Raw genomic sequence first — 72,089 nt, 5'->3', positions numbered from 1 at the left:
ACAAGCCGCAGCCCAGCGGGACCCGAAAGCCCCTCCCCCCAGCTCCTGGCGGGAGGAGAGGAGTTGGAGCATGGAGGGAGAGGGAGCCCAGGACTGCTAATCACCCAGCTCTAGCCATCCGCACCCAGAGTGCAGACACACAGTGTGAAGAGCGTGGGAAACTAGCAAAACGGGACAGTAAAAACGTGTGAGCGGGTCCCTGCAGCTGGCGCCCCTAGGACAAAGAAAAGCGAGTGCTTCTTGAAAGTCCTAAAGGGACAGGGACCCCACAGATGGACGGAAGCGTCCCGGGACACTTAGCCTAGCAGCTGGGAATCCCTGGGAACTCCGGGCACCCTAACCCCCTGGGCAGCAGCTCTGAGACCCCTCACAGCAATAAACAGCCCCCTGCCCAATCCCGCTCCAGTGCCCCGTCATAGCAGAGTAGCAGCCTGAGGCTGGCCATGCCCACAGCAAGGGAACTTACTCCATAGCGGTCGGGCAAGAAACAGAGACCCAGTCTACGCACAACTGCCCAACACAAGCCGCTAGGGTTCGCTGCTATCCCAGTAAAGAAAGGCCAGGAGCAAGTGGAAAGGGTCTAGGTTCTTCCAGCTGAAAGACAAGTCAACAGCATATCACTGCATCTATCAACATGAAAAGGCAAAAAAATTTGATCCAGACAAGATTAACTCAGACATCTTACACATCATCCCCTGAGAAGGACTCTGGGGAGATAGATTTAACCAATCTTCCTGAAAAAGAATTCAAACAAAAGTCATAACCATGCTGATGGACTTGCAGAGAAATATGCAAGAACTAAGGAGGGAGAATACAGAAATAAGACAATCTCTGGAAGGACTTCAAAGCAGAATGGATGACATGCAAGAGACCATTAATGGACTAGAAATCAGAGAACAGGAATGCAGAGAAGCTGACACAGAGAGATAAAAGGATCTCCAGGAATGAAAGAATATTAAGAGAACTGTGTGACCAATCAAAATGGAACAATATTCGCATTATAGGAGTACCAGAAGAAGAAGAGAGAGAAAAAGGGATAGAAAGTGTCTTTGAAGAAATAATTGCTGAAAACTTCCCCAAACTGGGGGAGGAAATGGCCTCTCAGACCACAGAAGCACACAGAACTCCCACGACAAGGGACCCAAGGAGGGCAACACCAAGACACATAATAAATAAAATGGCAAAGATCAAAGACAAGGACAAAGTATTAAAGGCAGCCAGAGTGAAAAAAAAGGTCACCTACAAAGGAAAACCCATCAAGCTATCATCAGACTTCTCAACAGAAACCTTACAGGCCAGAAGAGAATGGCATGATGTATTTAATGCAATGAAACAGAAGGGCCTTGAACCAAAAATACTGTATCCAGCACGATTATCATTTAAATATAAAGGAGGAATTAAACAATTCCCAGACAAGCAAAAGTTGAGGGAATTTGCCTCCCACAAACCACCTCTACAGGGTATCTTATAGGGACTGCTCTAGATGGGAGCACTCCTAAAAAGAGCACAGAACAAAACACCCAACATATGAAGAAGGGAGGAGGAGGAATAAGAAGGGAGAGAAATAAAGAATCCTCAGACAGTGTTTATAATAGCTCAATAAGCGAGTTAAGTTAGACAGTAAGATAGTAAAGAAGTTAACCTTGAAGCTTTGGTAACCACAAACTTAAAGCCTGCTATGGCAATAAGTACATATCTTTCAGTAATCACCCTAAATGTAAATGGACTGAATGCACCAATCAAAAGACACAGAGTAATAGAATGGATAAAAAAGCAAGACCCATCTATATGCTGCTTACAAGAGACTCACCTCAAACCCAAAGACATGCACAGATTAAAAGTCAAGGGATGGAAAAAGATATTTCATGCGAAAAACAGGGAAAAAAAGCAGGTGTTGCAATACTAGTATCAGACAAACTGGACTTCAAAACAAAGAAAGTAATGAGATAAAAAAGGACATCACATAATTATAAAGGGCTCAGTCCAACAAGAGGATGTAACCATTATAAATATATATGCACCCAATACAGGAGCACCAACATATGTGAAACAAACACTAGCAGAATTAAAGGAGGAAATAGAATGCAATATATTCATTTTGGGAGACTTCAACACACCACTCACTCCAAAGGACAGATCCACCAGACAGAAAAGAAGTAAGGACACAGAGGCACTGAACAACACACTAGAACAGATGGACCTAATAGGCATCTATAGAACTCTACATCCAAAAGCAACAGCATACACATTCTTCTCAAGTGCACATGGAACATTCTCCAGAATAGACTACATACTAGGCCACAAAAAGAGCCTCAGTAAATTCCAAAAGATTAAAATCCTACCAACCAGTTTTTCAGACCACAAAGGTATATAAAACTAGAAATAAATTGCACAAAGAAGGCAAAAAGGCTCACAAACACATGGAGGCTTAACAACATGCTCCTAAATAATCAATAGATCAATGACCAAATTAAAATGGAGATCCAGCAATATATGGAAACAAATGACAACAACAACACAAAACCCAAACTACTGTGGGACCCAGCAAAAGCAGTCTTAAGAGGAAACTGTATAGCAATCCAGGCATATTTAAAGAAGGAAGAACAATCCCAAATGAATAGTCTAATGTCACAATTATCGAAATTGGAAAAAGAAGAACAAATGAGGCCTAAGGTCAGCAGAAGGAGGGACATAATAAAGATCAGAGAAGAAATAAATAAAATTGAGAAGAATAAAACAATAGCAAAAATCAATGAAACCAAGACCTGGTTCTTCAAGAGAGTACACAATATAGATAAGCCTCTAGCCAGACTTATTAAGAGAAAAAGAGAATCAACACACATCAACAGAATCAGAAACGAGAAAGGAAAAATCACGACGGACCACACAGAAATACAAAGAATTATTACAGACTATTATGGAAACCTATATGCTAACAAGCTGGAAGACCTAGGAGAAATGGACAACTTCCTAGAAAAATACAACCTTCCAAGGCTGACCCAGAAAGAAACAAAATCTAAACAGACCAATTACCAGCAAAGAATTGAAGTGGTAATATAAAAACTACCCAAGAACAAAACCACCAGGCCAGATGGATTTACCTCGGAATTTTATCAGACATACAGAGAAGACATAATACCCATTCTCTGTAAAGTTTTCCAAAAAATAGGAGGGAATACTCCCAAACTCATTCTGTGAAGCCAACATCACCCTAATACCAAAACCAGGCAAAGACCCCACCAAAAAGAAAACTACAGACCAATATCCCTGATGAACGTAGATGCAAAAATACTCAACAAAATATTAGCAAACTGAATTAGAAAATACATCAAAATGATCATACACCATGACCAAGTGGGATTCATCCCAGGGATGCAAGGATGGTACAACATTCGAAAATCCATCAACATCATCCACCACATAAACAAAAAGAAGGACAAAAACCAGATGATCATCTCCATAGATGTTGAAAAAGCATTCAACAAAATTCAACATCCATTCATGATAAAAACTCTCAACAAAATGGGTATAGAGGGCAAGTACCTCAACATAATAAAGGCCATATATGATAAACCCACAGCCAATATCATACTGAACAGCGAGACACTGAAAGCTTTTCCTCTGTGATCAGTAACAAGACAGGGATGCCCACTCTCCCCACTATTACTCAACATAGTACTGGAGGTCCTAGCCACAGCAATTAGGCAAAATAAGGACATGCAAGGAATCCAGATTGGTAAAGAAGTTAAACTGTCACTATTTGTAGGTAACATGATATTTTACATAAAAAACCCTAAAGACTCCACTCCAAAACTACTAGAACTAATATCGGAATTCAACAAAGTTGCAGGATACAAAATTAACACACAGAAATCTGTGACTTTCCTATACACTAACCATGAACTAATAGAAAGAGAAATCATGAAAACACTTCCATTCACAATAGCATCAAAAAGAATAAAATACTTAGGAATAAACCTAACCAAGGAAGTGAAAGACCTATAGTCTGAAAAGTATAAGACACTCTTAAGAGAAACTAAAGAGGTCACTAACAAATGGAAACTCATCCCATGCTCCTGGCTAGGAAGAATTAATATTGTCAAAATGGCCATCCTGCCCAAAACAATATACAGGTTCGATGCAATCCCTATCAAATTACCAACAGCATTCTTCAACAAACTGGAACAAATAGTTCAAAAATTCACATGGAAACACCAAAGACCCCAAATAGCTAAAGCAATCCTGAGAAGGAAGAATAAAGTGGGGGGGATCTCACTCCCCAACTTCAAGCTCTACTACAAAGCCACAGTAATCAAGACAATTTGGTACTGGCACAAGAACAGAGCCACAGACCAATGGAACAGAATAGAGACTCCATACATTAACCCAAACATATATGGTCAATTAATATTCGATAAAGGAGCCATGGACATACAGTGGAGAAATAACAGTCTCTTCAACAGATGGTGCTGGCAAAACTGGACAGCTACATGTAAGAGAATGAAGCTGGATCACTGTCTAACCCCATACACAAAAGTAAATTCGAAATGGATCAAAGACTTGAATGGAAGTCATGAAACCATAAAACTCTTAGAAAAAAACATATGCAAAAATCTCTTGGACATAAACATGAGTGACCTCTTCTTGAACATATCTCCCCGGGCAAGAGAAGCAAAAGCAAAAATGAACAAATGGGACTATATCAAGCTAAAAATCTAATGTACAGCAAAGGACACCGTCAATAGAACAAAAAGGTATCCTACAGTTTGGGAGAATATATTCATAAATGACAGATCCGATAAAGGGCTGACATCCAAAATATATAAAGAGCTCACACACCTCAACAAACAAAAAGCAAATAATCCAATTAAAAAATGGGCAGAGGAGCTGAATAGACAGTTCTCTAAAGAAGAAATTCAGATGGCCAACAGACACATGAAAAGATGCTCCACATCGCTTGTCATCAGAGAAATGCAAATTAAAACCACAATGAGATACCACCTCACATCAGTAAGGATGGCCACTATCCAAAAGACAGACAAGAACAAATGTTGACGAGGTTGTGGAGAAAGGGGAACCTTCCTACACTGCTGGTGGGAATGTAAATTAGTTCAACCATTGTGGAAAGCAGTATGGAGGTTCCTCAAAATGCTCAAAACAGAACTACCATTTGATCCAGGAATTCCACTTCTAGGACTTTACCCTAAGAATGCAGCACTCAAGTTTGAAAAAGACAGATGCACCCCTATGTTTATTGCAGCACTATTTACAATAGCCAAGATATGGAAGCAACCTGAATGTCCATCAGTAGATGAATGGATAAAGAAGATGTGGTACATATACACAATGGAATATAATTCAGCCATAAGAACAAAATGGATCCTACCATTTGCAACAACATGGATGGAACTAGAGGGTATTATCCTCAGTGAAATAAGCCAGGTGGAGAAAGGCAAGTACCAAATGACTTCACTCATCTGTGGAGTGTAAGAACAAAGGAAAAAAACTGAAGGAACAAAACAGCAGCAGAATCAAAGATTCGAAGAATGGACTAACAGTTACCAAAGGGAAAGGGACTGGGGAGGATGGGTGGGAAGGGAGGGATAAGGGCGGGGAAAAAGAAAGGGGGCATTATAATTAGCATGTATAATGTGGGGGGCGGCACGGGGAGGGCTGTGTAACACAGAGAAGACAAGTAGTGAGTCTACAGCATCTTACTACGCTGATGGACAGTGACTGTAATGGGGTATGTTGGGGGGACTTGGTGAAGAGGGGAGCCTAGTAAACATAATGTCCTTCATCTAATTGTAGATTAATGATACCAAAGTAAAAAAAATAAAAAAGAATTTTTGCATCTATATTCATGAAAAATACTAGGCTGTACTTTTTTTTTGTACTTTTTTTGGTTATATAATGGGATAATTTGTGAAGAAACATTGTATTTTCAAATACAAGTGATAACAAAATGTGCAAAATTTGCTATGCAAACCACATATCAACCCAGCAGGAAAACATTAACATGATCAGTAAGGTAGTATATTTTTGTACTCTTTGTATCGTTTTGGTATCAGGCTTTATGGAATGAGTAAAGAAGAATTCTGTCTTCTATTTTCTGAAAGAGATGGTGTGGAATTAGTGTTAATTTTTCTTGAAAAGTTTATGGAAATCACCAGTGAAATCATTTAGGCCTAGAAATTTCTTTTTCAGGAATTGTTTTTTAAATTGCAAATTTAATTTCCTTAATAGTTAAGAAGCTATTCAAGTGAACTATTTCATATTGGAAGAGTTGTGGTAGTTTGTATTTTTTGAGGAACTGGTATATTTCATCTCAATTGTCAAATTTAATTTGTATATAGTTGTTCATTGTATTCTTTACTATCCTTTTGATGTCTGCAGGGTCTGTAATGATAGCCCTTGTTTCATTCTTAATATTAATCATTTGTGTCTTTTCTGATTTTTTTCTTTGTCAGACTTACTAGAGGTTTGCTTCTTTTATTGTTCTTTTTGGAGAACCAGCCTTTTGTTTCATTGGTTCTTTCTTTTTTTCTGTTTTCAGTTTCATTGATTTCTGCTCCTGCTTTTATTATTTCCTTTTTTCTGCTGTCTTTGGGTTTATTTTGTTCTTTTCTATTGGAGTATAGTTGATATCATAGTTTCATGAGATGAGAATTTAGATGATTGATTTGAAGCTTTTTCCCTTTTCAAATGTAAACATTTAGTGCTATAAATTTTCCTCACAACACTGTTTTTAGGCTTGAGCAGAGTTATTATGCACCAGTTATCAATACCAGGGGGGATTCCCAACACTTTTACCCAATGCATCTTTGTATCACAGTCACCAAGGAAAATACATTACAGTCAAGCATTAGATGGAACACCACTTTACTCACATAGAGAAGAAACCAAACAAGATCAACAAGATTATTGTCAGTAGTGTGCATCAGTCCCTCATGGCTAGTGGGTCCCCTGGCAGCCAAATCAGAAATAAACATAGGTAAAGAGATTCAACTCCACTAGTTAGCCAGGAAAGAGAAATTAAACTAAGATACTACTCACACTCCCTCAAGCTGTGGTGGATAGATCCCAGTCACTCTCCTTTGGAGTCTGAAATACTGAAAACTTCCGGCATGCCTAAGGACCATTGATGTACAAACTTCAGCAGATCAAAATAATACACATTCAGTCCGAAATAGGGAAAGATATCCCCATACAAGGTAATAAGCACAACACAGCGTGTGTGGGCTCTTTAATCTCTTGGTAAGGAAGTGTTCCAGGCCCAAGGCCCATGCTTATGAGGCCATGTCAGAGTTGAAAGTCTACAGGCATGAGACTGCCTTTCCAACATAGCTGTGTCCCACAAATTTTGATATGTTGTATTTTCATTTTCATTCAGTTGAATGTATTGTTTTAATTTACCTTGACACCTCCTCTTCCTTAGACTATTCCTGGTGCTTGGATTATTTAGAATTTTGTTGTTTAGTTCCTCCTACCTTTTTGTTATTGATTACTAGTTTGATTGCATTATTGTCAGAGAACATACTATGTGTCATTGCAATTCTTTTATATTTGTTAAGATTTATTATATGGTCTATATGGTATACATTCTGCACACACTTGAAAAGAATGTGTATTCTGCTATAGTTGGGTGGTGTGTTCTATAAATATCATTTAGATCCTGTTCTTGCATTCTTTTATAACCTTGCTGATTTTCTATCTAGGTCCATCCATTGAAAGAAGGGTTTTAAAGTCTCCAACCATGATTGTGAATTTGTTTATTTCTCTTATCAGCTCTATCAAAAATTTCTGCACATATTTTATAATTCTGTTGCATGGTGCATACACATTTAGGATTGCTATGTCTTCTTGGTGGGTTGACCCTTTATCATTATGTAATGTTCTAGTCTGTCCCTGGGTAATTTTCTTTATTCTGAAGTGTACTCTATTCAATATTAATAAATCCACTTCTTCCTTTCAATTATTGTTTGCTTGATATATATTTTTCATTCTTCTACTATCAACCTATATATATCATTATATTTGAAGTGAATTTCTTGTAGACCTTTATACCTGGGTCATGATTTTTTTTTTTTGGTACCATTAATCTACAATTACATGAGGAACATTATGTTTACTAGACTCCCCCCATCACCAAGTCCCCCCCACAAACCCCATTACAGTCACTGTCCATCAGCATAGTAAGAAGCTGTAGAATCACTACTTGTCTTCTCTGTGTAGCACAGCCCTCCCCATGCCCCCCCCCACATTGTACATGCTAATCATAATGCCCCCTTTCTTTTTCCCCGCTCTTATCCCTCCCTTCCCACCCATCCTCCCCAGTCCCTTTCCCTTTGGTAACTGTTAGTCCATTCTTGGGTTCTGTGAGTCTACTGCTGTTTTGTTCCTTCAGTTTTTTCTTTGTTCTTATGCTCCACATATGAGTGAAATCATTTGGTACTTGTCTTTCTCCACCTGCCTTATTTCACTGAGGATAATACCCTCTAGCTCCATCCATGTTGTTGCAAATGGTTGGATTTATTGTCTTCTTATGGCTGAATAATATATTCCATTGTGTATATGTACCACATCTTCTTTATCCATTTATCTACTGATAGACACTTAGGTTGCTTCCATTTCTTGGCTATTGTAAACAGTGCTGCGGTAAACATAGGGGTGTATCTGTCTTTTTCAACCTGGGCTGCTGCATTCTTAGGGTAAATTCCTAGAAGTGGAATTCCTGGGTCAAATGGTATTTCTATTTTGAGCTTTTTTTTTTTTCGAAAAGGTTAAAATAACTGTATTTAAAACAGAGGTTTAAAAGATAGTAAGATAAAGTAGCCACAGTCTGGAATTTTATCTTTTCATGTAGCTGTATTTGCAAGTGAGATTTCTTTTTTTTTTTTTGGTATCATTAATCTACAATTACATGAAGGACATTCTGTTTACTAGGCTCCCCCCTTCACCAAGTCCCCCCTACATCACCCTTCACAGTCACTGTCCATCATCATAGTAAGATGCTGTAAAATCACTACTTGTCACCAAGTTCACAGTCACTGTCCTTCAACATAGTAAGATGCTGTAGAATCACTATTTGTCTTCTCTGTGTTGCACAGCCCTCCCCGTGCCCCCCCAACACTATACATGCTAATCGTAATCCCCCCTTTCTTTTCACCCCACCCTTATCCCTCCCTTCCCACCCGTCCTCCCCAGACCCTTTCCCTTTGGTAACCATTAGACCATTCTTGGGATCTGTGCTTCTGCTGCTGTTTTGTTCCTTCAGTTTTCTTTTCTTCTTATACTCCACATATGAGTGAGATCATTTGGTACTTCTCTTTCTCCGCCTGGCTTATTTCACTGAGCATAATACCCTCTAGCTCCATCCATGTTGTTGCGAATGGTAGGATTTGTTTTTTTTCTTAGGGCTGCATAATATTCCATTCTGTATATGTACCACATCTTCTTTATCCATTCATCTACTGATGGACATTTAGGTTGCTTCCATATCTTGACTATTGTAACTAGTGCAGCGATAAACATAGGGGTGCATCTGTCTGTTTCAAACTTGAGTGCTGCATTCTTAGGGTAAATTCCTAGGAGTGCAATTCCTGGGTCAAGTGGTATTTCTATTTTGAGCATTTTGAGGAACCTCCATACTGCTTTCCATAATGGTTGAACTAATTTACATTCCCACCAGCAGTGTAGGAGGGTTCCCCCTTCTTCACAACCTCGCCAACATTTGTTGTTGTTTGTCTTTTGGATGGTAGCCACCCTTACTGGTGTGAGATGATACCTCACTGTGGTATAAATTTGCATTTCTCTGATGACAAGCGATGTGGAGCATCTTTTCATGTGTCTGTTGGCCATCTGAATTTCTTCTTTAGAGAACTGTCTTTTCAGCTCTTCTGCCCATTTTTTAATTGGATTATTTGCTTTTTGTTTGTTGAGGTATGTGAGCTCTTTATATATTTTGGATGTCAAACCTTTATCGGATCTGTCATTTTCGAATATATTCTCCCATACTATAGGATAGCTTTTTGTTCTATTGATGGTGTCCTTTGCTGTACAGAAGCTTTTCAGCTTGATATAGTCCCATTTGTTCATTTTTGCATTTGTTTCCCTTGCCCAGGGAGATATGTTCAAGAAGAGGTCACTCATGTTTATGTCTAAGAGATTTTTGCCTATGTTTTTTTCTAAGTTTTATGGTTTCATGACTTACATTCAAGTCTTTGATCCATTTCGAATTTGCTTTTGTGTATGGGTTTAGACAGTGATCCAGCTTCATTCTTTTACATGTAGCTGTCCAGTTTTGCCAGCACCATCTGTTGAATAGACTGTGATTTCCCTATTGTATGTCCATGGCCCCTTTATCGAATATTAGTTGACCAGATATGTTTGGATTAATGTTTGCAGTCTCAATTCTGCTCCATTGGTCTGTGGCTCTGCTCTTGTGCCAGTACCAAATTGTCTTGATTACTGTGGCTTTGTAGTAGAGCTTGAAGTTGGGGAGTGAGATCTCCCCCACTTTATTCTTCCTTCTCAGGATTGCTTTAGCTATTCGGGATCTTTGGTGTTTCCATATGAATTTTTGAACTATTTGTTCCAGTTTGTTGAAGAATGCTGTTGGTAATTTGATAGGGATTGCATCGAATCTGTATATTGTTTTGGGCAGGATGGCCATTTTGACAATATTAATTCTTCCTAGCCAGGAGCATGGGATGAGTTTCCATTTGTTAGTGACTTCTTTAATTTCTCTTAAGAGTGTCTTATAGTTTTCAGGGTATAGGTCTTTCACTTCCTTGGTTAGGTTTACTCCTAGGTATTTTATTCTTTTTGATGCTGTTGGGAATGGAAGTGTCTTCCTGACTTCTCTTTCTATTAGTTTATTGTTAGTGTATAGGAAAGCCACAGATTTCTGTGTGTTAATTTTGTATTCTGCAACTTTGCTGAATTCCAATATTAGCTCTAGTAGTTTCGGAGTGGAGTCTTTAGGGTTTTTTATGTACAATATCATGTCATCTGCAAGTAGTGACAGTTTAACTTCTTCTTTACCAATCTGGATTCCTTGTATTTGTTTGTTTTGTCTAATTGCCATGGCTAGGACCTCCAGTACTATGTTGAATAACAGTGGGGATGGTGGGCATCCCTGTCTTGTTCCCGGTCGCAGAGGAAAAGCTTTCAGCTTTTCGCTGTTCAGTGTGATGTTGGCTGTGGGTTTATCATATATGGCCTTTATTACGTTGAGGTACTTTCCCTCTATACCCATTTTTTTGAGAGTTTTTATGGTGAATGGATGTTGAATTTTATCGAATGCTTTTTCAGCATCTATGGAGATGATCGTGTGGTTTTTGTCTTTCTTTTTGTTGATGTGGTGGATGATGTTAATGGATTTTCGAATGTTGTACCATCCTTGCATCCCTGGGATGAATCCCACTTGGTCATGGTGTATGATCCTTTTGATGTATTTTTGAATTCGGTTTGCTGATATTTTGTTGAGTATTTTTGCATCTACGTTCATCAGGGATATTGGTCTGTAGTTTTCTTTTTTGGTGGGGTCTTTGCCTGGTTTTGGTATTAGGGTGATGTTAGGTTCATAGAATGAGTTTGGGAGTATCCCTTCCTCTTCTATTTTTTGGAAAACATTAAGGAGAATGGGTATTATGTCTTCCCTGTATGTCTGATAATATTCCGAGGTAAATCCATCTGGCCCGGGGGTTTTGTTCTTTGGTAGTTTTTTGATTACCGCTTCAATTTCGTTGCTGTTAATTGTTCTGTTTAGATTTTCTGTTTCTTTCTGGGTCAGTCTTGGAAGGTTGTATTTTTCTAGGAAGTTGTCCATTTCTCCTAGGTTTCCCAGCTTGTTAGCATATAGGTTTTCATAGTACTCTCTAATAATTATTTGTATTTCTGTGTGGTCCGTGGTGATTTTTCCTTTCTCGTTTCTGATTCTGTTGATTTGTGTTGACTCTCTTTTCCTCTTAATAAGTCTGGCTAGAGGCTTATCTATTTTGTTTATTTTCTTGAAGAACCAGCTCTTGGTTTCATTGATTTTTGCTATTGTTTTATTCTTCTCAATTTTATTTATTTCTTCTCTGATCTTTATTATGTCCCTCCTTCTGCTGACCTTAGGCCTCGTTTGTTCTTCTTTTTCCAATTTCGATAATTGTGACATTAGACCATTCATTTGGGATTGTTCTTCCTTCTTTAAATATGCCTGGATTGCTATATAGTTTCCTCTTAAGACTGCTTTTGCTGTATCCCACAGTAGTTGGGGCTTTGTGTTGTTTTTGTCATTTGTTTCCATATATTGCTGGATCTCCATTTTGATTTGGTCATTGATCATTGATTATTTAGGAGCATGTTGTTAAGCCTCCATGTGTTTGTGAGCCTTTTTGCTTTCTTTGTACAGTTTATTTCTAGTTTTATGCCTTTGTGGTCTGAAAAGTTGTTTGGTAGGATTTAAATCTTTTCGAATTTACTGAGGCTCTTTTTGTGGCCTAGTATGTAGTCTATTCTGGAGAATGTTCCATGTGCACTTGAGAAGAATGTGTAACCTGTTGCTTTTGGATGTAGAGTTCTGTAGATGTCTATTAGGTCCATCTGTTCTAGTGTGTTGTTCAGTGCCTTTGTGTCCTTACTTATGTTCTATCTGGTGGATCTGTCCTTTGGAGTGAGTGGTGTGTTGAAGTCTCCCAGAATGAATGCATTGCATTCTATCTCCTCCTTTAGTTCTGTTATTATTTGTTTCACATATGTTGGTGCTCCTGTATTGGGTGCATATATATTTAGAATGGTTATATCCTCTTGTTGGACTGAGCCCTTTATCATTATGTAATGTCCTTCTTTATCTTTTGTTACTTTATTTTGAAGTCTGTTTTATCTGATACTAGTATTGCAACACCTGCTTTTTTCTCTCTGTTGTTTGCATGAAATATCTTTTTCCATCCATTGACTTTAAGTCTGTGCATGTCTTTGGGTTTGAGATGAGTCTCTTATAAGCAGCATATGGATGGATCTTGCTTTTTCATCCATTCTATTACTCTGTGTCTTTTGATTGGTGCATTCAGTCCATTTACATTTAGGGCGATTATTGAAAGGTATGTACTTATTACAGTTGCAGGCTTTAAGTTTGTGGTTACCAAAGGTTCAGGGTTAGCTTCTTTACTATCTTACTGTCTAACTTAACTCGCTTATTGAGCTATTAAAAACGCGGTCTGATGATTCTTTATTTCTCTCCCTTCTTATTCCTCCTCCTCCATTCTTCATATGTTGGGTGTTTTGTTCTGTGCTCTTTTTAGGAGTGCTCCCATCTAGAGCAGTCCCTGTAAGATGCCCTGTAGAGGTGGTTTGTGGGAGGCAAATTCCCTCAGCTTTTGCTTGTCTGGGAATTGTTTAATCCGTCCTTCATATTTAAATGATAACCGTGCTGGTTACAGTAGTCTTGGATCGAGGCCCTTCTGTTTCATTGCATTAAGTATATCATGCCATTCTCTTCTGGCCTGTAGGGTTTCTGTTGAGAAGTCTGATGATAGCCTGATGGGTTTTCCTTTGTAGGTGACCTTTTTTTTCTCTCTGGCTGCCTTAATACTTTGTCCTTGTCTTTGATCTTTGCCATTTTAATTATTATGTGTCTTGGTGTTGTTGCCCTCCTTGGATCCCTTGTCATGGGAGTTCTGTGTACCTCTGTGGTCTGAGAGGCCATTTCCTCCACTGGTTTGGGGGAAGTTTTCAGCAATTATTTCTTCAAGGACACTTTCTATCCCTTTTTCTCTCTCTTTCTCTTCTGGTACCCCATTAATGCAGATATTGTTCCATTTCGATTGGTCACTCAGGTCTCTTAGAATTCTTTCATTCCTGGAGATTCTTTTATCTCTCTCTGCATCAGCTTCTCTGTGTTCCTGTTCTCTGTTTTCTAGTCCATTAATGGTCTCTTGCATCTCGTCCATTCTGTTTTGAAGTCCTTCCAGAGCTTGTTTTATTTCTGTATTGTCCTTCCTTGGTTCTTGCATATTTCTCTGCAAGTCCATCAGCATGGTTATAACTTTTGTTTTGAATTCTTTTTCAGGAAGACTGGTTAAATCTGTCTCCCCAGGTCCCTTCTCAGGGGAAGATGTAGGAGATGCCGAAGCTGTCTGGGTTAGTCTTGTCTGGATCAAATTTTTTTGCCTTTTCATGTTGATAGGTGCAGTGGAGTGCTATTGACGCGTCTGTCAGCTTTCCACTTGGCTCCTGGCCTTTCTTTCGTGGGACAACTGCGACCCCTTATGGCTTGTGTTGGGCAATTGTGTGTAGACTGGGTCTTTGTATCTTGCCCAGCTGGTATTTAGGAAGCTCCCTTGCTGAGGGTGTGGCCAGCCTCAGGCTGCTATTCTGCTATGGCAGGGCCCTGGAGGGGTAATGAACGGGGGGCTGTTTGGCTTTTTACCTCCGTGAGGGGTCTCAGAACTGTTGCCCAGGGGGTTAGTGCTCCCGGAGTTCCCTGGAATTTCCATCAGCTGGACTGTGACCTGGGATGTTTCCTTCCAGGTGTGGCGTCCCTGCCCCTTTAAGAATTTCAAAAAGCACTGGCTTTTCTTTGTCACAGGGGCATCAGCTTCGGGACCCACTCAGAGGTCTTGCTGTCCTGTTTCCCTAGTTTCCATCCCTCCACGCATGCACTGTGTCTGTGCTCTGGCCCGGATGGCTGGGGCTGGGTGTTTAGCAGTCCTGGGCTCCCTCTCCCTCCCTGCTCCGACTCCTCTCCTCCCACCGGGAGCTGGGGTGAGGGACGCTCGGGTCCCGCCAGGCTGGGGCTTATATCTTACCCCTTTCACCAGGCGCTGGGCTCTCGCAGGTGTGGATGTAGTCTGGCTGTTGTCCTGTGTCTTCTGGTCTCTCTTTTAGGATTGGTTGTATTTGTTGTATTTTCAAAAATATATATGTTTTTGGGAGGAGATTCCCACTGTCCTACTCATGCCGCCATCTTGGCTCCGCCCATTTTGAACTTTTTGAGGAACCTCCATATTGCTTTCCACAAATGGTTGAACTAATTTATATTCCCACCAGCAGTGTAGGAAGGTTTCCCTTTCTCCACAACCTCGCCAACAGTTGTTGTTGTTTGTTTTTTGGATGGTGGCCATCCTTACTGGTGTGAGGTGATATCTCATTGTGGTTTTAATTTGCATTTCTCTGATGACTAGCGATGTGGAGCATCTTTTCCTGTGTCTGTTGGCCATCTGAATTTCCTCTTTGGAGAAGTGTCTGTTCAGCTTCTCTGCCCATTTTTTAATTGGATTATTTGCTTTTTGTTTGTGGAGGTGCATGTGCTCTATATATTTTGGATGTCAACCCTTTATCGGTTCTGTCATTTATGAATATATTCTCCCATACTGTAGGATGCCTTTTTGTTCTTTTGGTGGTGTACTTTGCTGTACAGAAACTTTTCAGCTTGCTATAGCCCCACTTGTTCATTTTTGCTTTTGTTTCCCTTGCCCGGGGAGATATTTTCATGAAGAAGTCACTCATGTTTATGTCGAAGAGGTTTTTGCCTATGTTTTCTTCTAAGAGTTTTATGGTTTCATGACTTACATTCAGGTCTTTGATCCATTTCTAATTTACTTTTGTATATGGCATTAGACAATGATCCAGTTTCATTCTCTTATGTGTAGCTGTCCAGTTTTGCCAACACCAACTGTTGAAGAGGCTGTCATTTCCCCATTGTATGTCCATGGCTCCTTTATCATATATTAATTGACCATATATGTTTGGGTTAATATCTGGACTCTCTATTCAGTTCCACTGGTCTATGGGTCTGGTCTTGTGCTAGTACCAAATTGTCTTGATTACTGTGGCTTTGTAGTAGAGCTTGAAGTTGGGAAACGAGATGCCCCCTGCTTTATTCTTCCTTCTCAGGATTACTTTGGTTATTTGAGGTCTTCTGTGGTTCCATACGAATTTTAAAACTATTTGTTCCAGTTCGTTGAAGAATGTTGTTGGTATTTTGATAGGCATTGCACTGAATCTGTAGAGTGCTTTAGGCAGGATGGCCATTTTGACAATAGTAATTCTTCCTAGCCAAGAGCATGGAATGAGTTTCCATTTGTTAGTGTCCTCTCTAATTTCCCTTAAGAGTGTCTTGTAGTTTTCAGGGTATAGGTCTTTCACTTCCTTGGTTAGGTTTATTCCTGGGTATTTTATTCTTTTTGATGCAATTGTGAATGGAATTGTTTCCCTTATATCTCTGTCTGGTAGTTCATTGTTAGTGTATAGGAAAGCAACAGATTTCTGTGTATTAATTTTGTATCCTGCAACTTTGCTGGTTCAGATATTAGTTGTAGTAGTTTTTGAATGGAGTCTTTAGGGTTTTTTATGTACAATATCATGTCATCTGCAAATAGTGACAGTATGACTTCTTCTTTACCAATCTGGACTTCTTGTATTTCTTTGTTTTGCCTGATTGCCATGGCTAGGACCTCCAGTAGTATGCTGAATAACAGTGGGGAGAGTAGGCATCCCTGTCTTGTTCCCAATCTTAGAGGGAAAGCTTTCAGCTTCTCACTGTTAAGTATGATGTTGGCTGTGAGTGTGTTGTATATGGCCTTTATTATGTTGAGGTACTTGCCGTTTTGTTGAGAGTTTTTATCATGAATGGGTGTTGAATTTTGTCAAATGCTTTTTCAGCGTCTATGGAAATGATCATGTGGTTTCTGTCTTTCTTTTTGTAGGTGTGGTGGATGATGTTGATGGATTTTCGAATGTTGTACCATCCTTGCATCCCTGAGATGAATCTCACTTGATCATGGTGTATGATCCTCTTGATGTAATTTTGAATTTGGTTTGCTATTATTTTGTTGAGTATTTTTGCATCTATGTTCATCAGGGATATTGGTCTGTAATTTTCTTTTTTGGTGGGGTCTTTGGTTTTAGGGTGATGCTGGCTTCATGGAATGAGTTTGGAAGTATTCCCTCCTCTTCTGTTTTTTCAAAGACTTTAAGGAGAATTAGTATTATGTTTTCTCTATATGTGTGATAAAGTTCAGCGGTGAATCCATCTGGTCCAGGGGTTTTGTTCTTGGGTAGTTTTTTGATTACTGCTTCAATTTCTTTGCTCATAATTGGTTTAACTTTTGTGTTTCTTCCTTGGTCAGTCTTGGAAGGTTGTATTTTTCTAGGAAGTTGTCCATTTCTTCTAGGTTTTCCAGCATGTTAGTATGTAGATTCTCATAGTATTCTCTCATAATTCTTTGTATTTCTGTGGGGTCCGTCATGACTCTTCCTTTCCCATTTCTGATTCTGTTGATGTGTGTAGATTCTCTTTTTTTCTTAATAAGTCTGGCTAGGGGCTTATCTATTTTATTTTCTCAAAGAACTTGCTCTTGGTTTCATTGATTTTTTCTATTTTATTCTTCTCAATTATGTTTATTTCTTCTCTGATCTTTATTATGTCCCTCCTTCTGCTGACTTTAGTCCTCATTTGTTATTCTTTTTCCAATTTCAATAATTGTGACTTTATACTATTCATTTGGGATTGTTCTTCAATCTTTAAGTAGGCCTGGATTGCTATATACTTTCCTCTTAAAACTGCCTTCGCTGCATCTCGCAGAAGTTGGGACTTTATGCTGTCACTGTCATTTGTCTCTATATATTGCATGATCTCTGTTTTAATTTGGTCGTTGATCCATTGATTATTTATGACCATGTTATTAAGCCTTCATGTTTTTGTGAGCCTTTTTGTTTTCTTTGTATAATTTATTTCTAGTTTTATGCCTTTGTGGTCTGAGAAGTTGATTGGTAGAATTTCAATCTTTTTTAATTTACTGAGGCTCTTTTTGTGGCCTAGTATGTAGTCTATTCTGGAAACTGTTCCATGTGCAATTGAGAAGAATGTGTATCCTGCTGCTTTTGGGTGTAGAATTATGTACATGTCTGTTAGGTCCATCTCTTCTTGTGTGTTGTTCAGTGCCTCTGTGTTCCTTACGTATTTTCTATCTGGTGGATCTGTCCTTTGGAGTGTGTGGTGTGTTGAAGTCTCCTAGAACGAATGCATTGCATTCTATTTCCTCCTTTAATTTTCTTAGTATTTGTTTCACATATGTTGGTACTCCTGTATTGGGTGCATATATATTTGTAATGGTTGTATCCTCTTGTTGGACTGACCCTTTTATCATTATGTAATGTCCTTCTTTATCTCTTGTTACTTTCTTTGTTTTGAAATCTATTTTGTCTGATACAAGTCCTGGAACATCTGCTTTTTCCCCCCTATTGTTTGCATGAAGTATCTTTTTCCATCCCTTCACTTTTGGTCTGTGTATGTCTTTGGATTTGATGTGAGTCTCTTGTAAGCAGCAAATGGTTGGTTTTTGCTTTTTTATCCATTCTGTTACTGTGTATCTTTTGATTGGTGCATTCAGTCCACTTACATTTAGAGTGATTATTGAAAGATATGTACTTATTGCCATTGCAGGCTTTTGATTTGTGGTTATAAAAGGCTCAAGGGTAGCTTTTTTACTATGTAACCATCTAACTTAACTCACTTATGAAGCTATTATAAATGCAGTCTGATGATTCTTTTTTTCTCTCCCTTCTTATTCTTCCTCCTCCATTCTTTATATATTAGGTGTTTTATTCTGTGCTCTTTTGTGTTTCCTTTGACTGCTTTTGTGAGTAGTTGATTTTATGTTTTGCCTTTATTTAGTATTTGAGTGGTCTGATTTCTTTGTTGTGATTTTATTTTCTCTGGTGACATCTATTTTGCCTTAGGAGTGCTTCCATCTAGAGCAGTCCTTCTAAAATACCCTGTAGAGGTGGTTTGTGGAAAGCAAATTCCCTCAACTTTTCCTTGTCTGGGAATTGTTTAATCCTTCCTTCATATTTAAATGATAATCGTGCTCGATACAGTATTCTTGGTTCTGATCCCTTCTGTTTCATTGTATTAAATATATCATGCCATTCTCTTCTGGCCGTAAGGTTTCTGTTGAGAAGTCTGATGATAGCCTGATGGGTTTTCCTTTGTAGGTGACCTTTTTTTCTCTCTCTTGCTTCCTTTAATACTCTGTCCTTGTCCTTGATATTTGCCATTTTAATTACTGTGTGTCTTGGTGTTGTCTTCCTTGGGTCCCTTGTATTGGGAGTTCTGTGGGCTTCCATGTTCTGAGAGACTGTTTCCGCCCTCAGTTTGGGAAGTTTTCAGCAATTATTTCTTCAAGGACACTTTCTATCCCTTTTTCTCTCTTCTTCTTCTGGTACCCCTATAATGCGAATATTGTTCCGTTTGGATTGGTCACACAGTTCTCTTAGTATTCTGTCATTCCTGGAGATCTTTATCTCTCTCTGCCTCAGCTTCTCTGTTTTCCTGTTCTCTGATTTCTGTTCCATTAACAGCCTCTTGCACCTCATCCAGTCTGGTCTTAAGTCCTTCCAGAGATTGTTTTATTTCTGTATTCTCCCTCCTTACTTGATTCTTTAGTTCTTGTGTAGTTCTCTGCAGGTCCGTCAGCATGGTTATGACCTTTATTTTGAATTCTTTTTCAGGAACATTCGTTAAATCTATCTACGCAGGCTCCCTCTCAGGGGTTGTCTGGTTGATTCTGGAATGGATCAGATTCTTCTGCCTTTTCATGGCTATAGAGGTAGTCGTGGGCAGTTGGCACGTGTGTTATCTGGGAGAACAAAGTCCCTTCCTGCTTGCTGGTCGCCTTGTCCTCCTCGGAGCAGCTTCCAGTTTTATTTCCTGAGCCGCCACGGGTCGGGCAGTTGTCTGGGCAGCCCAGAGCCCTGAGGGGAGGGACAGGTGCTCCGGATGTGCTCTACTGTGAGAACGGCGACCCTTGGCGCCCTGTCCCAGTTTCCTCTTTTGTGCGTGCCAGCGGGGCCTCTGAGTCTGGCCTGGGTGGCTGCGGAGGAGGCTCTGGGCGGTTGCTGTGGGCACAGCCGCTCTCAGGCTGCTCCCCTGCTATGGCGGGGCCACAGCGGAGGAGGAATGGATGGGAGACTGTTTATCGCTGCGAGGGGCTTCCGAGCTGTGCTGCCTCCCAGGGAGCTGGAGCGCCTGAATTTCCCCAGGATTCCTAGCTGCTGCACTGAGTGTGCCCGGATACTTCCATCCAGCTGTGAGGCCCCTATCCCTTTAAGACTTTCAAAAAACACTCGCTTTTCTTTTGTCCCAGGGGTGCCAGCCGCGGTTACCCACTCGCAGATTTTACTGTTCCGTTTCCCTAATATCCAGCACACCATGCCATGTGTGTCTGCGCTCCCGGTGCAAATTACTAGAGCTGGTTGTTTAGCAGGCCCGGGCTTCCACTCCCTCCCCGCTCCAACTCCTTTCCTCCCGCTGGGGAGCTGGGGTTGTGGGGGGGCGCTGGGGTCATGCCAGGCCGCGGCTTGTATCTTACCCCCTTCATGAGGTGCTGAGTTCTCGCAGATGTAGATGTAGCCTGGCTGCTGTACTGTATCTTCTGGTCTCTCTTTTAGGAATAATTGTATTTGTTGCATTTTCACAAATATATATGGTTTTTGGAGGAGATTTCCACTGCCCTGCTCACGCTGTCATGTTGGCTCCTGTGGTCATGATTTTTTAAATCTAATCTGCCAATCTTTCTTGTAGAATTGGTGTATTTATAACTTTTACACTTTATTTTATATTTATATGTTAAGGTTTAAGTCTGTCATACTTTGTGTTTTCTTTTTGTTTTTCTCTTTTTCCTACCTTTCTTTGGGGGTATGTGAACATTTTAAAGAATTCGTTTTGATGTATCTATATTGTTTTCCAGGGGATCTCTATATAGTTTTTTAACTAGATGTTCTATGTCTCATATAACATATGAACAACTTATCAAAGTCTACTGCGTCCTTTTACCACTTCCAGAGACGTGTGGAAACCTCACCTACTTTGTGTCCTTTTATTCTCCCCTATTTATAATTTTGTTAAATAAATATTACATACATTGAGCACCACATTAGTGGTATTCTAATGTTTGCTTCAACTGTAAAACATAATTTGGAGAAGAAAAGTATATTACATTTCCCTATATTTTTGCTCTTTCCATGTTCTTTCTTCTTTATTGATGTTCCAAGGTTCCTTCTTTTATCATTTTCTTTCTGTTTTGAGAATTTCCTGTAGCCATTCTTTTATGTAGGTGTATTGGTAACAAATTCTCTTAGTTTTCCTTTATCTGAGTATATCTTGATATCTCCTTCATTTCTTTTTTTTTTTTTTTTTTTTTTTTTAATAATTATTTTTTATTGAAGGGTAGTTGACACACAGTATTACATTACATGAGTTTCAAGTGTACAACACAGTGGTAGAACATTTATATACATAATTCTAGGTTCCAGCTATCACCCTATCAAGCTGTTACAATATCTTGGCTATATTCCTTATGCTATACATTACATCCCGGTTACTAATTTATTTTACCATTGGAAGTCTGTCCTTTTTTTTTTTTTTTTTTTTCTTTTTTTTTTGTGAGGGCATCTCTCATATTTATTGATCAAATGGTTGTTAACGACAATAAAATTCTGTATAGGGGAGTCAATGCTCAATGCACAATCATTATTCCACCCCAAGCCTAATTTTTGTCAGTCTCCAATCTTCTGAGGCATAACAAACAAGTTTTTACATGTAGAACAAATTCTTACATAATGAATAAGTTACATAGTGAACAGTACAAGGGCAGTCATCACAGAAACTTTCGGTTTTGCTCATGCATTATGAACTATAAACAGTCAGTTCAAATATGAATACTCATTTGGTTTTTATACTTGATTTATATGTGGATACCACATTTCTCTCTTTATTATTATTATTTTTAATAAGATGCTGAAGTGGTAGGTAGATACAAGATAAAGGTAGAAAACATAGTTTAGTGTTGTAAGAGAGCACATGTAGATGATCAGGTGTGTGCCTGTAGACTATGTGTTAATCCAAGCTAGACCAGGGCAATAAAACATCCACGTATGCAGAAGATTTCTCTCAGAACGGGGGGGGTGAGGTTCTAAGCCTCACCTCTGTTGATCCCCAATTTCTCACCTGATGGCCCCCCTGCGACTGTGCCTGTCTTAGGTTGTTCCTCCCTTGAGGAATCTTACCCGTCTCTGGCTAACCAGTCATCTTCTGGGGCCATACAGGGAAATGTGAAGTTGGTAAGTGAGAGAGAAGCCTTATTGTTTGAAAAAGTTAGCTTTTTACTTCTTTGCATATTTATGCCCTGTGGCTTCTATGCCCAGCATTTGTCTTGAGGTATCTTTACCACTTGGAAGAATTTGATACTCGGTAAATTTGATATGAGGCACGAATTCTATTTAACGGTTGTAATTAGGAAGGAAGAAGAAAAGCTATAGAAGTAGCAGGCGGAAGAAAACATGGGAAGATTGATTATTTCTTTGATATATCTTCTTGTAGAGTAACTTCAGCATGTATAGGTTTTAATCTACTACTTAAATTGCACACACACATTAACATAATAGGAGTATAGTTACATAACCAAAGCATATCTGTAATTACCAGCCATCTGCAGTGAAACCAAGAAAACCAGTTAGGCACCTTAGGCATTTGTGAAAACTTATCTATGATATGGTGGATATTGTCCAAATGAACTTGAACAGTCTGAGGGAAATCAGACAAATTAAAACAACCCATTCCTGGGGACTGTTCACATGCCATATGTTCTTTTAACAATAAATAGTTTGTAGTTGTAAGACTTTGGAGCGCTACAATTTGCACTTCTCCAAATTCTTGGTTGAGTTCCAACAGTATAGATCCAGTCCAATTTTGTTGTTTTACTGTATGCACAGGCCAGCTTAGATATCTCCTTTCTCATTCCCATGGCAGGTCCAGGAACTGGTGGGATGAGTGCATCTACAGCTGTAGCAGTGCGTGGATCTTTGTTGGGGTTTTTTGATGATCATCTTCTGGCATGAGTCTTCCAGAGGGTGCAGATGTTGGAAGTTCTTTTTCATATCGTATCTTAGTTCATTTTCGGGGTAGCCCAATTAGGCTTTGATCCTCTGTATAAACACAAACAGACCCTTTGCCTACACTTTTATATGCCCTTTATACCCTTGTGTAGAACTCGTTGGAGGTTACCACACAGGAGCTGCCCTTTTTTTTTTTTTTTTTTTTTTTTGCTATCACTAATCTACACTTACATGACTAATATTATGTTTACTAGGCTCTCCCCTATACCAGGTCTCCCCTATAAACCCCTTTACAGTCACTGTCCATCAGCATAGCAAAAAGTTGTAGAATCACTACTTGCCTTCTCTGTGTTGTACAGCCCTCCCTTTTCTCCTACCCCCCCATGCATGTTAATCTTAATACCCCCCTACTTCTCCCCCCCTTATCCCTCCCTACCCACCCATCCTCCCCAGTCCCTTTCCCTTTGGTACCTGTTAGTCCATTCTTGAGTTCTGTGATTCTGCTGCTGTTTTGTTCCTTCAGTTTTTCCTTTGTTCTTATATTCCACAGATAAGTGAAATCATTTGGTATTTCTCTTTCTCCGCTTGGCTTGTTTCACTGAGCATAATACCCTCCAGCTCCATCCATGTTGCTGCAAATGATTGGATTTGCCCTTTTCTTATGGCTGAGTAGTATTCCATTGTGTATATGTACCACATCTTCTTTATCCATTCATCTATTGATGGACATTTAGGTTGCTTCCAATTCTTGGCTATTGTAAATAGTGCTGCAATAAACATAGGGGTGCATCTGTCTTTCTCAAACTTGATTGCTGCATTCTTAGGGTAAATTCCTAGGAGTGGAATTCCTGGGTCAAATGGTAAGTCTGTTTTGAGCATTTTGATGTACCTCCATACTGCTTTCCACAATGGTTGAACTAACTTACATTCCCACCAGCAGTGTAGGAGGGTTCCCCTTTCTCCACAGCCTCGCCAACATTTGTTGTTGTTTGTCTTTTGGATGGCAGCCATCCTTACTGGTGTGAGGTGATACCTCATTGTAGTTTTAATTTGCATTTCTCTGATAATTAGCGATGTGGAGCATCTTTTCATGTGTCTGTTGGCCATCTGTATTTCTTTTTTGGAGAACTGTCTGTTCAGTTCCTCTGCCCATTTTTTAATTGGGTTATTTGTTTTTTGTTTGTTGAGGCGTGTGAGCTCCTTATATATTCTGGACGTCAAGCCTTTATCGGATGTGTCATTTTCAAATATATTCTCCCATACTGTAGGGATCCTTCTTGTTCTATTGATGGTGTCTTTTGCTGTACAGAAGCTTTTCAGCTTAATATAGTCCCACTTACTCATTTTTGCTGTTGTTTTCCTTGCCCGGGGAGATATGTTCAAGAAGAGGTCACTCATGTTTATGTCTAAGAGGTTTTCGCCTATGTTTTCTTCCAGGAGTTTAATGGTTTCATGGCTTACATTCAGGTCTTTGATCCATTTTGAGTTTACTTTTGTATATGGGGTTAGACAATGGTCCAGTTTCATTCTCCTACATGTAGCTGTCCAGTTTTGCCAGCACCACCTGTTGAAGAGACTGTCATTTCGCCATTGTATGTCCATGGCTCCTTTATCAAATATTAATTGACCATATATGTCTGGGTTAATGTCTGGATTCTCTAGTCTGTTCCATTGGTCTGTGGCTCTGCTCTTGTGCCAGTACCAAATTGTCTTGATTACTATGGCTTTATAGTAGAGCTTGAAGTTGGGGAGTGAGATCCCCCCTACTTTATTCTTCTTTCTCAGGATTGCTTTGGCTATTCGGGGTCTTTGGTGTTTCCATATGAATTTTTGAATTATTTGTTCCAGTTCATTGAAGAATGTTGCTGGTAGTTTCATAGGGATTGCATCAAATCTGTATATTGCTTTGGGCAGGATGGCCATTTTAACGATATTAATTCTTCCTAGCCACGAGCATGGGATGAGTTTCCATCTGTTAGTGTCCCCTTTAATTTCTCTTAAGAGTGACTTGTAGTTTTCAGAGTATAAGTCTTTCACTTCCTTGGTTAGGTTTATTCCTAGGTATTTTATTTTTTTTGATGCAATTGTGAATGGAGTTGTTTTCCTGATTTCTCTCTCTGTTGGTTCATTGTTAGTATATAGGAAAGCCACAGATTTCTGTGTGTTGATTTTGTATCCTGCAACTTTGCTGTATTCCGATATCAGTTCTAGTAGTTTTGGGGTGGAGTCTTTAGGGTTTTTTATGTACAGTATCATGTCATCTGCAAATAGTGACAGTTTAACTTCTTCTTTACCAATCTGGATTCCTTGTATTTCTTTATTCTGTCTGATTGCCGTGGCTAGGACCTCCAGCACTATGTTAAACAACAGTGGAGAGAGTGGGCATCCCTGTCTAGTTCCCGATCTCAGAGGAAATGCTTTCAGCTTCTCGCTGTTCAATATAATGTTGGCTGTGGGTTTATCATAGATGGCCTTTATTATGTTGAGGTACTTGCCCTCTATTCCCATTTTGCTGAGAGTTTTTAACATGAATGGATGTTGAACTTTGTCAAATGCTTTTTCAGCATCTATGGAGATGATCATGTGGTTTTTGTCTTTCTTTTTGTTGATGTGGTGGATGATGTTGATGGACTTTCGAATGTTGTACCATCCTTGCATCCCTGGAATGAATCCCACTTGGTCATGGTGTATGATCCTTTTGATGTATTTTTGAATTCGGTTTGCTAATATTTTGTTGAGTATTTTTGCATCTACGTTCATTAGGGATATTGGTCTGTAGTTTTCTTTTTTGGTGGGGTCTTTGCCTGGTTTTGGTATTAGGGTGATGTTAGCTTCATAGAATGAGTTTGGGAGTATCCCCTCCTCCTCTATTTTTTGGAAGACTTTAAGGAGAATGGGTATTATGTCTTCCCTGTATGTCTGATAAAATTCCGAGGTAAATCCATCTGGCCCGGGGGTTTTGTTCTTTGGTAGTTTTTTGATTACCTCTTCAATTTCGTTGCTGGTAATTGGTCTGTTTAGATTTTCTGTTTCTTCCTGGGTCAATCTTGGAAGGTTATATTTTTCTAGGTAGTTGTCCATTTCTCCTAGGTTTCCCAGCTTGTTAGCATATAGGTTTTCATAGTATTCTCCAATAATTCTTTGCATTTCTGTGGGGTCCGTCGTGATTTTTCCTTTCTCGTTTCTGATACTGTTGATTTGTGTTGACTCTCTTTTCTTCTTAATAAGTCTGGCTAGAGGTTTATCTATTTTGTTTATTTTCTCGAAGAACCAGCTCTTGGTTTCATTGATTTTTGCTATTGTTTTATTCTTCTCAATTTTATTTATTTCTTCTCTGATCTTTATTATGTCCCTCCTTCTGCTGACCTTAGGCCTCATCTGTTCTTCTTTTTCCAATTTCGATAATTGTGACATTAGACCATTCATTTGGGATTGCTCTTCCTTTTTTAAATATGCTTGGATTGCTATATACTTTCCTCTTAAGACTGCTTTTGCTGTGTCCCACAGAAGTTGGGGCTTAGTGTTGTTGTTGTCATTTGTTTCCATATATTGCTGGATCTCCATTTTGATTTGGTCATTGATCCATTGATTATTTAGGAGCGTGTTGTTAAGCCTCCATGTGTTCGTGAGCCTCTTTGCTTTCTTTGTACAGTTTATTTCTAGTTTTATGCCTTTGTGGTCTGAAAAGTTGGTTGGTAGGATTTCAATCTTTTGGAATTTTCTGAGGCTCTTTTTGTGGCCTAGTATGTGGTCTATTCTGGAGAATGTTCCATGTGCACTTGAGAAGAATGTATATCCCGCTGCTTTTGGATGTAGAGTTCTATAGATGTCTATTAGGTCCATCTGCTCTACTGTGTTGTTCAGTGCTTCCGTGTCCTTACTTATTTTCTGCCCAGTGGATCTATCCTTTGGGGTGAGTGGTGTGTTGAAGTCTCCTAGAATGAATGCATTGCAGTCTATATCCCCCTTTAGTTCTGTTAGTATTTGTTTCACATATGCTGGTGCTCCTGTGTTGGGTGCATATATATTTAGAATGGTTATATCCTCTTGTTTGACTGAGCCCTTTATCATTATGTAGTGTCCTTCTTTATCTCTTGTTACTTTCTTTGTTTTGAAGTCTATTTTGTCTGATATTAGTACTGCAACCCCTGCTTTCTTCTCACTGTTGTTTGCTTGAAATATGTTTTTCCATCCCTTGACTTTTAGTCTGTACATGTCTTTGGGTTTGAGGTGAGTTTCTTGTAAGCAGCATATAGATGGGTCTTGCTTTTTTATCCATTCTGTTACTCTGTGTCTTTTGATTGGTGCATTCAACCCATTAACATTTAGGGTGACTATTGAAAGATATGTACTGATTGCCATTGCAGGCTTTAAATTCGTGGTTACCAAAGGTTCAAGGTTAGCCTCTTTAGTATCTTACTGCCTAACTTAGCTCGCTTATTGAGCTGTTATATACACTGTCTGGAGATTCTTTTCTTCTCTCCCTTCCTGTTCCTCCTCCTCGATTCTTCATATGTTGGGTGTTTTGTGCTGTGCCCTTTCTAGGAGTGCTCCCATCTAGAGCAGTCCCTGTAAGATGTTCTGTAGAGGTGGTTTGTGGAAAGCAAATTCCCTCAGCTTTTGTTTGTCTGGGAATTGTTTAATCCCACCGTCATATTTGAATGATAGTCGTGCTGGATACAGTATCCTTGGTTCAAGGCCCTTCTGTTTCATTGTATTAAATATATCATGCCATTCTCTTCTGGCCTGTAGGGTTTCTGTTGAGAAATCTGACGTTAGCCTGATGGGTTTCCCTTTATAGGTGACCTTTTTCTCTCTAGCTGCCTTTAACACTCTTTCCTTGTCCTTGATCTTTGCCATTTTAATTATTATGTGTCTTGGTGTTGCCCTTCTTGGATCCTTTCTGTTGGGGGTTCTGTGTATTTCCGTGGTCTGTTTGCTTACTTCCTCCCCCAGTGTGGGGAAGTTTTCAGCAATTATTTCTTCTAAGATACTTTCCATCTCTTTGCCTCTCTCTTCTTCTTCTGGGACCCCTATAATACGGATATTGCTCCTTTTAGATTGGTCACACAGTTCTCTTAATATTGTTTCATTCCTGGAGATCCTTTTGTCTCTCTCTATGTCAGCTGCCATGCGTTCCTGTTCTCTGATTTCAATTCCATCAATGGCCTCTTGCATTCTATCCATTCTGCTTATAAACCCTTCCAGAGTTTGTTTCATTTCTGCGATCTCCTTTCTGGCATCTGTGATCTCTTTCCGGACTTCATCCCATTTTTCTTGCATATTTCTCTGCATCTCTGTCAGCATGTTTATGATTCTTATTTTGAATTCTTTGTCAGGAAGACTGGTTAGGTCTGTCTCCTTCTCTGGTGTTGTCTCTGTGATCTTTGTCTGCCTGTAGCTTTGCCTTTTCATGGTGATAGGAATAGTCTGCAGAACTGGGACGAGTGACGGCTGGAAGGACTTCCTTTCTTGTTGGTTTGTGGCCCTCCTCTCCTGGGAGAACAGCGGCCTCTAGTGGCTTGTGCTGCGCAGCTGCGCGCAGACAGGGTTTCTGCTTCCTGCCCGGCTGCTATGGAGTTAATCTCCGCTGTTGCTGTGGGCGTGGCCTGGCTCGGGCAGCTACTCCAAAATGGTGGAGTCGCGTTGGAGCAGGAGCTGCTGGGAGGCTATTTATCTCCGTAAGGGGCCTCCCTGCTCCCTGCAGCCCAGGGGTTAGGGTGCCCAGAGGTCCCGGATTCCCTACCTCTGGATTAAGTGGCCCGCCCTGCCCCTTTAAGACTTCCAAAAAGCACCCGCCAAAACAAAACAACGACCATAAAAAAAAACAAGAAAAAAAATTTTTTTAATTAAAAAAAAAAAGATTTTTAATTAAAAAAAAAAAAGGTGGTCGTTCGTTTTTCTTTATTCTCCGGTGCCAGCCTCAGGCCTCTGCTCACCGGTCTTTCTGCCCTGTTTCCCTAATATTGGGGTCCCTGTCCCTTTAAGACTTCCAAACAGCGCTCGCCAAAACAAAGCAGCAAAAAAGCAAAAAAAAAAAAAAATGGTCGCGCGCTTTTCTTATGTCCTCTGTCGCCCAGCCTCCAGTGCCTGCTCACTGTTCTTGCTGCCCTGTTTTCCCAGTATCGAGGGCCCTGCACTCTGGCCCGGATGGCTGGGGCTGGGTGTTCGGCAGCCCTGGGCTCCGTCTCCCTCCCGCTCTGCCTGCTCTTCTCCCGCCGGGAGCTGGGGGGAGGGGCGCTCGGCTCCCGCGGGGCCGGGGCTTGTATCTTACCCCCTTCGCGAGGTGCTGGGTTCTCTCAGGTGTGGATGTGGTCTGGATATTGTCCTGTGTCCTCTGGTCTTTATTCTAGGAAGGGTTGTCTTTGTTATATTTTCATAGATATATGTTGTTTTGGGAGGAGATTTCCGCTGCTCTACTCACGCCGCCATCTTCCGCCCTCCTCCTCTCCTTCATTTCTGAAAGACATTTTCTATGGATATCGGATCCTGGGCTCACAGTTTTTGTTGGCATTTAGAAAATGTTGTGCCACTTCCTTCTGGTTCCTGATGAGAATCTTACTGTCTCCCAAATTGTTTATCTTTTATAGGTAATGTGTCATTTCTCTGGCTGCTTTCAAGATATTTTCTTTGTCTTTAGCTTTCAGAAGTTTGACTATGATGTGCCTTGGTGTGGATTTTTGTTGTTTTATTCTGTTTGGGTTCATTCAGCTTCTTAAATCTCTAAGTTGATGTCATTTGCTAAATTTGTATATTTTCAGCTATTATTTCTTCAAATACTTCTTTATCTCCACACTCTTTCTCCTCTCCTCTGGGACACCCATAACTCAATGTCAAATCTTTTGTTATAGTCTCACATGTCCCTGAGGCTCTGTTCATTTTTTTCCAGTTAATCTTCTTTCCATTGTTCAGATTTGTTTATTTCTATTCTGTGCTCAAGTACACTGATTCTTTGTCCTCCCCATTCTATTCTTGAGCCTATCCATTGAATTTTTTGTTTCAGTTACTATATTTTTTAGTTGTTAAATTTCTGTTTGTTTCTCCTTTATATCCTCTGTTTCTTTGCTGAGATTTTCTATTGTTTCATCTGTGTTAAGCATTTTCATAATTGCTGAGTGAAGCATTTTTATGATGGCTGCTCTGAAATCTTTGTCAGATAATTCCAACATCTGTGTTCTCTCAGTGTTGACATCTGTTCATTGTCTTTTCTCATTCAGGTTGAGATTTTCCTTGTTGTTGGTGTGGCATCTGATTTTTTATTATGTCTAGGTATTTGGGGTATTATAAGGCTCTGGAATTTATTTAACTCTCATGTTTTACAGGCCTCCTTTGACAGAGTCTGGTGAAGTGAGATGTCACCTTATTACCAGGTAGGGATGGAAGTCCAGCTTCTCCACTTGGCCTCTTTGGTGGGTTCCAGGGTGGTGGTGGGGGCTTATTATTGATCAGTGGGAATAGGAGTTCAGCCTCTGCACTACACCTGTGAAGATACAACCCTGGTTGAGAGGGGAGTAGGTAGCTCCTTGTTGCTTTCCCAGTGATGTCCACTGACACTGTTGGCAGAAGTGCCCTTGTCACTGCTTAGCCTTGGTGAGAGCTGCAGTAGGCCTCCTCTGACATTGCCTCAGTGGGGTGGGGAAGGACGCTTTGTTATCTCTGGGTGAGGATGGAAGCCCAGAATCCCCACATGGTCTCCACTGTCACTGAGGGGCTGGAGCAGGGGGCTGGAGACTGGGGCTGCAGGTGCTTCTTATAGCCTGAAAAAGGTGGAAGTAAATCTAGACTCTCCACTAGGCCACAGCTGTTAGTCCTGGGGGTGAGGCTGCAGTGTTTTCTGTGGTGTTTGACTTGAGTATAGCCATTACTGTCTAAGTTTTCTGTCTTGCTGGACTGCCCCTTTCCTGGTCATTTGACTAGAGCGAGCAGGCTTTTCTTGGGGCAGCTTTTGTCTGCACTGTTGGCCTTTGTGGGTTGCCAGCTCTCACTCACCGAGCCACTTAGTATATGTGAGGCTGAAAGAAAACCCAGAGAAATCACTGCCTCAGCACTTTTTGGATGTCACGATCCCTAGCAATCTGCCTTCTTCACTCCAAGTTTCAGAGTCTTCCCAAGTTTTACATATAATGTCCAGAGTTTTCAGTTGTATTTAGCAGGAAGAATAGGTAATAGGTAAAATTATATCTACTTCATCTTCCAGAAGAGGAAGTCCCCATAATTATGATTTTTAAGACTTCATGTGGTTCCATGCATTTGTGCTAGTTTTACTTATATATGTTGAACAACCCTAAAGGTTTATGCAGGTTAGTACTTCTTTATTATGTATTTTATTATTAAAAGAGGCCCCCCTTTTTTGCTAATATTTTGAGCACTTTGGGCCTTAATTTCCACCTTAATATTATTTCTAGACCAGCTTCCATTTTCTTGCATTTGTCTGGTATATTGTATATTTTTTAAATTGTTATTGAATTGTAACATAATATAGAAAAGTACACACATGCACATTTAGCTCAATGATTTTTTAGCAGACAGAGCAAACCTGTACAACCACCACCTAGATCAAGAAATAAAACATTCTACTAACACTCAAGAAGCACCCACTGTGTTCTTTTCTAGTCACTAACTTCTTCTCAAGGAGTACCACCAATATCCTGACTTCTAATGGCATAGGTTAGTTTTATTTTTGAAATTTATATAAATGTAATCGTACAATTTTGATTCATTGCTCTTTTGGGATTGGCTTCTTTGGCCAACATAATATTCACAAGATGAGGTTCATGCATGTTATGTGTAGCAGTTTGTTCTTTCTTGTTGCTATATAGTATTACCTTATATGAATATAGGACAGCTTATTTATCCATTCTAATGTTAATGGGCATTTACGTAATTTTAGATTTTGAATAAAGCCACTAAGAACACCACCGTCCCCATCTTTTGGTAAATATATGTTCACATTTCTCTTGAGTATACACCTAGGGGTGGAATAGCTGGAGCATAGAATATTGCATATGTTCAGCTTTAATAGACACTACCAAAGTTTCTGCCAAATGTTCCTAAAAAACAAGAGTCTCAGGTGTTCATATCCTCACCAGCTCTTGGTTGTTTTCCATCTTTTTCATTTTAGCCATTTCTAGTCCATATGGAGGAATATCTGATCGTAGTTTAATTTACATTTCTTTGCTAACTAATGACGTTGAGCTATGCTTATTTACCATTTGAATATCTTCTTTGTGAAGTGCCTGTTCCTTTCACTCTTTTTCTATTGCTCCTACTGCTTTCTAAGAATTCTTGATATATTTAGGATATGAATTGTTTTTCAGATAAAGGTATCACAGTTATCTTCTTCCACTGGGATTTGCCTTTACACTCTTAATTTTGTCTTCTGATGAACAGAAGTCCTTAATTTTAAGGTAGTCCAATTTAATGATCTTTTACTCTACCAGCTATCAACACTTACTATGAAGCACATTAATTAAGGTAGAGTAGTACTGGTTCACAAGTAGACAAATAGGCCAATGGAAATACAGACTTTGGAAATGAACCCCCACATATATGGTCACAAAATAACACTGAAGAACAGCAAAAAAAGGATAGTCTTTTGAATAACTGGTGCTGGATCATCTTGACATCCACATGAAAGAAATGAATCTTGACCCTAACACATACCGCACACAAAAATCCTTTCTAGGAAGACTATAGATCTAAATGTGAAAAAGAGAAAAATAAAACTTTTAGAAGACAGCGTTAAACATCTTTCTCACCCTGACATAGGCAAAAATTTCCTAAGACATAACAAGTGCCAACCATAACAGGAAGAAGGATAAACAACATGGCATATTTCTGTCCAATGCTTTCACATTTCATATCTTTATCTTTTTTTCTTAGATATGTAACAATTATATTTTGTTTTTTTCACCCAATCCCATAGTCTTTGTCTTTTATAGGAGAATTCAGGTCATTCAGTTTAATTGAATTATAATATATTGGATTTTGTGCCTCCTATTATTTTATATTTACCATTTATTTTATTTAGTTGATATTATCATTCCTTCCCTTTTCCTATTTTTCTGGTTTGGTCACACTTCTCTTAATTCCCTTTATGCTCTTGTTATTTTGGATTTCTGAGAGATTGGAAATTTAATTTTTTTATTAATTTCTTATAGTAGTTGCCTTCATGTTCCTTACAAATATGATTGTTTATATTTTCACTATTACTAGATCCATATAGTGTTGTAATACTATATGGATCTAGTAATAGAGATGTGTAATTTACCTTCTCATTTCACTCAGTAGGTTTTCTCAGGTTATTTTAAATTTTCCATTTAGTAATAGTAATAATTTTATTTATTCCAAATGCCCGGTTATGTTATTTTTCTTTATTCAGGTACAACTATATATAAATTGCAAGAATCACTTCTCAAAACTGCTTTACTCCAGTTTTGAGGTTTCTGTTACTATTCAATTTATAATTGTTTATTCCCTTGAGTATATTCCTGAGATAGGAATATTGGCATATAATGCTATACATGCTTTCATAGCTAAAGTTGTCTCTTTTGCTCTGACAGAAGAATGGTATCAAGCTAGGGTGGGTTTAAAATTCTTGAATCTCAGTTCCTTTCTCTCAATAATTTGTAGACATTTTCTTCTAATATGGCTCCTAGTGTTGTAAGTTAAGTCTAGTGCCATTGTGATCCCTCTCCACTGTAAATAGCATGGAAGTGTTTTAGGTTTCCTTTTTATCCTTTAAATTCAATGCCAAACCAGATTTTGGGTTGACTGGGTTCCTCTGGGAGTCAAGGACTCAGGGGATTTCTGTGGGGAAGGATCAGTGGGTTAGGGTCCAAGAGGATTAGATAACCCAGGGCTTGTAGTAATCATTCATATTGGGGCAGTGAGCAACAATCTTGAGGGGCTCTTGAAGAAAAATAATTAGAAACATATGTGGGTAAGTGATTGGGACACTGTAGAAATTCTTGAAGTTTTTTAAGAGTTGGGAGATACGAATATCTGAAGTCATCTATCAGCACATGAGTTATTGATTGGGACACCGAGGTGGTGAATGATTGATTGCAAGCCTGGGGTTGCAAGTCTTTGGGAGTCAGTTTTGCGTCCCTACAGGGGTCACTGATTAGGACCTGTGGACATCAGTAATGGCAGAACTGTGTGAGTTAGTACATGATGGACCGGAAGGCCCATCACTGAGGGTTTTATGGGAGTCACTGATTCCATGTATGGGCTATGAGTTACGAGGTTCTGTAGGAGGTCATGTTTGGCCCCCAAGGGCCATTGAGCTTGCCAGTGGTTGGCTTTCTATTAAGGATGTGTTGCCTGTGTTGGTGATGATTTAAGGAGTCTACACCAACTGGGACACAGGTTCCAACAAGCAGTGTGGGTTATGCTTTCGCAGCCTGTGCAGACATGCTAGGTTTCAGGGCCCAGATGGGAGCTGGGGAAGGGAAGCAAACACTCTACATTTTCATCCTTGGCAGAAGAATGTTGGTTCTGTAAGTTGCCCAGAATGTACACTGAATTATACAGAAGCTTGGTTTATACATATGTGACATGGTCACCCCTCAGCTGGAGTACTTTGATGGTAGCAGGAAACAGAAATAATGTTTATTGTGATTCTGCCATGTATAGAATACCATATGGCACAGGTGTTAAGAAAATGCACTTTGAAACTAGGCATACTTGGGTTTGAATCTGTCCATCCTTCCTCCTAATCTGAGTGACCTTAGGGCAAATTTCTTATTATTTATGAACAGCACTATCTGATGGTAAGTAGGAATAAGAATAATAGTAATACCTAGTTCACAGGGTGAGTGTGAAAATTAAATGAGATACCTATTAAGATATGCCTTGCACCTTATGATAAAGCAATATTTAATATCAATGGAGTGTTTTCCAGGTGCCAAATAAGTGAACGCTTTAGAGGCATCATGCCATCTAACTCTGACAACCCTGTGAGACGGTGTTCTCACCCTCAGTTTTAAGATGAAGAAACTCAGACTAAAGTGACTTGCTCACACTCTAGCTGGAACATAGAAGAACTAGAGCTAGAATTCAGACCCTCATTCATTTTATTCTAAATCTCATGAGTTTTCAGCATACTCAACACTGATACTTGGTGTTGGTTTTACTGAACATTTCTCTTCCACAGTGCCCAGCACAGAGAGCTACCCCTTGGTGTCCCCAGGAAGCATTTGTGGGGTGAATGCTGAATGACTGACCACATGGAGTCTCTGTGGAGCCTCTGGGCCAGACCCCCTAGTGAAGTCTGCAGGCTCTTCCTTCCCACCCCGGCAGCTGCCTGAGCCCACAGGTGCCTGCCTGGCGTCGAGCTCCTGGGAAGAGCAGCATTGTCAGCAAGAGAGCCTGAGGGCTGAGGCCCAGCGGGAACATGCCAGCAAACAGGAGCTCGCCCCCATGGTCCCTGGGCCTGGCTGAAGGGGGCCATGGTGGCTTGTGTGAGGTGAGCAGGCAGAGGACCTCAGGGTAGGAACTCATTCAGTGAGGAGATAGACCCAGCCTGTCACCAGGCCTCCAGGCAGGGCCAGGTGGCTCACAGGAGCCACAGACTATGGACTTGCTGCTCCTAAGACAGCTCACCATCCTCCTGAGATGTGAGCACCACGTGGGTGGTGCCCCACAGCCAGAGCCTTGTGCATTTCTGTGAAAAATGTGATGTGGCTGATGGAGGAAAGGTGGGGTGGGAGGGTCAGCCCCACAGCTGGGGAAGGGGGAGGCAGCTCCCTGCAGGGGGTCTGCAGTGGATGTTCAGGTGGGGGTGGCCACCAGCCCTAGCCAGGAAATGCTACCCTTGACCCCCAGCACTGGCCCTTCACTCTCCATCAGCCTTTTGCAGGTGCTCACCCTATCCTCACCAGAGCCTCCTTTCCCCCTGGTCCCTGAGATTTGCTGATTTCTCCTCTATCCTGATCTAGGGCAGAAAATCCCTTTCTTTGGAACTTAGAGGATGGCAGGGTAGGAGGGTGACAACAGTTTCTAGGCCCCTTCTAGTTCTTCCTCCTTTCAAAGATGAGTTACATGGCCTAAGAAGGGACATGACTTGCCCCAGCAGCTGACTGTGAGTGATAGCACTGGACCAGAACCAGGTCTCCTGAATGTGTCCTCCACCCTAACCACACTACAGCCAAGACCAAATTTCCCACTTAAAGTTTCCCTGGAGATTCTGTAAACAGAGGAAGACAATGAGAAAGCCAGACCCTAGACCCTGCCCAACAGCTTCCTCCTGTGGATGCTGTCACCTCTGGGACAGGCTTGTTGTCAAGGGGCTCAAGGCCATGTCTTCATTAGGGTATTAAAATTTTTTAATTTATTTTTATTTTTTATTTAATAATTTCATTATATCATAATAAAATATTAGAAAATGCAAGTAAACAAATAGAAGAGCATAAAACACATCTTGTAATTCCAGTACTACCCCAAATTGACCGTTGTTAACATACAGCTATCCTCCCTTTCGGTTGATGTTTCCTTTGTATGTGCATGCATGCATGTATGTGGGTGCACGTGTGAGGCTGTGAGTGTGCATGCAAACCACACATTTGCGTTATACAGCCCAAGTTTAAAAAGGAATCATGGTATTTGGTTGCCTCCTTTTTAACTTAACAGTTTGACATAGTTTTCTAGGCAATAAATATTTTTCTTCATATACACATGATGCATAGTATTATGTCCCTGGGATAAACTATAATTAAGCAATCCACTATATGTGCATTTAGGGTGTTTCAGGTTTTTTGTTGTAGTTAACATTGCTGTGGTAAAATTCCTACACTTAAATCCTTTTGCCTAAGTCACTGAAATGTCTTTGGCCAAGGTATAGGGGCACTGAATGGTAAATAAACTGCTGCCACACAGCAGCGCGCTTCTGTCCAGTGGAAAATCACCTTTGTCTAGGTTCTCATAGACCCACAGGTTGGAGCCACAACAATGTAGTCCTCCCAAGTCCTTCTGCACATGGCCTTCAGCCTAGCCAATGTGTGGAAATTTCTGGATGAATGATTCTGGGCTCTGCAAGGCACATTTCCCCATTCATCTCTTCCTTCCCAGCCACAGATCTCTGCTTCTTTGCAAGAAGAGATGGAAATGACCCAGACCCTGCTGAATATTCTTTATTCACTTATTTATTTGTTAGGTTCTTGTTTTTTTCATTAGAATTTAGGGAGCAGTGAATGGGCAGAGATACCAACGAACAAGTAAAATTATCCCCAGGGGTGGAGAGCAGCCAGTTGGACCAGGAAATGGTGGCTGAAGCTCAAAAACAAGCAGAGGTCAGTAAGAGAAAGAACAGGGAACAGCTGGCGGGACCCTGGTGTACTTACTGAGATGGAGAACAGCTGGGGGGCCCAGGGGCAAGCAGGAGTGTAATGGAACAAACACAGGATATGGGAAACATGTGCCAGGAGGCTGGGGCACAGCAGAGAGACCAAGAAACAGTTATCAGGGCTTGAGAAGAGGTAATAGTGCAGAGTAAGGACAAGCTGAGGGTCCTAGAACAGGGGAATCTCAAAATAGGAAAGACCAGGAGATAGAGAAACCAGACAACAGTCAGAGGGAGCAGAGACCATCCAGAGGGATGAGGAAACAGAAGATTTGGCTAAACTGGAAAGATCAAAAAGGTTTGGTGTGCTGGGGAAGAGCCTGTGGGATAAGCAACTTTGTGGGGCACCAGGGTCCAGAGGAGAATCTAAGGCATGGGGAGAAGCTGAGGCACCAGGGAGCAAGAAATAGGAAAAATGGGAAAGATGAGCCTGGGAGGTGGTAGCAGCCAGAGGAAGGAGGGTCCAGTTGCTGAGGCTGTAGAACAGGTGGAAGAGCAGGGAAGGGACAGACCCACGGACCTGTTGAGAGAGAGAACGTCTTCCATGGGCCACATGGAACAAGGAACAGTCGTTGAGGATGGGGAACAGCAAAGCTATGCTAGGTGCTGGGAGTTCCCTGGTTTTCCCAGGGCCTAACCAGAGGACTAGGAAACAGCAAAGTGAGCCCTGAAAATGCATCTGGTGTTGGATAGCAGCCTGAGGGACCAGGTAACAGCTAGAGGGAGAGAGAACATCCAGAAAGCAGAGTATCTGTTCCTGAAACTGGTTAGCAGTCAGAGACCCCATGTAGCAGGCACTGGCATTAAGGGACAGTTGCAGAAGCCAGGGAGAGGCTGGGGAACAGCCGGAGTTCCCTCGGACACAGTGACAGGGGTTCCCTGGGACATGGGACTTCAGTGCTCAAACAAGGAAAGTCCTAGGCAAACTGGGACAGTTGATCACCTGCACAGGAAACAACCAGAGGAACCCACCAACATTCAGATGTGATGTAAGTGATGGAGAAGGTGAAAGTACAGAATCCAGTTGCAGCACAGAGCACACAGAAGTACACTCTGGTGGCTGAGCCTAGGATAGGAGCCAGGTATATCAGCACTCTGTGAAGTGTCCATGGACCAGACACAGGAGCATCGGGCACATGCAAGTGTATTAGAAATGCATTCCAGGACTGCCCAAGGAGAAGAGAACTGGACTGGAGAGCAGTCAGAGGACTTAAAGGGCAGTTGATTTGCATCAGCTAGAAGGAATGAGACTAGTCAGGACCAGGGAACAGCCAGATGGACTAGGGCACAATCAGACACACAGTGCCACAGACTAAGGATCAGCTAGAGGGACAACTGTTGAAGGGAACACAGGACAGTCCAAGGCACCAGGGATCAGTCAGAGGGAAGACAAAATGGGAGGCATAAAACAGTTGGACCAGGGACAATCAGAGGAAGCAGTAAACGGGGCATCAGGAAAGAGAAAGAGATCAGGGGACAGTCAGAAGAAACAAAAATTTAGAGGCAACAGTAAACAGAGGGACCAAGGAAGAGCCTAAGGGGACCAATCACAGGGAGCCAGCAAAGGGAGCAGGGAGAAGTCGCGACAGAGTGGGTAGGGGAAGCCAGGGGGAGGAGCTTTGGGGCTGAACAGAACAGTCAGAACAGGAAACCCGTATGGGAAACAGGCAGAGGGAGCAGGACGGATCCTGGCACCCCCAGCCAAGGGCGACGTTGCAGAGACGCTGGGTAACTGGCCGTGGATAAGAGCAAGAGAACCAAGTGCTCAGGAACACTTGAGGCAGTCCAGTATGGGCCCTGGAAGCCCGCCTGCCAGGCTGGGGTAGGGTGAAGAAGGGCAGGCTCATCTCGCAGGAGGGGATGTAGATGTATGCTAGGGCAGGAGTGAGAGCAGCCCAGAATGGGAAGGACTGAGCCCCAAGCAGATAGCAGGGTGCCGCAGAGCAGATGGCCAAGGAGAGGCCAATCCTGGCAGCCCACTGCACCCTGGAGGTGAGAGCTCAAAATGAGCTAGAACTGAGAGGACCTGAAGGGAGGTACTGGCCTTGTGGTTTGCTGGAGAGCCATGAGGAGCTGGAGTGGGAAACCTCCCCTAGGATGAGGAAGTCCTTATAGGGGTCCTGGTGGTGGTAGGGACATAGGCCATCCTCCATGGTAGAAACAGGCCAGAAAATCAAACCTTTTCATATGTGGTGAGTGAGGCTGGAATCTGGGTGTCTGTTATAGCAACTTTGTCCCCAAATCTCCCTGCATTACTCCACACCTGCCTACCCAGCCAGGATGGGGTCCAAAGCTTCTATTTGGTGAGGAAAGGGATCAAAGAGGGGCATCCATGTGCAGTATACCTTGTATATAATAATCTTGTGTCTGTTAATGATCACAATGCCTGGCATGGTCTTCTTACACTTCCCCTGCAAATGTGGCCTTGGTGACTCCCAGGGAGGGAGGGAAAGACAGGTGAGGAGAATCTTTCCACTTGGGCTGCCTGGAGTTGTTAAAATGTTGCACAACGTCAAAAGATAGTATGTTTTGTCTTCCATACTGGTTGGTAAATAGTCCCCATCACCAAAAACCTGCTGGTCTGCCCTGGACTTACTGGCAATAGAGCAAGGTCAGGAGGGCGGGCTGGCAGAATGAGAATTCCCTCCAGCCTGACTCCAGGGCTCTCCCTGGATAACTGCCCTTGGGTAATGAAAGAGGGCAGACCAGGGCTGTTGCTAGAGGCTCAGGTGGAGGTCCTGCTCTCAGCAACCCTCGGGGCTGTGCCCAGGAGAGCTGATGGGTGGAGAAGTGCCCGGGGTGTTGGCAGATCTGCCTTGGGGAGCTGCTGGTAGTGGAGCAAGTCCTGTGAGTTCCCTTCCTGCCCTGGGCTACTGACCACTCACCAGCAAGGGGAGGATGACCGGTGCCTTCAAAGACCAAAGGGTTTTTTGATGAATAAAGTTTCCTCATTTCCTCATAGTTAAATCATTAGACCTTTTTTTCTGATACTTAGCACATTTTCTGTCTTGTTTAGGAAATCCTTACCTACCCCAAAGCCTAAATAAATACTTAGCTAAATTTTCTATTAAGACTTTTAAAGTCTTGATTCTTTTGAAATAATTTCAAAATTAAAGTGAAGTTACAAGAGTTGTACAAAGAATTACATATGCCCTTCATTCAGTCACCACTTGTGAACAATTTGCCACATTTATTTTCATTCTCTTCTCAGTTTACATATGTATGTACATGTGTGTAAGTGTGTATACACACAGATATATTTAAAACTTTATTTTTGGAGCCATTTGAGAGTATTTGCAGACATAATTCCCTCTACCCCTAAATACTTCAACGTGTATCTCTTAAGAGCAAGGTTCTTACATAACTACAGTATAGTTATCCAAATCAAGAAAGTTCATATTGATATAGTACTGTCTAATATACAGTGTATATTATCTAATTACCTAGTATACAAGGTGTGATATAGTTTCCCCACTTGGCACAATAACTTCCTTTCTCACAGTTTCCTCTGATCCAGGATCTAGTCCACGTTCATGCACTGTATTTAGTTGTCATGTCCCTTTAGTCTTGAATCTGAACAGTTCCTTAGCCTTCCCTTGACTTTCTTGACACTGACTGTATGGGAAAATGTCCCTCAATTTGGGTTTGTTTCTTGCTTCCTCATAATTAAATTCAGGTCATTAATTTTTGTCAGGAATATCACAGAAATGATGTGTTTTTCTCAGTGCCTCATTGTCAATAGACTTTCAAATGTCAATTTTTCTTTTATTAATAATATTAACTTTGATCACCTAGCTAACATGGTGTCTGTCAGATACTATATAAAGTTACTGTCTTCCCTTTTGTAATTAATAACTTATGGGGAGATACTTTGAGCCTATGTAAATATCTTATATTTCATGCTTTTGTCCACTGATTTTAGCATCCAGTGGTGATTCTTGCCTGTAACAATTAATTACTGTGCTGTTTCCCTAATGGGGTTTTTTGAATTCCATCATTTCTTCTACATGAATTAGTTGGCATTCTAGTACAAGGAGAAACACTCCTCTGTGTGATTCTGAAAGGACAACTATATGCCAGGCACAATGAGCACCCCTCGATTTGCCACTAATAGGAACTAGAGCTTGGAGAAGTGAATCACTCCAAGGTTAGAACAGAGAAAGTACCAAATGATCCTGAAGTCATTGTTCTAGAAAGTAATGAAGTGCTCAGAAGATGCGGGCACAAAGGACACAGGAACCACCTGAAGGAGCTCCCTCTGGCCAAATCTGGGACAATTTGAGTAGCAAAATAAATAATGATAGTAATAGAAAAGTAAGAAGTCACTAGTCTATATAATAGGTAGGTACTTAGGTAGGCATATAGATAGGGAAGAAGTAAATGCTCCTTTTTAATTAGCATTCTGATCTCTTTTTGGTGCCTTCGCTCCTCCAGTCTTTCTGAGGATAATACTGGTAGTTTGTTAAAAATTTTTTATTTTGAAACAATTACAGATTTACAAGGAGTTGCAAAGATGGTACAGGGAGGTCTCATGTACCCTTTCCCCAGTTTCCCCTAGTGGTTACTTCCTGCACCACTGGAGTACAATACCACAAACAGGAAACTGACATTGCGACAGCATGTGTGTAGTTCTCTGCCATTTTAAACATGTGTAGATTGCTGTATGATAATCCAGGCACAGAACCATTCCATCACTGCATAGGTCTACTGGTGTTGACGTTCTACCAGTTAGAGTGAAATGTAGAAAACTTAGCTCCAATTCCTTTATCCTCCCCAGTTTATAATATAATTGTCTTAAGTATTTCCTCTACAGACATGGAGTCCCACATCAGGCAATGCTATACTTTCTGCTTTAACCTTCAAACATAATTTAGAAAACTCAAGAAGAAAAGGAAAGTCTATTGTATTTACCAACAGTTTTGTTCTTTCTGCTTTTTCTTCTTCCCTGATGTTCCAAGATTCCTTCTTTCATCATCCTTTCTGTTCAGGGAACTTCTGTTAACCATTCTTTTAAGGTAGGTCTGCTGGCAATAGATTTTCTTAGTTTTCCTTAATCTGAAAATACTTTGATTTCCCCCTCATCTCTTCTTTCTTTATAACAAACATATTGAGATATAATTCACATACCATACAATTTACCCATCTAAACTGTACAGTCCAGTGGGGTTTTGTATATTTATGGATACATGCAATCATCACCACAATCGATTGTAGAACATTTTCATCACCTCAAAAAGAAACCCCATATCCTTTAGCCCTCAACCCCCTCACCCTACTACCCCTCTGCCTGCCTCCCCCCAACCCTAAGCAACTACTAATATACTTTCTGTTTCTATATACTTCACTATTCTGTAAGTTTCACATCAGTGGAACCATATCATCTATGGTGATTGTGTCTAGTGTCTTTCACTCAGCATAATGTTTTCAAGGAGCTCCCTCTGGCCAAATCTGTAGCAAAATATAATGAGTAGCGAAATATAAATGACAGTAATCAATGATAACCCAGTGAATAAAGTAGGAAGTCACCAGTCCACATAATAGGTAGGTATGTGTGTATGTGTGTAGGCAGAGAGATAGGGAAGAAGTGGAGCACATTGTACATGTATGAGTTGTAGTGTTATCAGTACTTAATTCCTTTTTATGGTTGAATAATATTCTGTTATACAGATGTGCACATTTTATTTATCCAAGTCAGCTAATATACACTTGGGTTGTTGACATCTTTTGGCTATTATGAGTAATGCTGCTATAGACATTTGTGTACACCTTTTTATGAGGACATATATTTTCATTTATCTTGAGTATACACCCAGGAGTAGAATTGCTGGGTCAAATAGTAACTCTGTGTTTAAATGTCTGAGGACCTGTCAGACTGTTTTCCATAGCAGCCACACCATTGTACATTCCCACTAGCAGCATATGAGGTTTACAATTTCTCTTCATATTTATCAACACTTGCTAGTATCTGACTTTTTGATTCTAGGCATCCTGGTGGGTGTGAGATAGTATCTCATTGTAGTTTGATTTGCATTTCTCTGATAATTAATGATGTCAAGCATCTTTCCATGTACTTATTGGCCATTACTGCTTCATTTCTTAAGGATAATTTTGCCAGATACGGAATTCAGGGTTGACAGTTCTTTTCTTTCAGCACTTGAAGAATGCTGTGCCACTTCTCTCCTACACAGTTTCTGATGAGAAATCCGCTGTCCTTTTGTTTATCCCCTATAGGTAAGATGTCATTTCTCTTGCAGATTTCAAGATTTTTTCTTTGTCTTTAATTTTCCAAGTTTGATTATAATGTGTCTTGATATAGGCTTTTGGTTTATCCTTTTGGGGTTTGCTCCACTTCTTGAATCTCTAGGTGATATCTTCTACCAAATTAGAGAAATTTTCAGCCAGTTTTCAAATACTTTTTCAGCCGTACACTCTTTCTCCTCTCCTGGGACTTTGATGACTTGAATACCAGATGTATCATTATAGTCTCACAGGTCTCTAAGACTCTGCTCATTTTTTTTTTTCAGTCTATTTTCTTTCTGATGTTCAGATCAGATTGTTTCTGTTGTTCTATCATCAAGTTCTATGTTTTTTTTCCTCTCTCCTCTCTATTCTGCTGTTGAGCTCACCCACTGAGTTTTTCAATTTTAGTTATTGTATTTTTCAGCTCTTAACTTTATGTTTGATTCTTCTTTATATCTTTTATTTCTTTGCTGAGACTTTCTATTTTTGCATTTCTTTTAAGTATACTGAAACATTTTTATGATGACTGCTTTAAATTTCTTGTCAGATAATTCTAACATATGTGTCATCTTAGTGTTGGTGTCTGTTGACTGTTTTTTCTCACTCCAGTTGAGATTTTCCTGCTTCTTTGCATGATGCCTGATTTCCAGTTATGTCCTGGATATTTGGGGAACTATGAGACATGGGTATATTTAAATTTGTGTTTAGCGGCCTTCTGTGACACTGTTCTGCTAGCAAATGAGAATCTCCTCCTTGCTGCCTGGTGGAAGTGGAAGTTCAGGTTCTCCATTTGGCCTCCTTTGACACCCCAGAGGGAGACAAGAACCTTGTTGCTGCTGGGTGGCGATAGGATTTCAGGCTGCCCACCAGACTGCCTCTAACACTACCCTGGTTGTGAAGCAGAAGGGCACCTCATTACTGAGTGGAGGTGCAAATCCAAGATCCCCACAGCCTAACCTGACACTGTGGGGAAGGGGCTCATTACCCCCAGGCAGGGAAGACACTCTAGGCTTCCCACTCAGCCTTTGCTGCTGGAGATGGGAGTGATGGCTGTAGTTTTTTCTGTGATGCTTGGCTAAAGTAGGGCCGTTATTATGTAAAGTTTTCTCTCTTGCTATGTTGCCCCTTTCTCAGGGCTGTTTTTGTCTGTGTCAGTTGGCATTCTGGGTTGCCAGCTTCCCCAGCATCTAAGTCCAAGATATATGGAGCAAAAAGGAAACTCAGGGAAAGCACCATTGTGTCATTCTGTAGGTCTTAGCAGGAGAAACAGAGAAAATCATGTCCGTTCCACTTTGGTCCCATTGGTGATTTTTAACTTAATTTTTTGAATATGTAATACATTTGCATGGTTTTCTCCTCCAACTTCCCAAACTCCTTAGCCACAAAAACAGTCTTGATTTGTTTGTGGGTGGGTGATTGGGGTATATGCTTATAGATTAAGCAAATAAAAGCAACTAAGAAAATATCCTTAATATTTTTCCACAAAGATAATAGATACTGTTACTGTTATGTTGAACACTGATTTTTTTATTAAAGTATTGTTGATATATAATCTTATGATGGTTTCACATAAACAACACTGTGATTTCAACATTCACCCATATTATCAAGTCCTCACCCCCTCTATTGCAGTCACTGTCTATCAGCGTATTAACATGCTGTAGAGTCATTACTTGTCTTCTCTGTGCTGTACTGCCTTCCCTGTGACTTACCTATATTGTGATTGCAAATGATAGTGCCCCTCAATCCCGTTCTCCTTCCACCCACCCTCCCTTACCCCTCCCCTTTGGTAATCACTGGTCCCCTCTCAATGTCTGTGAGTCCACTGCTATTTTGTTCCTTCAGTTTTTCTTTGTTGTCATACTCCACAAGTGAGTGAAGTCATTTGGTATTTGTCTTTCTCCACCTGGCTTATTTCACTGAGCATAATACCTTCTAGATCCATCCATGTTGTTGCAAAAGGTAGGATTTCTTTTCTTTTTATGGCTGAGTAATATTCCATTGGAACACTGATTTTTAAAATTATTGTTAATTTTTTATCATGAAATATCGCACACATTTTGAATAATGCTGCTGTAAATATTCTTGAGCATGACTCCTGTTGCACATATTCCAACTGGGCATATCTCTGAATGGAAGCACTGTGTTCTAGTGTATGCATGATTCAGCATTACCAGGTAAAGCCAAAATGCTGTCCAACATTGTACCAATTTACACTGCCATCAGCAATATGAGAATTCTCATTGCACCAATTCTCAACACTTCATATTGTCAGCCTTTTTCATTGAAGACATTCTAGGGGTTGTGTAGTAGTATGTCATTGTGGTTTGAATTTGCATTTCCTGGTTACTAAGGAGGTTAAGCCTTTTTTGAGTTTATTGATTCATTGGATAGCTCTTTTGTAAAATACCCACTTTTCAAATCCTTTGCCCTTTGCACTTTTTTACTAGGTGGTCTCTTCTTATCAGTTTGTAAGAGTTCTTTACATCCTCCAGATATGAGCCCTTTGTCAGTATGTGCTGCAGATGTCTTCGGAGGCTTTCCTTTTTTCTCTTATAATGCTGTCTTTTAAAAGAATAGAAGTTTTAAACTTTAGTGTAGACAGACTTGTCAATCATTTTCTTTTTTTTTTTTTTTTTTTTTTTTTTAATAATTATTTTTTATTGAAGGGTAGTTGACACACAGTATTACATTACATGAGTTTCAAGTGTACAACACAGTGGTAGAACATTTATATACATAATTCTAGGTTCCAGCTATCACCCTACCAGGCTGTTACAATATCTTGACTATATTCCTTATGCTATACCTTACATCCCGGTTACTAATTTATTTTACCATTGGAAGTCTGTCCTTTTTTTTTTTTTTTTTTTTTTTTTTGTGAGGGCATCTCTCATATTTATTGATCAAATGGTTGTTAACGACAATAAAATTCTGTATAGGGGAGTCAATGCTCAATGCACAATCATTATTCCACCCCAAGCCTAATTTTTGTCAGTCTCCAATCTTCTGAGGCATAACAAACAAGTTCTTACATGGAGAACAAATTCTTACATAATGAATAAGTTACATAGTGAACAGTACAAGGGCAGTCATCACAGAAACTTTCGGTTTTGCTCATGCATTATGAACTATAAACAGTCAGTTCAAATATGAATACTCATTTGGTTTTTATACTTGATTTATATGTGGATACCACATTTCTCTCTTTATTATTATTATTTTTAATAAAATGCTGAAGTGGTAGGTAGATACAAGATAAAGGTAGAAAATATAGTTTAGTGTTGTAAGAGAGCACATGTAGATGATCAGGTGTGTGCCTGTAGACTAAGTGTTAATCCAAGCTAGACCAGGGCAATAAAACATCCACGTATGCAGAAGATTTCTCTCAGAACGGGGGGGTGAGGTTCTAAGCCTCACCTCTGTTGATCCCCAATTTCTCACCTGATGGCCCCCCTGCGACTGTGCCTGTCTTAGGTTGTTCCTCCCTTGAGGAATCTTACCCGTCTCTGGCTAACCAGTCATCTTCCGGGGCCATACAGGGAAATGTGAAGTTGGTAAGTGAGAGAGAAGCCTTATTGTTTGAAAAAGTTAGCTTTTTACTTCTTTGCATATTTATGCCCTGTGGCTTCTATGCCCATCATTTGTCTTGAGGTATCTTTACCACTTGGAAGAATTATGATACTCGGTAAATTTGATATGAGGCACGAATTCTATTTAAGGGTTGTAATTAGGAAGGAAGAAGAAAAGCTATAGAAGTAGCAGGCGGAAGAAAACATGGGAAGATTGATTATTTCTTTGATATATCTTCTTGTAGAGTAACTTCAGCATGTATAGGTTTTAAGCTACTACTTAAATTGCACACACACATTAACATAATAGGAGTATAGTTACATAACCAAAGCATATCTGTAATTACTAGCCATCTGCAGTGAAACCAAGAAAACCAGTTAGGCACCTTAGGCATTTGTGAAAACTTATCTATGATATGGTGGATATTGTCCAAATGAACTTGAACAGTCTGAGAGAAATCAGACAAATTAAAACAACCCATTCCTGGGGACTGTTCACATGCCATATGTTCTTTTAACAATAAACAGTTTGTAGTTGTAAGACTTTGGAGCGCTACAATTTGCACTTCTCCAAATTCTTGGTTGAGTTCAAACAGTATAGATCCAGTCCAATTTTGTTGTTTTACTGTATGCACAGGCCAGCTTAGATATCTCCTTCCTCATTCCCATGGCAAGTCCAGGAACTGGTGGGATGAGTGCATCTACAGCTGTAGCAGTGCGTGGATCTTTGTTGGGGTTTTTTGATGATCATCTTCTGGCATGAGTCTTCCAGAGAGTGCAGATGTTGGAAGTTCTTTTTCATATCGTATCTTAGTTCATTTTCGGGGTAGCCCAATTAGGCTTTGATCCTCTGTATAAACACAAACAGACCCTTTGCCTACACTTTTATATGCCCTTTATACCCTTGTGTAGAACTCGTTGGAGGTTACCACACAGGAACTGCCCTTTTTTTTTTTTTTTTTTGGTATCACTAATCTACACTTACATGACGAATATTATGTTTACTAGGCTCTCCCCTATACCAGGTCTCCCCTATAAACCCCTTTACAGTCACTGTCCATCAGCATAGCAAAATGTTGTAGAATCACTACTTGCCTTCTCTGTGTTGTACAGCCCTCCCTTTTCTCCTACCCCCCCATGCATGTTAATCTTAATACCCCCCCCCTTTTCCCTCCCTACCCACCCATCCTCCCCAGTCCCTTTCCCTTTGGTACCTGTTAGTCCATTCTTGAGTTCTGTGATTCTGCTGCTGTTTTGTTCCTTCAGTTTTTCCTTTGTTCTTATATTCCACAGATAAGTGAAATCATTTGGTATTTCTCTTTCTCCGCTTGGCTTGTTTCACTGAGCATAATACCCTCCAGCTCCATCCATGTTGCTGCAAATGATTGGATTTGCCCTTTTCTTATAGCTGAGTAGTATTCCATTGTGTATATGTACCACATCTTCTTTATCCATTCATCTATTGATGGACATTTAGGTTGCTTCCAATTCTTGGCTATTGTAAATAGTGCTGCAATAAACATAGGGGTGCATCTGTCTTTCTCAAACTTGATTGCTGCATTCTTAGGGTAAATTCCTAGGAGTGCAATTCCTGGGTCAAATGGTAAGTCTGTTTTGAGCATTTTGATGTACCTCCATACTGCTTTCCACAATGGTTGAACTAACTTACATTCCCACCAGCAGTGTAGGAGGGTTCCCCTTTCTCCACAGCCTCGCCAACATTTGTTGTTGTTTGTCTTTTGGATGGCAGCCATCCTTACTGGTGTGAGGTGATACCTCATTGTAGTTTTAATTTGCATTTCTCTGATAATTAGCGATGTGGAGCATCTTTTCATGTGTCTGTTGGCCATCTGTATTTCTTTTTTGGAGAACTGTCTGTTCAGTTCCTCTGCCCATTTTTTAATTGGGTTATTTGTTTTTTGTTTGTTGAGGCGTGAGAGCTCCTTATATATTCTGGACGTCAAGCCTTTATCGGATGTGTCATTTTCAAATATATTCTCCCATACTGTAGGGATCCTTCTTGTTCTATTGATGGTGTCTTTTGCTGTACAGAAGCTTTTCAGCTTAATATAGTCCCACTTACTCATTTTTGCTGTTGTTTTCCTTGCCCGGGGAGATATGTTCAAGAAGAGGTCACTCATGTTTATGTCTAAGAGGTTTTCGCCTATGTTTTCTTCCAAGAGTTTAATGGTTTCATGGCTTACATTCAGGTCTTTGATCCATTTTGAGTTTACCTTTGTATATGGGGTTAGACAATGGTCCAGTTTCATTCTCCTACATGTAGCTGTCCAGTTTTGCCAGCACCACCTGTTGAACAGACTGTCATTTCGCCATTGTATGTCCATGGCTCCTTTATCAAATATTAATTGACCATATATGTCTGGGTTAATGTCTGGATTCTCTAGTCTGTTCCATTGGTCTGTGGCTCTGCTCTTGTGCCAGTACCAAATTGTCTTGATTACTATGGCTTTATAGTAGAGCTTGAAGTTGGGGAGTGAGATCCCCCCTACTTTATTCTTCTTTCTCAGGATTGCTTTGGCTATTCGGGGTCTTTGGTGTTTCCATATGAATTTTTGAATTATTTGTTCCAGTTCATTGAAGAATGTTGCTGGTAGTTTCATAGGGATTGCATCAAATCTGTATATTGCTTTGGGCAGGATGGCCATTTTAACGATATTAATTCTTCCTAGCCACGAGCATGGGATGAGTTTCCATCTGTTAGTGTCCCCTTTAATTTCTCTTAAGAGTGACTTGTAGTTTTCAGAGTATAAGTCTTTCACTTCTTTGGTTAGGTTTATTCCTAAGTATTTTATTTTTTTTGATGCAATTGTGAATGGAATTGTTTTCCTGATTTCTCTTTCTATCAGTTCATTGTTAGTGTATAGGAAAGCTACAGATTTCTGTGTGTTAATTTTGTATCCTGCAACTTTGCTGTATTCCGATATCAGTTCTAGTAGTTTTGGGGTGGAGTCTTTAGGGTTTTTTATGTACAGTATCATGTCATCTGCAAATAGTGACAGTTTAACTTCTTCTTTACCAATCTGGATTCCTTGTATTTCTTTATTTTGTCTGATTGCCGTGGCTAGGACCTCCAGTACTATGTTAAATAACAGTGGAGAGAGTGGGCATCCCTGTCTAGTTCCCGATCTCAGAGGAAATGCTTTCAGCTTCTCGCTGTTCAATATAATGTTGGCTGTGGGTTTATCATAGATGGCCTTTATTATGTTGAGGTACTTGCCCTCTATTCCCATTTTGCTGAGAGTTTTTAACATGAATGGATGTTGAACTTTGTCAAATGCTTTTTCAGCATCTATGGAGATGATCATGTGGTTTTTGTCTTTCTTTTTGTTGATGTGGTGGATGATGTTGATGGACTTTCGAATGTTGTACCATCCTTGCATCCCTGGAATGAATCCCACTTGGTCATGGTGTATGATCCTTTTGATGTATTTTTGAATTCGGTTTGCTAATATTTTGTTGAGTATTTTTGCATCTACGTTCATCAGGGATATTGGTCTGTAGTTTTCTTTTTTGGTGGGGTCTTTGCCTGGTTTTGGTATTAGGGTGATGTTAGCTTCATAGAATGAGTTTGGGAGTATCCCCTCCTCCTCTATTTTTTGGAAAACTTTAAGGAGAATGGGTATTATGTCTTCCCTGTATGTCTGATAAAATTCCGAGGTAAATCCATCTGGCCCGGGGGTTTTGTTCTTTGGTAGTTTTTTGATTACCGCTTCAATTTCGTTGCTGGTAATTGGTCTGTTTAGATTTTCTGTTTCTTCCTGGGTCAATCTTGGAAGGTTATATTTTTCTAGGAAGTTGTCCATTTCTCCTAGGTTTCCCAGCTTGTTGGCATATACGTTTTCATAGTATTCTCCAATAATTCTTTGCATTTCCGTGGGGTCCGTCGTGATTTTTCCTTTCTCGTTTCTGATACTGTTGATTTGTGTTGATTCTCTTTTCTTCTTAATAAGTCTGGCTAGAGGCTTATCTATTTTGTTTATTTTCTCGAAGAACCAGCTCTTGGTTTCATTGATTTTTGCTATTGTTTTATTCTTCTCAATTTTATTTATTTCTTCTCTGATCTTTATTATGTCCCTCCTTCTGCTGACCTTAGGCCTCATCTGTTCTTCTTTTTCCAATTTCGATAATTGTGACATTAGACCCTTCATTTGGGATTGCTCTTCCTTTTTTAAATATGCTTGGATTGCTATATACTTTCCTCTTAAGACTGCTTTTGCTGTGTCCCACAGAAGTTGGGGCTTAGTGTTGTTGTTGTCATTTGTTTCCATATATTGCTGGATCTCCATTTTGATTTGGTCATTGATCCATTGATTATTTAGGAGCGTGTTGTTAAGCCTCCATGTGTTTGTGAGCCTCTTTGCTTTCTTTGTACAGTTTATTTCTAGTTTTATGCCTTTGTGGTCTGAAAAGTTGGTTGGTAGGATTTCAATCTTTTGGAATTTTCTGAGGCTCTTTTTGTGGCCTAGTATGTGGTCTATTCTGGAGAATGTTCCATGTGCACTTGAGAAGAATGTATATCCCGCTGCTTTTGGATGTAGAGTTCTATAGATGTCTATTAGGTCCATCTGCTCTACTGTGTTGTTCAGTGCTTCCGTGTCCTTACTTATTTTCTGCCCAGTGGATCTATCCTTTGGGGTGAGTGGTGTGTTGAAGTCTCCTAGAATGAATGCATTGCAGTCTATATCCCCCTTTAGTTCTGTTAGTATTTGTTTCACATATGCTGGTGCTCCTGTGTTGGGTGCATATATATTTAGAATGGTTATATCCTCTTGTTTGACTGAGCCCTTTATCATTATGTAGTGTCCTTCTTTATCTCTTGTTACTTTCTTTGTTTTGAAGTCTATTTTGTCTGATATTAGTACTGCAACCCCTGCTTTCTTCTCACTGTTGTTTGCTTGAAATATGTTTTTCCATCCCTTGACTTTTAGTCTGTACATGTCTTTGGGTTTGAGGTGAGTTTCTTGTAAGCAGCATATAGATGGGTCTTGCTTTTTTATCCATTCTGTTACTCTGTGTCTTTTGATTGGTGCATTCAACCCATTAACATTTAGGGTGACTATTGAAAGATATGTACTGATTGCCATTGCAGGCTTTAAATTCGTGGTTACCAAAGGTTCAAGGTTAGCCTCTTTAGTATCTTACTGCCTAACTTAGCTCGCTTATTGAGCTGTTATATACACTGTCTGGAGATTCTTTTCTTCTCTCCCTTCTTGTTCCTCCTCCTCGATTCTTCATATGTTGGGTGTTTTGTGCTGTGCTCTTTCTAGGAGTGCTCCCATCTAGAGCAGTCCCTGTAAGATGTTCTGTAGAGGTGGTTTGTGGAAAGCAAATTCCCTCAGCTTTTGTTTGTCTGGGAATTGTTTAATCCCACCGTCATATTTGAATGATAGTCGTGCTGGATACAGTATCCTTGGTTCAAGGCCCTTCTGTTTCATTGTATTAAATATATCATGCCATTCTCTTCTGGCCTGTAGGGTTTCTGTTGAGAAATCTGACGTTAGCCTGATGGGTTTCCCTTTATAGGTGACCTTTTTCTCTCTAGCTGCCTTTAACACTCTTTCCTTGTCCTTGATCTTTGCCATTTTAATTATTATGTGTCTTGGTGTTGCCCTTCTTGGATCCTTTCTGTTGGGGGTTCTGTGTATTTCCGTGGTCTGTTCGATTACTTCCTCCCCCAGTGTGGGGAAGTTTTCAGCAATTATTTCTTCTAAGATACTTTCCATCTCTTTTCCTCTCTCTTCTTCTTCTGGGACCCCTATAATACGGATATTGTTCCTTTTGGATTGGTCACACAGTTCTCTTAATATTGTTTCATTCCTGGAGATCCTTTTGTCTCTCTCTATGTCAGCTTCTATGCGTTCCTGTTCTCTGATTTCAATTCCATCAATGGCCTCTTGCATTCTATCCATTCTGCTTATAAACCCTTCCAGAGTTTGTTTCATTTCTGCGATCTCCTTTCTGGCATCTGTGATCTCTTTCCGGACTTCATCCCATTTTTCTTGCGTATTTCTCTGCATCTCTGTCAGCATGTTTATGATTCTTATTTTGAATTCTTTGTCGGGAAGACTGGTTAGGTCTGTCTCCTTCTCTGGTGTTGTCTCTGTGATCTTTGTCTGCCTGTAGCTTTGCCTTTTCATGGTGATAGGAATAGTCTGCAGAACTGGGACGAGTGATGGCTGGAAGAACTTCCCTTCTTGTTGGTTTGTGGCCCTCCTCTCCTGGGAGAACAGCGACCTCTAGTGGCTTGTGCTGCGCAGCTGCGCGCAGACAGGGTTTCTGCTTCCTGCCCGGCTGCTATGGAGTTAATCTCCGCTGTTGCTGTGGGCGTGGCCTGGCTCGGGCAGCTACTCCAAAATGGTGGAGTCGCGTTGGAGCAGGAGCTGCTGGGAGGCTATTTATCTCCGTAAGGGGCCTCCCTGCTCCCTGCAGCCCAGGGGTTAGGGTGCCCAGAGATCCCCGGATTCCCTACCTCTGGATTAAGTGACCCGCCCTGCCCCTTTAAGACTTCCAAAAAGCACCCGCCAAAACAAAACAACGACCACAAAAAAAAAACAAGAAAAAAAATTTTTTTTAATTAAAAAAAAAAAAAATTTTTTTAATTAAAAAAAAAAAAAAAAGGTGGTCGTTCGTTTTTCTTTATTCTCCGGTGCCAGCCTCAGGCCTCTGCTCACCGGTCTTTCTGCCCTGTTTCCCTAATATTGGGGTCCCTGTCCCTTTAAGACTTCCAAAAAGCGCTCGCCAAAACAAAGCAGCAAAAAAGCAAAAAAAAAAAATTGTCGCGCGCTTTTCTTATTCCTCTGTCGCCCAGCCTCCAGTGCCTGCTCACTGTTCTTGCTGCCCTGTTTTCCCAGTATCGAGGGCCCTGCACTCTGGCCCGGATGGCTGGGGCTGGGTGTTCGGCAGCCCTGGGCTCCGTCTCCCTCCCGCTCTGTCTGCTCTTCTCCCGCCGGGAGCTGGGGGGAGGGGCGCTCGGCTCCCGCGGGGCCGGGGCTTGTATCTTACCCCCTTCACGAGGCGCTGGGTTCTCTCAGGTGCGGATGTGGTCTGGATATTGTCCTGTGTCCTCTGGTCTTTATTCTGGGAAGGGTTGTCTTTGTTATATTTTCATAGATATATGTTGTTTTGGGAGGAGATTTCCGCTGCTCTACTCACGCCGCCATCTTCCCTCATTTTCTTTAAGATTAATGTTTTTTGTATCCAATTTGAGGATTATTTTCCTAACCCACGATCATGAAGATATTTGTCTATATTATCTTATTTTTTTCTGTATCATCTTTTAAAGGCTTTATTGTTTTGCCTTTCCCCCCATACTTGTTCTTCCAAATGCCTTTTAGCCCCCTTTGTGTCTTCTATGTTGATTGTCCAAGTCTAATTGTTTTATACTTTATTCAGTTCTATATTGCCACTGGCTGGCACATACTGAATCAGTAAATGTATGTATAGTCCTTCATTAACTAGAAGACTTAAAGAGGGCCTACTTTATTCCTCACTTTTTTTTGGTATCATTAATATACAATCACATGAGCAACATTGTGGTTACTAGATTCCTCCCATTATCAAGTCCCCACCACATACCCCGTTATAGTCACTGTCCATTAGCGTAGAAGATGCTATAGAGTCACTACTTGTCTTCTCTGTGCTGTACTGCCTTCCCCATGCCCTCCCCCCACATTATGTGTGCTAATTGTAATGCCCCTTATTCCCCTTCTCCCTCCCTTCCCACCCACCCTCCCCAAGTCCCTTTCCCTTTGGTAACTGTTAGTCCATTCTTGGGTTCTGTGAATCTGCTGCTGTTCTGTTCCTTCAGTTTTTGCTTTGTTCTTATGCTCCACAGATGAGTGAAATCATTTGGTACTTGTCTTTCTCCGCCTGACTTATTTCACTGAGCATAACATCCTCTCGCTCCATCCATGTTGTTGCAAATGGTATGATGTGTTTTCTTCTTATGGCTGAATAATATTCCATTGTGTATATGTACCACTTCTTCTTTATCTAATCATCTACTGATGGACACTTAGGTTGCTTCCATTTCTTGGCTATTGTAAATAGTGCTGCAATAAACATAGGGGTGCATATGTCTTTTTGAATCTGTGATCCTGAATTCTCAGGGTTAATTCCTAGAAGTGGAATTCTTGGGTCAAATGGTATTTCTATTTTTAATTTTTTGAGGAACCTCCATACTGCTTTCCACAATGGTTGAACTAGCTTACATTCCCACCAGCAGTGTAGGAGGGTTCCCCTTTCTCCACATCCCCGCCAGCATTTGTTGTTCCTAGTCTTTTCTATGTTGGCCATCCTAACTGGTGTGAGGTGGTATCTTATTGTGGTTTCAATTTGCATCTCCCTGTTAATTAACAATGTGGAGCATCTTTTCATGTGCCTGTCGGCCATCTGAATTTCTTCTTTGGAGAATTGTCTCTTCATATCCTCTGCCCATTTTTTAATAGGGTTATTTGCTTTTTGGGTGTTGAGAGTGTGAGTTCTTTATATATTTTGGATGTTAAACCCTTGTCAGATATGTCATTTACAAATATATTCTCCCATACTGTAGGATGCCTTTTTGTTCTGCTGATGGTGTCCTTTGCTGTACAGAAGCTTTTTAGCATGATGTAGTCTCATTTGTTCATTTTTTATTTTGTTTCCCTTGCCGAAGGAGATGCACTTAGGAATTATTCCTCACTTTTGAAAAAAGAATGATTGAATGAATGGATGAGTGAATGTAGTACACAATGAATATCAAGACACTTCAGTAAGTTTTTTTTCTCTCACAAAGTAAAATACAAACCTAGTTACTGAGTGAAAGCCCTACATGATAACATGGTAAAAGTTATTAAGAACAGCCTCCTTTTTATCTTCCCTCCACCCCCCAAGGCTGACCGTGTCACCTTAAAGAGGATTGTTGTTTCAGGTCTCACTGTCATTTGAGGATGTGGCTGTGGACTTTAGCAGGGAGGAGTGGCAACAACTGGATCCTGCTCAGAGACGCCTGTACTGGGATGTGACCCTGGAGAACTACAGCCACCTCCGCTCAGTGGGTAAGCACAGCACACTGTGCACCTGCCAGGGGCCTCAGTGAGGCTCTTTCCAGTCTTAGCTGCTAAATGCTCTGGGACATCATAAGTGAGTGATGGTGTCACCCTTGATTTGTCTGAGATTCTTGAGTCCCTTTTCACCTCTGTGATTATTATTCTGTTCCCAGTGAAATGTGATTGCTTTTTTAAGGAGCAAATGGAAGTATCATTGGAAGGCTCCTGACACCCAGTTAGTTAGACCAATACTATATCATGTTGTGTTACCAGGATACCAGGTTCCAAAACCAGAGGTCATCTTCAGGTTGGAGCAAGGAGAGGGGCCATGGACAGTGGAGGAGGAAACCCCACATCAGAGGTGTTCAGGTAAGTGTGACCCTGGCAGATGGGGAACATGGAAGTAAATCTCACTTTTCCTATGAGAGGCCAATACCTCTGAAAGGCTCTGATGATAACATGTTTTGAAAATTCTAAATTTTTGGAGTTAATTGAAGATAGTTGACAGACGTCTCTCAGATATGAAAATGCCATTTCCAAATATGATCCTTGCCAATATCCAGTGTCTTCTTTGCTTGGCTTTTTGACAAGAGAGCTGCTTGTCAAATGATAAAATTGAGAGCTGCTTGTCAAAATGATAATCTCATTATCCTGGATCACATACATACCAGCCTGTCTTATCTAGGGTCTGTTTATTCCTCTTACTCCACTCCCACCCCCACCCCACCCCTTATCTTGGATTCTATCCTTGTACATTCAGGTATTTTTATATTTCATCCCTTTTATTCTAATTCCCCATATCCATTCCTTAGACCTCCTCCCATGGGCAACTGATCTAATGTGTATGATCTTTGAATTTATGTGGTATTCTCTTAAAGCCTGAGGTATTATTGGTTTATAAATATGTATTTTGAGTACATGTAAATTATAGTGTGCAATGTATCTTAATTCTGTTCCTTTTTTCACTCATCCCTAAGGTCTGTCCATATTACAGTGTGTTCATCTCCTTTCACTCTTTCAAATTGCTGCATAGTATTCTACAACATGTCTTCCATATTTGATAGTGTTCCCTGACCCTCACTCTTTATTCTGTGCTTTGTCTATTCACATGATACATTTTCACCTTGTGATCAGATTTCACTGTTCCATGGAATGGCTTTTAATTACTTCAGTATATATGACTCCTTCCTTTTTTTCATCCTCCATCCCACAGGAACTCAGAGAAAAGCACAGGATTTTAGACTATGTGGTAACAGGCTTTTACCTCTATGTTTTTAGAAAGTTCCCAGAATTTAGAGCCTGTTTCTTATTGTATAAATCAGGGTTTGATCAGAAGAAAGAAACCACATACTAATTTAAAAAGGGAAAGTTTAACATCAAGAACTGTTAACTGTAATGGGATTGAAGTGACAAGGAATTAGCTAGTAAAAGGAAAGAGAACTCTAAAGACTAAAGGAATAGCAAATAAAAGGAACAGCCAGTACCTCTAGGGCTGTGATGGAGCAACCAAACAAAAGCATCCCCTGCATCCCAGGAATGAATCTAGACCTTGCTGGGAGGGCACAGCTGTGGTTCACAGCATGGCAGGATAGTTGCTTTGGTGTTGTGCTGGTGGAACTTGCTGGAAATCTGTCCTTGGGGGTTCCAGAGAAGCTGATCATGGGGAAGTGTCTAACTAGAGATAATCCACTACAAATCATCTGAGAGGGGTGCCAGGTCAACTTCTGGGTGCTGCAGAAGCTGGGTGCTTAGTAAGCCATATGCACAGCAAGAACTGAAGTCTAGAGAAGCCACCTGCACTGTGAGACCTGGATGCCTGGGAAGCTTCATGTCCATCAGGGCCCAGATGTTGGTGAAGCCCCCGCACTGCAGGAGCCTGACGCTAGACAAGCTGCCCTTGCTGGAGGAGTCTGCTGAGTGAGCCCCCTAGAACCAGGAAGCAAAACCCCTTCCTTGTGCAATGTTTCTCCATCACCCTGTACTGACAAGGCTCAACATCATACCAAATGGCAAAGGAAGAAATATTTTTAAAGAGACTTAAATGCATTGTTATAGAGCTGGCAAGGAAGGGTGAATTTTAGTTAAATGGCAAAAAATTATTGATAACTGGCACACTTATTCTTCAGTTTTCTGAAGCAAAGCATGGAAGATATTTAGTAAACATTTACTGGATTTGGGGAGATAAGGGAGGATATTTTGCTTTCTTTCAGAAGGATTTTTTAAGTCTCTGCACAGAGGAATTCAAAGGACCATAGATTATATTTGGAAAGGGAAGACAACTGCATGGCATGTTAACAGTTTCAGCCCTTGTGTACTAATTTTTTCTGTTATAAAATTGTGCCAAGCTGAGTATCAATATGAGTGGTACCATGTCCCTTTACAAATTCATAGCAGATATAACCTCCCTAGAGGTATACTGAAATCAGAGCTGATATCAAGAACAGTGCATTTTGTTTTGTTTTGCTTAGTTTTTTAATAGTAAATATATCATTTTATCAAAGCTAAAGGCCCATCAAAGACCTAGAGTCAAAGCAGGTCAAATGGTTTACTTTTATTTTCCACAAAGACCACAGCCAAATTGCAAACCTTTGTAATCAGATGGCTAATATCAAAAAGTGATAGACTCAAGAGCAGAGATCCAGAAGCAGAGAGTGCTCCAATATTTGCAGAAAGCTTATATGGACAGTTTATTCTAGACCTTTCCAGAGTGGGGTTGCTTCCAAGCTCTCTAGCAAAGAGATACAAAATTCTTACCCTTCGCCCTTCTCCACAGCAAAGAAACAGGAAGTGAGTACCCAGATTCAAAGAGAGAAAGAGATGGCTGAGTCTTTTCCTAAGTGGCAGCATCCTTAGTCCCCATGACCACTACTGCTTTAAGGAAGAAAATGCTTTTGAAGAGCTGAAGTGGGGATGCAAAGAGAAAATGAATGTTGAGATATCCCTTAAGAGAAACACAACCCAAATTCTACTTGTGCCAGGATATTTAGAAGAAGATTATTTTAAAATATGAGGGTCATGTTACTCCAATGCAGGTAACTAATTTACTTCCTCCTGCTATGGTTTCACCCCCTAGAAAATGTGTGTGTATGAGACATTGTGCCCCTTGAAGATGATCAGTCCTCAACATACTTCTTCACCTTGAGGGTAAAGTGAAGTGGTAGTGATATACTCAGTAGCTGCAATACAACCCTAATACTAAATATTGACTGAATACCAGTCCTATCCTAAGGTACTGAGATGGTTTTATGATATTTGGATAAATGGGGGATTCCCAATGTTAAAAAACATAATATCCTTATTGCCAGCACCTCAAGAATTACTACAAATGTGCAGTACACTCTCTGGCATAGAATGTGGTCTGAGTATTAAGTGCTTTGTCATTAATAGTAACATGCTGGGTTACCAATTTTAAGAGAATTATCCTATACAGCAAAATTCGCTGAGTACTAAAACCAAAATTAACATGTTTTAATTTTATTCTTCAAAATGACCTCAAGGTCATTATTACAAATATCAGTTTTCACTGTTTTTATATAAGTTGGAAAAACAATTGTAGGAGAGATGACACCCTACTATACATACCAGTTTTTACAGAATAATTATAATAGAACAGCTATGTAACTTATAAAGGTGCTTTTGAGTACATTTGCTTTCCTTAGAATAGTTGCAACCATATGGATTTTTTTTTTAATCTGAAGGAGCTATTTTAAACACATCCCTTATAGGGTTACCTATAAATATATAAATTCAATTAGAGATGCTGTTTCTAACACAGCTTAAAGAATACTGATATGGAAATGTCAGAATGTAGGTTATAGGATAAACCTGATCCAGACCATATGAGGGATCATTTTATGAGTGTTTGGCCTATCAGGAAGCCTCAAAAAGCATATGTCAGCTTCAGGTAACAGTTGGGTCCTAAAGAATTCCTTTAAAGTAATTCACTTTTTTCTTTTAAAAAGTTAAAAAGTAAAGATTATTTTACAATACTTTCCTTTAAAACTGAATATAATGGGTATTCAGGGCAAAAGTACCAATAAACATCAGATAACTATGTAATAATTATGTAACTATACAGATGTTCTACAGACAGTATGAAATAAAAATAATATAAGAAAAAAAATTGCATTAGAGATTTCCACCAAGAACAGGCTCTACTTCTAGATAATATTATGACATGAGCCTAAGTGTCTCATTCTTATTCTTTCTTATATGTTCCATCTCTTTTCTTTCTTTATTTTTTAAAAATTTTTATTAAGGTATTATTGATATACACTCTTATGAAGGTTTCACATGAAAAAACAATGTGGTTACTACATTTACCCATATTATCAAGTGCCCACCCATACCCCAATGTAGTCACTGTCCATCAGTGTAGTAAGATGCTACAGATTCACTATTTGTCTTCTCTGTGCTACACTGTTTTCCCCGTAATCCCCCACACCATGTGTACTAAACATAATACCCCTCAATCCCCTTCTCCGTCCCTCCCCACCCACCCTCCCACACCCCGCCCCTTTGGTAACCACTAGTCCTTCTTGGAGTCTGTGCATCTGCTGCTGTTTTGTTCCTTCAGTTTTGCTTCATTGTTATACTCCACAAATGCGGGAAATCATTTGGTACTTGTCTTTCTCTGCCTGGCTTATTGCACTGAGCATAATGTCCTCCAGCTCCATCCATGTTGTTGCAAATGGTAAGATTTGTTTCTTTCTTATGGCTGAATAGTATTCCATTGTGTATATGTACCACATCTTCTTTATCCATTCATTTACTGATGGACACTTAGGTTGCTTCCATTTCTTGGCTATTGTAAATAGTGCTGCGATAAACATAGGGGTGCATATGTCTTTTTGAATCTGAGAACTTGTATTCTTTGGGTAAATTCCAAGGAGTGGGATTCCCAGGTCAAATGGTATTTCTATTTTTAGTTTTTTGAGGAACCTTCATACTGCTTCCCACAATGGTTGAACTAGCTTACATTCCCACCAGCAGTGTAGGAGGGTTCCCCTTTCTCCGCATCCTCGCCAGCATTTGTTGTTCTTAGTCTTTTCGATGCTGGCCATCCTTACTGGTGTGAGGTGATATCTCACTGTGGTTTTAATTTGCATTTCTGGGATGACTAGTGATGTGGAGCATCTTTTCATGTGCCTGTTGGCCATCTGAATTTCTTCTTTGGAGAACTGTCTCTTCATATCCTCTGCCCATTTTCTGATCGGATTATTTGCTTTTTGGGTGTTGAGGCGTGTAAGTTCTTTATATATTTTGGATGTTAACCCCTTGTCGGATATGTCATTTACAAATATATTCTCCCATACTGTAGGATGCCTTTTTGTTCTGCTGATGGTGTCCTTTGCCATATAGAAACTTTTTAGTTTGATGTAGTCCCATGAGTTCATTTTTGCTTTTGTTTCCCTTGCTCGAGGAGATGCGTTCAGGAAGAAGTTGCTCATGCTTATATTCAGGAGATTTTTGCCTATGTTTTCTTCTACAAGTTTTATGATTTCAAGACTTACATTCAGGTCTTTGATCCATTTTGAGTTTACTTTTGTGTATGGAGTTCAACAATAATCCAGTTTCATTCTCTTGCATGTAGCTGTCCAGTTTTGCCAATACCAGCTGTTGAAGAGGCTGCCAATTTCCCATTGTATGTCCATGGCTCCTTTATCATATATTAATTGACCATATATGATTGGATTTATATCAGGACTCTCTAGTCTAAGAACAGTGCATTTTGAATGTGCACAGAGGAACAAAACAACAAATATAAGTACGTCCTTTCTTATACCAGAATTCTGAGGTGAATGGTTCCATTCACCAATTCACCTCTGATCCTGACAGGTCACCAGGGACCAAGTTCCAAGTCATTCCTCTGCCGTCTTCTAGGGCACTGTTGTCAGCTGCGTTGTTAATATTGGTTCATTGTTGAGTCCAGTGAGAGAGGAAGGGGAATAAAGCAAATTTGTCCACTGCCTTAAGGCCTGATCTGGAAGTCGCACATATCACGTCTGCTCGTACTCCTCTGATGAGAATAAAGTGAGGCTGATAAATGTAATGCCCAACTATGTTCTGTTACTATAAAAGAAGAGGCAAATGGCTTACAGTTTCTTCCATAGTGGCTTTCCTTCTATTTGACAGCTGTTGAAAGCATATATTTCTGGGACCAAGGAAAACCTGCAGCTGGCTATAGAGTTGGAATACAGATAACTTCACCATTTGTCTATGTCAGGGTGGCTGATGTTGCAACAGTTTTTCCTATAGTTATAGAAGAATTGGTGTTTGAGGCACACAAGTTTAATGTTGATGCTCATGATGCTTCAGAGGGAAAAACAAGAGGAAGCAGACCGATTAGCAAGGTTTTAGAGCTGGTGTGTAATAAGAACATACAATCTGAAATATTTCTTCCATATCAGCCTTTCCCATAACAAACTTCAGTTTCTTTTTCTGATTATTCACTATCCAGACCTACAATGTGGATATGAATTCCCATGGTTCAAATCCCATCTCTCTCACTTATGTAGCTATTTGATCTTCAGCAAGTTACATAACTTCTCTCTGCTTCTGTTTTCTCATCTGTGAAACACACTGGATATTGCTAGCTACCTCTTAGGGTTTAGTTAGAATTAAATTGACTATTATGTGTAAAGCACTTGGAACAGTGCCCAGTGCATCATAAAGAGATATAATTGTTTTGTATACAGTAAGTGTTTTAGGAGAATTTTGTATTACTACATTATTACTATTTTTGTTATTGTCAGAGTCTTCCACTTCTTTGTGTTCATCCTGTCTGAACTACATGTACCTTTTGTCCTCTGCTAAGTGTCCTTTGAGTGATTGTCATTTTTTTCTTTTACTTTTTAGATGACGATGTTGGGCAAACCCAAAAACAGAGAATTTCTGGAGAAGTTTTATTCCATTGTGAGAAATTTGGTCAATCCTTAAGAGACGATTCATTATGTTCCATCTTAGAAGAATTGTGGCAAGATAATGACCATCTGGAGAGATGTCAGGAAAACAAAAATAACCTTGTAAGTCATGTGAAAGTATTAGTTAAGGAGAGGAGCTATGAATGTAAAAACATTGAAAAAATAATACCTGTGAGTACCAAGCTTGTTCCTTCAATTAAAAGACTCCATAACTGTGACACATTTGGAAAGAGTTTGAAGCATACTTTAAACTTACATAATCATAATAAAAGCAATGCAACAAAGAACCTTGATAAGATTTTTGGAAATAACAATTTTGCCCATAACTCTTCCTCTACTAAGAATGAGAATGCTAATACAGGGACAAACTCCTGTGAACATAATAAATGTGAAAAGCATCTTGGCAAGAAACAAGTTGTCATCCACCATCAGAAAATTCATACTGGAGAGAAACTTTATGTATGTACTGAATGTGTAAAGAGCTTTACCCAGAAGTCACATCTCTTTGATCATCAGAGAACTCATGCTGGGGAAAAATCCTATGAATGCAACAAAAGTGAGAAAGTCCCCACTCAGAAGCCACAAATTGATGTACCTCAGAATGTTTATACAGGAGAGAAACCCTATATATGTACTCAGTGTGGGAAGGCCTTTACTCTCAAGTCAAACCTCATTACACATCAGAAAATTCATACTGGGCAGAAACCCTATAAATGCAGTGAATGTGGAAAAGCCTTTTTCCACAGATCGTATCTCTTTAGACATATGAGAATTCATACAGGAGAAAAACCTTATGAGTGCAGTGAATGTGGAAGAGGCTTCTCCCAGAATTCAGACCTCATTATACATCAGAAAACTCACACTGGAGAGAAACACTATGCATGCAGTGAGTGTGGCAAAGCCTTCACCAGAAAATCAGCACTCAGGATGCATCAACGAATTCACACAGGAGAGAAACCCTATGTATGTACTGAATGTGGAAAGGCCTTCATCCAGAAATCACATTTCAATACACATCAGAGAATTCATACTGGAGAAAAGCCTTATGAATGCAGTGACTGTGGGAAATCATTCACTAAGAAGTCGCAACTCCATGTGCATCAAAGAATTCACACAGGAGAAAAACCCTATATATGTACAGAATGTGGAAAGGTCTTCACTCATAGGACAAATCTCACTACACATCAGAAAACTCATACTGGAGAGAAACCCTATATGTGTGCTGAATGTGGGAAGGCTTTCAGTGATCAGTCAAATCTCATTAAACACCAGAAAACTCATACTGGAGAAAAGCCCTATAAATGCAATGGCTGTGGAAAAGCCTTCATATGGAAGTCACGCCTCAAAATACATCAGAAATCCCATATTGGAGAGAGACACTATGAATGCAATGAATGTGGGAAAGCCTTTATCCAGAAATCAACACTAAGCGTGCATCAGAGAATCCATACAGGAGAGAAGCCCTACATTTGTCCTGAATGTGGAAAGGCCTTCATCCAGAAATCACACTTCGTTGCACATTATAGAATTCACACCGGAGAGAAGCCTTATGAATGCAGTGACTGTGGAAAATGCTTCACCAAGAAGTCACAACTCCATGTACATCAGAAAATTCACACAGGTGAGAAACCCAATATATGTGCTGAATGTGGGAAGGCCTTCACTGACAGGTCAAATCTCATAACACACCAGAAAATACATACTAGAGAGAAACCCTATAAATGCAGTGACTGTGGAAAAACTTTCACATGGAAGTCACGCCTCACTATGCATCAGAAATCACATACTGGAGAGAGACACTATGAATGCAGTAAATGTGGGAAAGCTTTCATCCAGAAAGCAACACTAAGTATGCATCAGGTAACTCATACAGGCAATAAACCCTATGCTTGTACAGAATGTCAGAAGGCCTTCACTGACCGATCAAATCTCATTAAACATCAGAAAACTCATAGTGGAGAAAAACTCTATAAGGCCAATGACTGAAAAAGCCTTCAGGGGGAATTGACAACTGGGTATAAATCAGATGTGTCCAAATGGGGAAGAGGAGTGCCTGATGCTGTGATCATTGTTCAGAGGGAAGTAGGTAAGACAGACTACAGCATAAGTGAACAGAAAGCAAAAAAAGCTAAGTATCCCTCAGTTGATTGGAAATACAAGTACCTGCATCACCACAGTTGATATGCAATTATAAGTGTAGAGAGGCACTTTGATAAAGCATTTGAGCAATAGTACTATTTGATTTCAAGACTCATAAAGAGACTCTCAAACTCCTGCAAATGGTAGAAAGAGAGACCTCAGTAGGTAACTTATCTCTTATGTTTCACTTTTTGGATAAAGAACTTTATAAATTCAGCTCTGATTAGTTCTTCATACCCTGAGATGATGTAAAAGTACTAAATATTGGGCAAAATATTTTCAGATCACTAGGGTGGGGAGAAGAGTTTTCATTGTCCAAACACATGCAAGGCACTGAAGTCAAGCCAAAAAGCTATTTGGGAATGCAGATCTGTGAGTAGAAGCTAGAAGTCTTTGTGATCATTGACATTTAAGGCACAGAAAGGATTACCATGAGGAACTATTCTTTCTCTTCCCTTTGAGAAGTCACCATGGTTAAGTTTAAAAATTAATTTTTAAACTTAAAGTCTGACTATGCATCTGCAAATTAGGCATAGCTCTAGCCTGTGTTACAGGAATATAGTTATTAAATGTTACAGATACCTAAAGGTGGCAATTGCTCCCTTATTAATTTCATGCTGTGGCAGCAGGTGATTCACACCCAAAAAGTATGCATACCTGCATACCTTCTAACCTGTGCCCAACAGCTATCATTTATATAATCTGCATCCCATAGCTTGAGTAACCCAAGACAGTGGAACTGAGCCACAGCACTCTGGACCTCTAGCCTTGTCCACTGGAGCTTCTGGTCTCTTTGGGATTCCTGGTTGAAAAAGAATGGTTGAGAAATTGGGTTTCAATACAAAAAGTTTTTATTCTGTTTTTCTCCCAGTTTGGTTAAGATATAATTTTCTACACACACGTTGAGTAGTTTTGTTTAGATTGCTGTGAGGTTTTAAAGTTACACTGTATTTGGTTGCTTAGCTAAAAAATGACTGTTTATTATAGTTGAATAACTGGAAGACTTCTCTAGAAAGAGCACTGGTCTTTTGTTGAGCACTGATATACAGTTTCTCATTTTCCTTTAAACACTCTTAAGAAAAGGGGCATTCTTTCTACCATGCTATTTTATTTTCAAACCTTTTTATTTAAAGGATAATACATAGAGAAAATGCACATATCATAAGCATACAGGTCAATGAATTCTCACAAACTGCATACTCAGGTCAAGAAACAGAAGATGACCAACACCCCAGAAGCACTCCCTGTGCGCCTTTCTAGGCCCTTCCCTGAACCCAAGGTAAACACTGTCCTGACTTCTAACAGCATAGATTAGTTTTGTCTGTCTGCTATTATATAAGTTGAGTCAATTTCATATTTTAGTAATATACTCATTAGTGTCTTTCACTCATATATATGTGAGATTCACCCATATTGTTGAATGTAGTGGCAGGTAATTCATTCTCACTGTCATGTTACATTCCATTGTGTGAATATGCTGCAATATATTTATCCATTCTACTGTTGATGGACATTTGGGTTGTTTGCAGCTTGGGGCTATTAGGAATAGTACTACTTTAAATATTTAAGTACCTGTCTATTGATGAACATATTTATGCATTTCTGTTAGGTCTATCTCTAGGAGTTGAACTGCCAGGTCATAGAGTATCCATATGCTCAGCTTTAGTTTTTAAACTAGTTTTCTAAAGTGGCTATACGAGCATGCACTCCCATCAGCACAGCACATGAGTTCTGGTTGCTCCACATCCTTGCCAACTTGGTAATTTCCACCTTTTTCACTTTAGCCACTATGGTGGGTATACAGTTATATCTTGGTGTGGTTTTAATTTTTATTTCTTTGTCCTCCAATCCCACCATAGTGTCTCCACAAGGTGGTTTACTGATATATGAGATCTGAGACCCAAGCATGGTCTTCATGTGGCTGTACCATTTTACATCCCACCAGCCATAGTAAGCATTTAGTAAGTTTAAATCTTCCCACACACAAAAAAACCCAAATCCAGATGGTTTAACTGGTCAAATGCATTTAATATTTACAGGAGAAATAATATGAACAATTCATATAATCATTATAAAAAAACAGAAGAGGAACATTCCCAAACTCTGTGAGGCCAGTATTACCCTGATCCTTAAGCCATACAAACACATCACAAGAAAAGAAAACTACAGACCAATATTTCTCATGAATATAGACATAAAAATCTTCAACAAAATATTAGCAAATTGAACCTAGTAACATAAAATGATTATACATCATGACCAAGTGGGGTTTCTTCCAGTGATGCAAGACTGCTTCAACATTCAAAAACCAGTATAATCTACCATATTAACAGGCTAAAGAAGAAAAATTACATCATCTACAGATTCAACTCAACTTTACTAAACTTCCAGCAGTCTTTCTTCCCCCAAAATTGATAAGCTAGCTCTAAAATTTACACAGAAATAGAAAGGATCAAGAATAGCAAAAAGGAATTTGCCAAAGAATAAAGTGGGAGGACATTTACCTTCCAATTTCAAAGTTACTATAAAGCCACAATAATTAAGACATTATGGTACTGGCATGGGGACAGTAGAATAGAACAAAGTCCAGGAATAAACCCTCATATTTATGGTAAATATCTTGTACAAAAGTGTGAAGGTAGTACAATGGGGGAAAGAAAAGTCTTTTTAACATTTGGTACAGGGATAACTGAATGTCCATACACAAAAAGATTAAATTTTACTTCACACCACACTAAAAATTAACTCAAATGGATCAGAGACACAGAAGCTAAAACTATATAAGTTTTAACAGAAGACATACGAGAAAATTTCTGTGACCTCATAGTAGGCAAGGAATTCTTAGAATACCAAGAGCATGACCCATAAAGAAAAAATGGTAAATTGGACTTCATCAAACCAAAAGCCAAAAAAAGGTTTGTGCTTCAAAAGACACCATTAAGAAAATGAAAACACAAAACAGAGACTGGGAAAAAACACTTGTAAATCATGTATCTGATAAAGGACTTACATCCAGAATAAATATAAAGAATTCTTACAACTCAATAAAAAGAAAGCAAACAACCCATTTATTTTATTTTATTTTTATTAAGGTGTCATTGATATACAATCTTATGAAGCAACATTGTGCTTACAACATTCACCCATATTATCAAGTCCCCCCCCGCCAACCCCAATGCACTCACTGTCCATCAGCGTAGTAAGATGGTATGGTCATTGTCTTCTCTTTGCTATACTGCCTTCCCCTTGACTCTCCTACACAAACAACCCAGTTTAAAATGGGCAAAAGATGTGAAGAGACATTTCACAAAAGATACACAAATCAGTCAAAGAGATGCCCAATATCATCAGTCATTAGGGAAATTCTTATTAAAACCACAGTGAAATACCACTTTACATGCACTAAAATGACTACAATAAAAAGACAATTATATATCAATGATACTTCAATAAAAAAGACAAAACGATTCTAATAAATGTTGGCAAGGATATAGAGAATTAGGAACTTCCATACATTCCTGGTGTGAACACATCAAAATGATATAGCCACTATGGAAATCTTCAGCAGTTTCTTAAAAAGTTTACCATAGATTTACCATAGGACCCAGCAATGTCACTCTAGTATCTACCTAAAAGATATATAACGTGTTCACACAAACACTTGCACTTGAATATTCATAACAGCATTATTCATACGAGGCAGAAAGTAGAGACAATCCAAATGTCCATCAACTGGTGAATGGATACACAATGTATTCAGCAATAAAAAAGTACAAGTACTAATAAAAACTACAACATGGATGAACCTCAAAAATATAATGCTAAGTGAATGAAGTGAGACACAAAAGATCAAATATTGTATTTGTGTATTACATTTATGTGAAATGTCCATAAAAAGCAAATAAGAGATCTATAGATTAGTGGCTGTCCAAGGGTGAGAAGGGGAACAGTTATTAACTGTAAATTAGTACAAGGGATCTTATTGGGGTGATATAAATGTTCTAGAACTTGATTGTCATGATGGTTGCACAACTTAGGTAAATTTAATAAAGGTCATTAAGGTGATCCTTGATTCCAATCCTGTTTTAACATGTGTATTCCCTGCTGTAACCTGATGCCACCTAGAGCTAGAATGAAGTGTTGTCTTGGAGCCTGTTGTACATTTAAGAATAAACTTTAGTTTAAAAAAAAGTCATTGAACTGTACAATTTAAATATGGAATGTAAATTATATCTCAAAGTTGTTTTCTTTTTCAGAGTTGTTTTGGCTATTCTAGGTCTTTTACATTTCATATGAATTGTAGAATAAAGTCCATTTCAGCAACAAAAAAAGCTGCTGTGATTTTTTACTGGGATTGGTTTGAATCTATAGATCAATAAGGGGGAATTGAAATCTTAACAATATTGGGTTTCTGACTCATAAATAAGGTATATCTCTATTTCTTTATTCTTTAATGTTACAATATTTTATTTAATTTTTAGTTTTTAGTATACAGGTCTTTCACATCAGACAAATTATTCCCTTTGATGCTATTTTACTTGGTGTTGACTTGTTTCCACTTTATTGTGTAGTACTGGTTTTTAGTTCCAATTTTTTATTGTTAATTACTGGTATATAGAAAAGTGAAATGACAGTTAATTGTTTGTCTTCTGCAGAAGTTAGAAGGAATAAGATTGCCCTCATTTCTGACACCAATTGCGAATTCAAGGGTGTCCAAGACCACCTTCAAGTTCAATAATTCACTTAGACTCACAGAACCCACTGAAAGCTATTATACTCATAGTTACATTTTACTGCAGCTAAGGATAGAGATTAAAATCAGCCAAGTGAAGAAGCACATAGGGCAAAGTCCAGGAAGAGAACAATTGCAGAGCTTCTCCCCATGGAATTAAAACAGCATTACTCTCCTGACGTTGATGAGTGACAGCAGCACAGAACAGTGGCAACCAGAGAAACGCACCTGAGCCTTGGTGACCAGAAGCTTCAATATGGCTCCATCATATAGGCAGGCTGACTGCTCCCATGGTTGATTTCAGTTTCCAACCCGCAAGAGTCCAAGATCCATAAGCCAAAGCCCCCACATTATGTTGTTGATGTGACTCAGAGCCCCCACCCTAACTCACAGTTACTATCCGGATGGCACAAGGCCCCAGGTAAAGACATTCCGGTCAGGCATGACATCAAGGGCCTGAAGATTACCTACTCTGTGAAGCTGTAGGCAAAGGCCAGACTTCTCCTGGGTAAGGTTTAATTCTTTACTACGCAGGCCACCCCTGGCCTTTGGCCAAGGCTCTTGTACAGCAAAATACATTTGGGCATCTACTTTTACTATAGCATTTATATGATATACTGCAATAGTAAAGAATGACTCCATCCTATAAAGCCATTATCTATACATTTTTATATTTTATACTTATTCAATTACTCTTCCCTTTAATCTACCTCTCTGTGTGCCTTATGATAAACTTGTGAAGAACTATTTAGTATAGAAATTAGTTGAAGATTAGCTAAATCCAGTTCTTTCTCAAGCCACTCATTTTCTCCTAGTATTATATCCTGAAAAGTCTTTAACTCAATTTCCCAATATATTTGACCACCAATATAAGCATAGTCTTGGCAGCAATGCCATTGTTACACCATTTATCATAGTATAGTAGTAGATGTAACCTGCACACAACACTGTACCTAATCAACAATAATACACTGTACATTTAAAAGTTTGTTAAAAGGATAATCTCCTGTTAAGTGTTCTTTCCAAAATAGAACAAAAAATAAAATAAAATACTCATTAGACACTGGCTTATTACTACAGTCCCACTCAGTCATCAAAAATTGGTCCAGTTCATCTATCAAAGCTACTCCACTCAGGTTTGCAGGCTTCCATTCAACCTTGTCAGGTTTCAAAAGTAGATGTGGTCTTAGCAACATAGGGCTTCATTCTTTCAGGCATCTTGTATAATTGAGTTAAGGGACAATATTATCTCTTGCTCTGAGCCTTTCAGGGCAGCAATGTAATGGATTTCCCTTGTTCATTCAGCCTATTTATTCATTCTTTTATTCTCAGCTACTGTATCTCCTCTCCATTTATCACTGAATTTCACCCAAAGTTTTCCACCTTTTTTCTTACATGACTTTTTTTTTATTACGGTATCACTGATATACACTGTAATGAAGGTTTCACAATAAAAACAATGTGGTTACTACATTAACCCATAATATTGAGTTACCCCCCACCGCAGTCACTGTCCATCAGTGTAGTAAGATGCCACAGTCACTACTTGTCTTTTCTGTGTTACACTGCCTTCCCCGTGACCTCCCCACACCATGTGTACTAATCATAATACCCCTCAATCTCCTTCGCCCTCCCCACCCGCCCTCCGCACCCCTCCCCTTTGGTAACTGCCAGTCCCTTCTTGGAGTCTGTGAGTCTGCTGCTGTTTTGTTCCTTCAGTTTTTTTTTTGATATCGTTAATGTACAATTACTTGAACATTATGGTTACTAGACTCTAGACTCCCCCTATTATCAAGTCCCCCCGACATACCCCATTAGAGTCACTGTCCATCAGTGTAGTAAGATGCAATAGAGTCATTACTTATCTTCTCTATATACTGCCTTTCCCGTGTCCCCCCCCACTACACTATGTGTGCTAATCGTAATGCCCCATTTTCCCCCATATCCCTCCCTTCCCACCCATCCTCCCCAGTCCCTTTCCTTTGGTAACTGTTAGTCCATTCTTGGGTTCTTTGAGTCTGCTGCTGTTTTGTTCCTTCAGTTTTTTCCTTGCCTTGTTCTTATACTCCACAGATGAGTGAAATCATTTGGTACTTGTCTTTCTCTGCCTGGCTTATTTCACTGAGCATCCATCCATGTTGCAAATGGTAGGATTTGTTTTCTTCTTATGGCTGAATAATATTCCATTGTGTATATGTACCACATCTT

The 72,089-nt window shown here is 39.9% G+C and overlaps 1 protein-coding gene across 1 annotated transcript; it reads left to right on the top strand.

Moving 5' to 3' along the window:
- Positions 1 to 30,207: 30,207 nt before the first annotated feature.
- Positions 30,208 to 71,460, top strand: ZNF41 (zinc finger protein 41). Its single transcript, XM_036907419.2, has 4 exons — positions 30,208 to 30,257; positions 55,970 to 56,096; positions 56,361 to 56,456; positions 62,946 to 71,460. The coding sequence occupies exons 1-4, from the start codon at positions 30,240 to 30,242 to the stop codon at positions 64,994 to 64,996; spliced, it is 2,292 nt and encodes a 763-aa protein (XP_036763314.2). The 5' UTR covers positions 30,208 to 30,239; the 3' UTR covers positions 64,997 to 71,460.
- Positions 71,461 to 72,089: the final 629 nt, after the last annotated feature.

The sequence above is a fragment of the Manis pentadactyla genome, chromosome X (genome assembly GCF_030020395.1).
Source record: "Manis pentadactyla isolate mManPen7 chromosome X, mManPen7.hap1, whole genome shotgun sequence".
Taxonomy (NCBI): domain Eukaryota; kingdom Metazoa; phylum Chordata; class Mammalia; order Pholidota; family Manidae; genus Manis; species Manis pentadactyla.
This window is presented reverse-complemented; position numbering and strand designations above follow the sequence as displayed.

Coding starts and splice junctions, on each gene's coding strand:
- ZNF41 (XM_036907419.2), top strand. Junction 56,097..56,360: donor CAGCCACCTCCGCTCAGTGG/GTAAGCACAGCA, acceptor TTGTGTTACCAG/GATACCAGGTTCCAAAACCA. Junction 56,457..62,945: donor CCCACATCAGAGGTGTTCAG/GTAAGTGTGACC, acceptor TTTACTTTTTAG/ATGACGATGTTGGGCAAACC.